The 70,718-nt window shown below is 52.7% G+C and overlaps 1 protein-coding gene and 1 long non-coding RNA gene across 2 annotated transcripts; one reads left to right on the top strand and one right to left on the bottom strand.

Annotated features, from left to right (window-relative positions):
- On the bottom strand, positions 21,364-24,575 carry IRF2BPL (interferon regulatory factor 2 binding protein like). The gene has a single exon (XM_018053927.1). The coding sequence runs from the start codon at positions 24,537-24,539 to the stop codon at positions 22,218-22,220; it is 2,322 nt and encodes a 773-aa protein (XP_017909416.1). The 5' UTR covers positions 24,540-24,575; the 3' UTR covers positions 21,364-22,217.
- Positions 24,539-27,533, top strand: LOC106502578. The gene is made up of 2 exons (XR_001918639.1): positions 24,539-24,822; positions 25,053-27,533. It is a non-coding gene; the product is annotated as an uncharacterized LOC106502578 (long non-coding RNA).

The following is a 70,718-nucleotide window of genomic DNA, read 5'->3' as shown; positions in this document are numbered from 1 at the left end:
TGTCTGACCAAATATCAGGGCATCCCGTAACCCAGGGAGGTTGGCACACAAAATTAGCCATCATCACACCATGAATGGCAGAAGGGTGGTGCCAGCGAAGGTATGCTAAGCAAACTGCCCTGCGGTGTGACGTTGGCAACAATGTTCACTACCTCAGTTCAGATCAGTCGCTCAGTCATGTCCGACTCTTTGTGACTCCATGGACTGCAGCACGCCAGGCCTCCTTGTCCATCACCAACTCCCGGAGCCTACTCAAACTCATGTCCTTTGCATCAGTGATGCCACCCAACCATTTCATCCTCTGTCATCCCCTTCTCCTCCCGCCTTCAATCTTCCCTAGCATCAGGATCTTTTCCAATGAGTCAGCTCTTCGCATCAGTTGGCCAAAGTATTGGAGCTTCAGCTTCAGCATCAGTCCTCCCAATGAATATTCAGGACAGATTTCCTTTAGGATGGACTGGTTGGATCTCCTTGCAGTCCAAGGGACTCTCAAGAGTCTTCCCCAACACCACAGTTCAAAAGCATCAATTCTTCGGCGCTCAGCTTTCTTTATGGTCCAACTCTCACATCCATACATGACTACTGGAAAAACCATAGCTTTGACTAGATGGACCTTTGTTGGTAAAGCAATATCTCTGCTCACTACCTAGTATCACTTAGATCCTGCTCCTCCCCCTTATTTTCGAGCTGGACCTCCAACCTTCCTGCTGATGTTTCCAGCATCCCTAGATCCTTCCAACAAATCTTTCCTGTGCTTAGAAGTGTCAGAGTCCATTTCAGGGGCTCGCAGCAAGAACCCTGAGAGGATAGAGTAATGATGCATGTAGGGGTGAGTGGTCCTTTGACAGGAGCACCAGGAATGACCAGAGGAGGCGGCATCTAAGCCAAATGTCAGGGAGCCCCTCAGGGGCTCCCAGTTCCCCTTCTGAATGTCATGGCTCTGCTGTTTGTAATGTTAGGCAAGCTTGCTCTGAGGTCATCTGTGTTTTCAGCTGAGTTGCGTCCGGGACACCCCAGGAAAGTGAATCTTCCTGTGTGTATCCCATTCCCAGACGTGGTTTGCTTTTGGAGGCTAAAGAAGGACAGACTGCCCTGGCCCCAAGCCAAGACCCTGTCACAACCCCGTGTGGCTGCCCTGAAGTCAGTGGTCCTGCGGCAAACACCTCCTCCCAGGAGGAAGCCTCATCCCTTGAAGGGAAAGCCGCTTCCCTGCCCACTCACCCCTCAGGAGCCTCCCTCTTCCAGAAGCCTACAGCTGAGGTGAGTTTATCTTGACTGAACTGCCCTTAAGAAGTAGCCAGCTGTGTGACCACCCCCCAGCCCCACCCAGGATTTGGGTGTCTCTCTGGATATTCAATATTTGCTCAGGAAATTAGAAGAAAAGCAAAGCCGAAACTGCCAAAGTGACAGGTTGGTGCCTGAGGTAACTGGGCCACAGAGCCAGCAAGAAGGCTGGACACGGCAGCCTGAGGACTGGCCAGAGGGACCAAGTGGGGTCTGGAGAGCCAGGGGGCTCTGGCCCCTCCCTCTGTGCACACCCCCTTCCGGGGCTCTGGTCCACAGGGCCTATGCACACGCCATCACTGACTCTGACCGGTCAGCAGGATTGATGCCCCGCGCCAGGGCCCATGCTGTCCCGGGCTGCCGTCAGAGCAGGCATGCGTGCTCCCTGCCCTCAGAAAGCCTCCCCTCAGGCTTGTGGCGGATACAGAGGGTTAAGCGCTCTGGGGGGAAGCTGCAGGGAGGCACTGGCCTGTCACAGGGGTGCCTTGAATCAGCTCCTCCCTCCCTGAGACCCCTACCTTCCTCCTCTTCCTCCAGCCCCATGGGCCCGGAGGACGAGCCCATGGCTGGCCTCCCAAACATCTCCCCTCACCTCCTCCATCCGCCTTCATGGCTGGGCTGGAGGCAGGGCCCCGGAGCTGGTCCGGGGAGACCTGCCCTGCCTTCTCGCGGCCTGGGACACACTGGCTGCCTCTGCCCACTGGTGTCACCATCCCACCCAGCAGCCCCGAAGTTCAGGTCAATAGGTACCCCCCTGCCTCTGGATATAGAGACTCCCCAGTCCCCAGAGTCCTGCACGGAGCACAGCTGGGCAGTCTTTGCTGAGACGCAGAGAACAAGGCCCTGGTTCGTAGAGGAGAACAAGGATCAGGGACTGTCGGACCCCACCAGGTCCAAGCCCGTCTGTGTCTGGGCCACCTGTCGACCCCACCGGGGACCACCAGCCTGTCCCTTGTCTGAGGCAGCCGACACAGTGGAAGCCCAGGGTAGGGCACGCACCTCTGCCCACCCTGTCCCCCCGCCCTCCCCTGTCTCCTCAACCTTCCCAAGCTGCCCATTCAGGGCTCCTGCCTGGCTCCAGGCTGCCCAGGATGGACCAGAGGAGCTAAGCCTTCATGAGCTCCTCTCTGCCCGGGGCGGGGGGGGGGGGGCTCCGGTGGGTAAGGAGGGAGGGCTTGGCTAGGTGGAGGGGCAGGACCGGGGGGCAGGAGGGCCGCTGAGCACTGGAGAACCAGCCTTTCATCTTGGCTTCAGTAAAGCCACCCCCGCCCCCACCCCCAGCCCAAAGCTGGCTGGCGTTGGCATGCACCGTAAGTCTCCAGGACGCTGCAGCTGTGACTGGATTATTTATAGCTCCAGTCTTAGATTTCTAACACGAAAATATCACACAAAGGGAAAGGTAATGAAATCTCACCTCTCCCCACACGTCCCTTACTCACTCCAAACGGCAGGGCTTTCCAGAAGCCGCTGTGGCCGAAGGCGGCGTGAGGGGGGCCCATTGCCCCCCACCCCTGCCTGCCTACCTCCTGTCAGTCACAGCGCATCTCTCCTCACCCCTCGCACACACACCCGCTCCCGTTTCTTTCTCTCTCACTCATGCATTTCCTCACAGACGATCCTGTTCCTGTTCGGTCTCTCTCTCCCTCTCAGCTCTCCCTGCCCAGGTCCTTCCTCCCCCCCCGCTCCCACCCCCAGACACTCACACATCCCTGGCCTTTTCCTTCCACCACTGCTGTCTCCCTGCATGACTCACCCCCTTGGCGGGTGTGTTTGCTTTTTTTTTTGCTTTGTCAATGAAGACGCCGGCACATTAATTCCTGGGCCTGTCCTCCTCTGTGAGGCGCCTCAGCTCCTTGTCATCAATCGTGGGTGGAAGTGGCCGCTTTCATCCATGTTGCTCGGCCTTTTAAAACTCCCGTGGGCCCTGTCTCTCCCCAGAGGGACCCTTTCTGAGGCGCATGGCTTTCACACACACAGACACGCCAAGCACGTGGGCCAGGGAACATGCCTCTCAGCCTGAAGGAGGGAACATCAAGGCCTGGGCCCTGTGGACTCCAGCCCACGTGCAGAGGACAGGGAGATTCCCACCTGCCCCCTCCTGGGTGGCGCTCCTGGTGGTGTTACGGGAAGATCGGCCTCACGCCGCCCCTCGAGCACCGGTCGGGACGTCTGAGCCTTGTGCAAGCTCCCACAGAGAACCAAGGCCCCTGCACCTCCCTTCCGGGTCCTCTTGGCTCAGCTGCCTGGGCCCACAGAAGGAGAATCAGAAAGGGACACGGCAACTCCACCTGCCATGGCCCGCGATCCCTTCTGTCTAGACAGTCACAGCGGTTGAGGATACCCTGTGTACGTGTGTGTGTGTGCACAGTTGTGTCCGTCTTGTGCCAGGATGGGGGGGAGGGAGGCACAGACAAGAGCAGTTCACCCCGGCTAGGAGCCGGGAGAAGAAGAGTCTAGGGACAGAAACCCTGCAACTCCCCATCAACTCCCCGTCCAGGCATTTCCTGGAAAGCTCTCTCCTTTTTTATCTTAAAAATTCACTTGGCTTTGGGTTTTATATCTGTCATCATTACAGTATAAAAATGTCTTAAATTACTTGTAATTAAATACTTAATTTTTTTTTTCCTGAAACCTTTGCTTCACTATTACCTTCGTGGAGGCTGAGTCTCAAAAACCTTCTAGCTCATCCCAGAGACTGAGAGCACAAATGTCAGTTAAAGGTCTAGGAAACCAGTCTCTGAGGTAAGGGTATGGGGTGTGAAACAATGAGGTAAGGATAAGAACACTGGGTTTACATTCTGGCTCTGCCAATTATTAGCTGTGTGACCTTAGCCAAATCACTTAACCTCTCTGTGCTTTAGAACCTTGACCTATAAAACAGCATCCGTCCCACAGGGCTTTTATGAGGATTAAATGCATTAATGTATATAAAGTGCTTAGAACAGTAACTAACACACTACTAGTAAATAGTAGTACTAGTAGTACTGCTAGTAAATACTACACTATTAGTAAATAGTAACTAGCACTATTCAGTTCAGTAGCTCAGTCATGTCCAACTTTTTGCGACCCCAGGGACTGCAGCACACCAGGTCTCCCTGTCCATCACCAATGCTCAGAGTGTACTCAAACTCATGTCCATTGAGTCGGTGAGGCCATCCAGCTATCTCATCCTCTGTCGTCCCCAGATGTTTGCAATTGGTTTTCTATAGAAGACCAACATGAAACCACTGGATCAACTGCCAGGAAGTGAAATTAGAGATCACTCCTGCCTCCCTCCTAGCCTGTGCTTCTGTCCCCCAGGCCCATACCTCACCCCACCCACTGCGGGCTTCTAATCATGCATTCTATCTGCAGCGCAGTTGTTCAGAAACATTCTCTATTCCAGGCACTGTTCCTGGACTGAGCCTGGAGTATTTCACGAGCCCTTCTGGGAGGGGGAGGTGGAAACATACAAACTGCCCTTGGGCCACATTCAGAACTGAAGACCCAAAGATGAGTAGTTGTCATCCCTTTTTATCAAAGAGTCCCTGCCTTGCTGAAGGGAGCCAGCAGCAGAGAGATAAAAGAATGAGGACAGTGCAAGTGTGGTTATGACGTCGACACACAGCATGGAACACCCTAGCCTCGTGTATAAATCAGATCTCTTCTCTGACGTCACCTTCCAGAACCATCTGTATGAAACAACACTCTCCCCATCCTGTTAACCACTCTCCCCCTCCCTACCTTATCCACCTAAATAGTATATGACATGTACTGACACATTTTGAAGTATTTATTTGTTGTTGGTCTGCCCCACCAGAATGCAAGCTTCCTGAAGACAGGCCCTTTGTATTGCTTCCTCCTGAATGCTCAGTGTTTGCAGAGACAATGGCTGACAGTAGGTGCTCCATAGGTGTCTGCTAAATAAAGGAACTGTGAGCAAATCCGTCTTTAATGTCTTGATTTTTGCTTCGATAAAATAGGTGACGAAGCACCGTTCTCACTTGCCACATGGGGAAACTCTAACTTGAAAAGAGACGCTACACGATAATCAGACACGCTTGTGACTCCTCTAAAGGCAGATGCAAATTAATTTAGCTGAGACCAAGGCCATGCATGGTTTGCATTCCTTGTTGTTTAAGTGATGAGGGGCCCATGTTCACAAACAGCTCAGGTGTGCCTACTCCACAAGCTCTGCCCTGTAGTTGATCCACCTGGTCCTGAAAATGGTGAGCATGGATGCCGGAGGAGTGACTGCTTGTGGGCAGTTTTTGTAGCTGGTTTGGGATTGTGGGCTTTTGCTATTCAAGAGAACTTACTGGTGAGTCCTTATGGGGCTGCAGGTAATCAGGCTGCGTATGCAATGTCAGGACCTAAGGAATAACTGGAAATGGCCATGTAGTAGTCTGTGTCTTGAATCACTCAGTCAAGTGAGAGGCCTAGAAAAGGCACGTCAAGGATTCAGCCAAGCTATTTCAAGACCAAGCAAGAACAGGTTAAGAGAGATGAAGCTGCCTGGTGGCTGCGGCCAAGGCAGGTGGGGAAGAGGGCAGGCGGCAGGGAGATGGGGAAGGCCTCCCATCTGTGTATTTTTATTCCCCAGGGCACCAATAAAAGTCCTCCCTTGACCTCTGTGCTGCTAATTATCAAGGCACTGGTTGGCCCACTCAGAGAGAGAACTTTGCTTTGGGCCATGTTTTCTTCAGCAGAGCCCAGAGAAAGGCTGGAGGCCTGACCAGTGGGGCAGAAGCCAAAATTGCAGTATCAGGAAGATCTACCATCAGACCCAGAACAGCCTCATTCCCTAGTCACACTTTCCCGCCACCTTGGTGTATCTCCCAGCACACATGTATTCTGCACAGGGCTGTTTTTTCATCTTAAACCAGTGGACAAGTAAGACCTGGGATTTTTCCCTTCCCTGCTTTGTGAACTCCTATCTGCTCATCAAAACCCAAGCCAAATTGCCCAAGCTAAAGCGGTTGCCCCTCTATGACCAAACTGTATGTTTCTGGAACTCTTCCCCGAGACATTGTAAGCCTATCAACTTGGACTTTTACTTATTTATTCTCCCATCCAAGTACTAACCAGGCCTGACCCTGCCTAGCTTCTGAGATCAGACGAGATCAGACACATTCAGGGTGGTGTGGCCATAGACTATGACCACATTTTAAATGCTGAATAAGTGATAATTGAGCAGATGACCCAACACAGCAAGGACAATCCATGCTTCCTGGCTTCAAGAGCCTGATTACATCACTCATTCCTCCCCCCATAAGCCAGGCGTCTGCTCAGCTGAGAGGGCAGGATGTTCCTGTTTGGCAGGGACAGTTCCAGGTTTTGATGACCTGCCTCAACCAGATCGATATCTTTTCCAAGTTATTGTTTATGTATGTTCCGTGGGGGCCAAGGGGAATGGTTACATAAGCCAGTGAGACCACATTCACCTGCAGCAACTCTCTCTTCCTGGTGCCGTGGACGCCTGGCTCCATTTAGGTGAGGGTTCCTCATGTCTTCCCCCAGCCTCCAAACTCCCCACAGCCACCTGGGCAGATTGGGAAGAAGAACTCCTGTCAATTGCAACCCGTCAACCTTCCAGACAGGCCAGAAGCCCCTCTCCTTTGGGGGACCCTGGGGTGGAATCGACTGGGAGAATGTCACTGCTATTGTCTGACAGTGAGCATGGAGGCCCTGTGCTCTGGAACGGCAAAGAGTGCATTCCAGGCTGGGCCGTGTAAGAAAATGCAGCTTCCTAAGGCAGCCCAGCTTCTTGATCCACCAGAGCCCCGGGGGATAGGGCACAGGCAATCTTGAACCATCTGCAGCCTCTCCCCTGTAGCTCAGAGGTCTCAGAGCTCTGGGACAAAATTCACTTTATCAACAGCCTGTCTGCCCAGCTTGTCACTCCCCCAGCAACTTTCACTAGCCCTCAAACTGACTTCTTCTTTTAGGAAGGTAAGAGCATCAGTGCGTCAAAACTGACCACAGATGACTTCACTGTTCACAATAATCTATCGTCTCATTTGACCCCCTTTATCATTCTTCGAAGCAGGCACTATTCTCTCTACTTAACAGAAAAGAAGTTCAAGGCTTAGAGTGAGAACACTGGTACAGAAGAAACACTTGCCCCTCGGTCTAATCCCAGAGCCTGAAGGAACTCTTTCCAAGAATCCACATTTGTGTATTTCATGGGCGTTTCTGGAGGGAAGCCCCTTCTGAAGAACGAGACAAACAAACTTCACCCCCCAGAGCAGCAGGGACAAAACTAAAACTCTAAAAAAAAGGGCAAGACACAAATCTCATACTCCACTCTCAGCTCCTTCCTTCCCTGAGCCTTTAACCAGAATGGCTACAGAATGAGAACCCACAGCCAGGAGGAGATTCCAGGAGGCCAGCCTGAAACCCACACCCCCCAGGCGAAGGTGATGAGAGGTTGGAAGTACTGGCAAGGGCTCAGATTGTGTCTAATTAAGAGCAGGGGCCTGCAGGAAGCCAAGTGTCCCTAGCCTCAAATTCTAGCTCCTTTGTCTACTGGGGGATCGCAGTCCCTTAACTTCACGATGTCTCTGTTTCCTCCACTGTAGAAAGAGGCGGCAGCAGTAGCTCTCTGGTGGGTGCTGTGAGAGTGTAGTCACATCATGCCCAGAGAGTACTTGCTGCAGGCAGACCACATCCTTACGGCTGGGCTAGGAGGCTGCAGTGCTGTGGAGGCAAGGCAGTGGGTGGGAGACAGGTTTCAACTGAGCACCGCTCCTCTGTGAACTTAAGCCAGTGCCTTAAAGCTCTCTGGCTCCAGGGCTCACCTCTCAGATGGATTATCCTTTGCAGCGCTGCCCTAAGCCTTGCTTGGAAGTCACACGTAAGGGAAATGCCTTGCACGCGTAAACTGCTCAGAATTCACCACCCCTTTCCTTCTCTTCCCTGGAATGTAAAATGTCCTCCAGAAAACATCTGACCTCCAGCTTTGGTTTATCATCAAGAGGGATACATGGCTTTATATGCACCACGCCAGACACAGTAATAAATGTCCCTTCCCTTGAGGAGGTAAAATGGGGACAAGCTGGATAGGTGCTGGAGGCGGGGGAGGAAAAGAGCTGAGCCGGAGAGTGGGCAGCAGTGGGCATGCCGGGGATGTGGGTGGGGGTGCTTTCTGGCTTTATCAGGGGGTGTTCAGGGGAGGGGTGCCCCGGAGGCGGGGGGGCAGTCCTCATGCCTCGTGTGTGTGTGCTCAGTGGGTCCGATTCTTTGTGACCCCAGGGACTCCTCTGTCCATGGGATTTTCCAGGCAAGAATACTGGAGTGGGCTGCCATTTCCTCCTCAAGGAGATCTTCCCAACCCAGGGATAGAGCCGGCTTCTCCTGCACTGCAGGCATATTCTTGACTTGCTGAGCCATCGGGAAGTGCCTCACGCCTCACTCAGAGCAAAGGGAGGAGCTAGGGCCAGGCCCAGAGGGCTCTGTTCCCCTGACAATTAGGGAAATGACCTGCCCCCTTTCTGGGCCTGTATTATCTCTGCAAAATGAAATGCTCTGAAAGATCCTCCCACATGGAATTATCTAGGAGGCTGGATATCAGCTAAGGAGGCTTGGTCTTCCTGCAGGTCTGCAGCCTTCTGCCTGCCTTCTCTGTCTCCCACCACCTCACCTCCCTACCCTCTCCTGCTCAGACACGCAGAGTTTATTTTTATCCGGGGTTTATAAGCAGGATCTGGAAAAGCCTGTCTGCAGAAGTTCCCTCTCCCACAGCAGGAAGGGGAGGCGCTGGGGCAGGGAGACCTGCCCACAGGTGTGGAGTGCAGGGCAGCAGGCCTGGCCACTAATGCAGCCCAGCCGTCCCTGGCCAGCTGGAGGGCTGGAAGGGGGCCCGGGGCTGGCCCTGGCTGCTCTGGTCGGGAGGACAGGGTGCGCCCGTGGCAGGGGTGGAGTGGAACCTTCTGGGCTTTCCTGACATCATCTCTCTAGGAGGGGCTGATTGGCCCAGGGCTTCCCTCTTCCTGGGGGAAGGCTCCGGGCAGAGTGGCCCAATGCCCCGTATTGCAGGCCAGGCCTCTGTGCCGCTCTGGCACAGGGGCGGGGGCAGGCGAGGCCAGGTTACCTAACAGGCAGATTAAGCATGTGCTTAGGGGACTGGCAGCAAAAGGGCATCAACAAAGTGTTTGGTTTGGCTTTTTTTTTTCCAAAGCTAATTCTTAGTATTTCAAAAATAGCAAGGCAGTAGTTGTCCTGGAGAAAAAATCAGAGCTTGGTTAGACTTTGTCACACTGATTTTCAGGGTGAGGGTGGTTTTTATTTTGAATTTGTTTGTGAGTAGGTGCAGGGAGGTACACTTAACCTCTCAGCTCTGAGGGAGGCTGGAAGTCTTAATCCAGCTCAGGGTAAGTCAAGGATCAGAAAGGGGGTGGGGGAGGGAACAAGCGGGTGTCGAGGAGGAGGAGCAGATCTCGGCCCACAGGTCTATCCCCTGGAGGGGGAGGCCTTCCGGAGAGAAGAGCCCTGCACTGTCACAGGGAGAACTGCTCTAGCAGGAGAGGATCTGGAGAAACTAAGATGTGGGACGGTTACGGGAGTGAGGGGTAGGAATGCTCAGGGCCCCAGGACAAGTCTGGGATTGCCACCCCTGGGCCAGGCCTTGCATTTGCTCTCCTGGTAAAGAATCCGCCTGCCAGTACAGGAGATGCGGGTTCAATCCCTGGTCTGGGAAGATCCCCTTGAGAAGGAAACAGCAACCCATTCTAGTATTATTCTTGCCTGGAGAATTCCATGGACAGAGGAGCCTGGCGGACTACAGTCCATGGGTCGCAAAGAGTCAGGCTCAACTCAGTGACGGAACAACTGCTCGCTTTGGCAGTCAAGTGGCCAAGGACGGTGGCCCCTCTAGAGGGGGAGCTGGCAGCCCATTTCCTGGAAGACAGTTCCCAGGATGGCACTCAGCCCCCTGTGTCCCCTCCAGGGTAGGGCAGGGACTTGGTGCCTTCTCTCCCATTGTCTCCTAGAGTAGGAGCATAGTATTCACAAAGCAACAGCCTTCTGGGCCCAAGAGGCACCCACCAGCAAATACCCACTGTGCACCTAGTACCAGGCACTCTCTGCCCGTTTCCTCATTTAACCCTCAGAGTGCCTGTCGTGCAGTCACTCTGAACTCAGTCTGCGGATGGGGAAACAGGCTCAGAGAAGTCAGAGCCTGCCAAAGAGCACACAGCTGCCTAGTGAGGACAGAAGCCCTGTTGTCTGGCCCTTGTCCAGCCTGCTCCACTCAATACCACAGGACTCACTCCTGCTCCGGGCCTCTGGAAGGGCAGAGCCCCACACTGCCTCCCTCATCCTTCTCTGAGGCCATCACGTCCAGGGCCAGGGGCCAGCATGGGCCCTGCCACATCCGTTATGGGCTAGGGGACATTCAATCACCCTTGACTTTAGAAATGTGACAGGCTATGTAACTTGCAGGGCTCAAGCCAAAAAGAAAATGCAGGGTTCCTTGTTCAAAATTGCGAAGAATTTCAAGATGGCAAAAGCATTAAACTATCCCTTTCAAACATGGTGCCCAGTGTGACTGCCCAGGTCCATGCTTATGAGACCTGTCCTGCCCAGAACCCACACTCTCCCCAGAACAAACTCTGCCTTTACCCGGAAATCCCAAGTGGGATTTCAAGGGCCCCAAGAGGACAGACCTTGGGAAGTAAACTGCCCACCAGCCTGGTTGCCCCAACGGGCGGTCCTCGGGTGTTCAGGACCCTACACCCTCATCTTCCAAGTCACATCCACGTATAACTAGGGGTCTGGAGAACTTGGGCCATGGCGTGCTGTCTTAGCTGGGGTGCGGCTATCTGAGAGCCCGGGTTACAGAGCAAAGGCTCTGCTTTCTTCTTCTGACTCATGCATCCTAGCACCTCCTCTTTCATTTAGTTCCTAATCCTTGCTGGAGACACCCTCTTTCCTCATCTGCCGAATAGTTAATAACCATCTAGGCCCTTCCCTGAGGCTCCAGGGCTTAACAGTTTCATTTTAGAACAGTGCCTGACCTCTGCTCCAACATTTGTAGAAGTGGTGGAGGTAGCTTCTGTATAACAAGCATCACCTGAGTGCCTGGCATTGCTCTGGGCATGTCCACTCACACACGGGACCTCATCCTCCCCATAGCTTGGCAGGTGGGCATCACATGCCCCTTTGGCCTGGGAAGAGATGAAGGCTCTGAGAGTGTTACCAGCCAGGGTTTTGTGGCTTTCCCCAATCAACAGAAATTGACTAGAGGCCAGACAAGTTCAGGCAAAGCTTTATTGGTTGCCCCTGCTACAGCAGGGGGAGCGAGAACAAACAACAGGTTCCCTTGCTGGCTCAGTCCCCGAGGGGCACAAGTTGGTTTCTTATATAGGATGAGGGTAGGGGTTGTCCAGGAGGTCAGCCAGGGGGTGGCTTAGGTGGGTTGGCCACCTCCTAGGTTCCTGTATGCAGGGGGCATGCCTAGTACCCTCCTTTTGCTCCTGACTCCCTGCTTTTGCTCCAAGCTCTTCAAAAGTGGCAGTTGGGCTTTAAGGGGTCTCTCTGTATCTTTTGAGTCCAGAATCGCCCCCAACTGTGCATGCATGCAATTATTTTAAATCTCATATTAGCTTCTTTGTATTTTGTTGCTCAAGGAGGGGTGTGTCCAGGGGCAGGTATTGCAGCTCTGCAGCAAAGGGTCCCAGGTCCCAGCCTATCTCAGGAGGAATGTGCAGGAGGTCTCATGGTGACCCAGTAGAGCAAAGAGACTGGGGTCCGGTTCCAAGGGGGGCTCCGACTCCAGTACATGCTACTGTTATACCTGCCTATACAGTACCCTGTCTGACCTGGGAAAGGGCCCATTATGGTGCCTGGCACACAGTAAACACTTAAATGGCAGTTACTATTAATCCGACTTTCCAGTAGCCTCTACAGCCTCTCCTGCTGTCTTCTCCCCTCTTCCAGCCTGTCACTCATTCATACCCATCCCCCTTCTTGTATATTCAACCTCTCCTTCTGACCCTTTCCCTGTAAACATGCTTACATCTCTCTCAACTTGCATCAGAGAGACTCCTGTCCCCTGCCCCCTGGCTGCCAGGCTCCCTCCTTCCCTCCAGAGCTAGGACCCTAGGACCAGCTGGGCCTTCTGCCTTCCCCCTGGTACACTGCGTCCTAGCTCGTCACAAACCTCTCTGGCCAGGGTCTCCAGGGACCTCCGTGCTGCCAAGTTCAACAGACACCATTTGGGCCCTACCTTCCTCCATCTTGGGACTTCCCTGGTGGCTCAGATGGTAAAACGTTGGCCTGCAGTGTGGGAGACCTGGGTTCGATCCCTGGATGGGGAAGATCCCCTGGAGAAGGAAATGGCAACCCACTCCAGTATTCTTGCCTGGGAAATTCCATGGACAGAGGAGCCTGCTAGGCTACAGTCCATTGGGTTGCAAAGAGTCAGACGTGACTGAGCGACCGTCATCTCGGCCCAGCGCCTGAGGCCCCATCCCATGGCATCTGCTTTGGCAGGTGGGACTCGACCTCCTGTGATTGTCCTCCCTTTCCTCTTGCTGCCCTTCTCCTCCCGGGCCCCCCTCCTCCCACCCTGCGAGGTGAGTGCTCCCTGCTCCTGGCATTCCGCTGTCTTCTCATTGTTCTGCTCAGGGACCTCACCTAAATTCACACCTCTGACAACCACCCACAAGGCAGACAGCACCTTTCAGTTCCTGCTCAGACCTGTCTGCAGAGCGGAGGGCCACAGGTTCACCTGCCGTCGCCCCGAGATGGCCCATGGCACCTCAGGCCAGTGTCCCAAATTGACCAGACCGCTTCCCCTACACCGGCAGCATTTCCTGGGCACCTGAGCTGAGGACGAGCCTGCCTCCTTCCTTCCTCCACCTCGCCCTCACGCACCTGCCAGCTCGCCTCCCAACAGCTCTCAAAACACCCCCAACCCCTCCCCAAGTCCCTCCCCGACACAGCCCCTCCTGAACTGGCTTCATCACCTCTTGCCTGGATCACTGCCACGCCTCCTAGCTGGCTTCTCATGCTTGCTTCTCCTTCCAAAATAGTATAGTCCTCATGCTGCTGCCAGAAAGATCTTTCCAAATGGCACATCAGACAGTGTCCCTCTGCTCACACATCCTTTAGTGCCCTGCAGGCTTAACCCCTGGAGAAGGCAATGGCACCCCACTCCAGTACTCTTGCCTGGAAAATCCCATGGACAGAGGAGCCTGGTAGGCTGCAGTCCATGGGGTTGCAAAGAGTCGGACTGGACTGAGCGACTTCCCTTTCAGTTTTCACTTTCCTGCATTGGAGAAGGAAATGCCAACCCACTCCAGTGTTCTTGCCTGGAGAATCCCAGGGACAGAGGGGCCTAGTGGGCTGCTGTCTATGGGGTTGCAGAGTTGGACACAACTGAAGCGACTTAGCAGCAGCAGCAGCCGCAGCAGGCTTAATCCCAAGCCCCTCAGCTTTGCTCAGGAGGTCTTGCCTGCTGGTCCTGCCTCACTTCTTCCCACATTCCAGCCAAACCAAGCTAACTCTTCATCCTTCTCGTGCGGAAACTTACTCTCCTGCCCCCAACTTCTTCCTCCCCCTTCCCTCCTTCCTTCACAGGCCCCACTTTATGGAAGGGGGGATCATCTTTCCCAGTGATCCAGATCTGTGCTCATGGGGCCCTGTGGTCATAACACTTAGCCATCCCCTCCCTGCACTGAGAGTGTGTATTGGGGGGGTGGTAAGTGTTGTCATTGATGGGCGGGGCCCGAGCGGAGCACAACGAAGGGTAATGACAACCGCCGACCAGCACGGTGTGCCAACAGACTGACACACACTGTGTTAATTCTTCCAGCAACCGGGTGAGAGGTGTTCCCATCCGCAAGGAGGACACTGAGACTCAGAGATCAAAAGATGTACCCAAAGTTAACAGCAGAGCCAGGTTTGTAACCTTAATGTCGACGGATCAGGGCCTGTTGGGTGAACATAAGTTTTCAGGGAAGCAGGGACTTTTGATAAATGTTGAAGGAGAAGCAGGAGGTGCAAGGAAGGTGATGCGAATGGAAGCAATGGCCTGGCTGTGAATCCTCAGTCGGCTTCTGCCACCTGCCCGGGGCAGGGAAGTGGGGTGAAGAGGGGGGGAGGGGACAGGAACCCTGCTCCAAGCACTTTGCCTGCGTGGGGAGGAGAGAGGACCCTGGGAAGAAGCCACTGGCAGGTGGGACGGGAGATGAAGGGATAAGGAGTGTCCGCAGGCTCTGACTCAGCTGGTTCCCAGGGAGAAGGGCTTGACCTGGACCATTGCAGGATTAGGAAAAAGAGACACAGGCTCTCAAAGGCCCTCCCCGCCCCTGCCACCTGCTGACCCCTTCTGCTCCTGTGGGGGAGGGGGCCCCCCAAGCACAGGTAGGATTGGATTAAGGCACCCTACCTTTCCCCAGCTCCGGCTGTGTTACTGTCACCGAGGAAACATGGAGGCCTTTTGGGGCTGGAAGTAGCCTGCAGCCTGAGAAGCCACCTGCCGGCAGATGGCTTGGCCAGGTATTTTAGCCCCCCGGCTAAGGGGGGCACCTAAGGCAGCTCCAGCTCTGGGGCCCCTGCTCCCTGGGAAGATCCCAGCCAGGCATTCTCTCCTCCTCCGCCTCCCCTAAAATGATCTTAATTTCAGCAGGCTCCCCCCCACCCCCGCCAGTCCCTGGGTCCCCTTGCCCCACTGGAAGGGGCATGTTGACAACTTCCCAAGTCAAGAATCAGTTGCCTACACTCTCGGCAAACGGTGGTGGTGGCTGGGGCTGGGTGGTGGCAGGGGGGTGTGGGTTGCAGATTTGTAGGAGGAGGTCACGTGACTGTCTGGGCTGAGACCCAGGGGCACAGAGCTAATTCCTCTGTGTTCACATGGCCCGGCATTCCAGAGCTGCCTCTCCCTGGGTGCTAGCCACCAGCATGGGCCCCCAGCACCCTCAACACCCCAGACCTGTTCTCAAGGCAGCCTGGACCTCCTGCCTGGAGCTGCGGTTTCTGAACCACTGCCCATGGTTCCAGATTTCACAAGCTGGCTCCTCCTTGCAGGGAAAACCCAGGCCTCCCTGGAAGGGTGTGTCCTGGTAGAGAGGGAGGTGTGGGGGCCAGGGCCTGGGGAGCGTGTGAACGACCTTCAGAAGTGAGAGGGGCAGTGAGGGCAGGCCAGTGGAGGTTACTCGCTACTGTGTGACCTGGTTGACGGGTCTGTAAAATGGGAGTAATAATAGTACCTACCGTGGGTATTTTCCTGTCGAAGAAGAATAATTACAACAAGCCATCTCAGAGCCTCCATACTAGAGGAAATAGCAGACAACAAAGCCCAGCCCTCTGTGGAGTCCAGAGGTTACACTCAATACTGTTTCTCCCTCGCTGTTTTATTTAGCCACAGTCTGTGAGTCTGTCACTAGGGAAGCCACTCTGCGAGCTACACCAAGCTGCCCTGGGGCATGGCAGAGGGAGAAGAAAGTGACTGTAGAGGAGAGTGCTAGGCACTGCAGGGGACACTTGGTCTTCATGGCCACTGCCCCCTCCTTCACACCCGCATTCCTTCCAGAGACCCCCCCCAAGCCACAGGGAGGCTGGCATAGGGACCCCAAGGCTGGCACCATAGTGACATAGATTTAAGTACATGGGTTGGACCAAGGGCACGCATGCACACACAGACACAGACACACAGACACACACATGCACGCGCACGCACACACACACACACACAGACACTTGCCCAGGAGCCAAAAAAAAAACACTAATAGCTAATTCCTGACTGTGGAGGAGAGGACACACCCCACCCCCCCACCGCCCCTAGACTCAGACCGGGGCACGGACCCAAGTCCACTTCCTTGCCCTGGACCTTCCGTTCTGTCTTTGGCTTATCCTAAGATCTACTCTCAAGAGATATATATTATAAATCTGAGCTTCTTTGTGCGTCTAATACTGTTGAAAATACACACAAAATAACTGTCAACAGTGTTTCCCTCAGCGGAGGGGAACTGAAGGCCTGGAAGGGAAGGAGGCTGATGGACTTTTCCCTGAGTACTTGTTCATGCTGTTGGATTTTTTTTCTTCTTGCCATGTATTTGGAATACTTTTTTAAAAATTAAGATACTCTACCCTTAGGATGGAAGAATGGTGGAGGGCTTCGCTTGCTATGCTAAAGAAACTGGACTTTATTCTGCAGGCAAAAGAGAGCCAAAGGAGGTTTCTATGCAAGGAGATGACATATAAAAGGCATGTAAAAGAAATGCCTGCTGCAGAGTCCTTGGCCTGGAGTGGGCGGAGACTGGAACCCATGCGAGGCCAGTTGGGAGGTTGTGACACTTCTCTAGAGTCTGCAGTGGGGACCCACCAACTGTGGATTCACAATATGGTGCCCGCGGGGAGGTAAGCTGTCGCAGATCATTCTTTACTGAAGTTTAGGGGTAGCAGGCAGCTGGGCGGAGACTCCTGAAGAACAACCCTGCTCCAGAATCCCTGGATGGAAATATGGCTTGGACAGCACTGCAGTGTGTCCCTAGCACAGCGAGCCTAGAAAGTGCCCTCTCCTGGGGGCTTCCCAACAGTCCCTCCTGGGGACAGCCTCACTCATTAGCCTTGGAGACCGTGGAGACTGGGAGATGGGGAGAGGGCTGGGGGACCGGCTGAAGCTCTGAAGCTGGGTCTCCTGGGTCCTGTGGTGTCAGAAGTCAGAGGCCTCCTGCGTGGAGCAACAGAGGAGTTCTGGCTCTAGGCTGCCCTGGGCTTGAATGGAATACCAAGGATGGCCTGCATTATTTATCATCTCTGAGCTCAGTTGGCATGTCTATAAAATGAGGGTCCTCACACCTTCCTCGCAGGCTGGTCTGAAGTGTGCACTTACCCAGCACCTGGCAGGCCACTTGTTTCCTAGGTGGCCAGGCAGAAGGGCGTGACAGGGAGGGGACAGAGAAGCTCCAAGTTGAAGGAAAGCTGGCAGGAGTTCAGGTCTCCCTACCTCTTATCTCCATACTCAAATGGTTCCTTATCTGACCATCTTTAAACCTTCAAAAGTTTCCAATCAGCAAAGGGGAATGTGGTGTGTGGGCCCATGGCTCAGAGGTTCAGAGCTGCAGCTGCTGCTGCTAAGTCGCTTCAGTCGTGTCCAATCTGTGCAACCCCATAGATGGCAGCCCACCAGGCTCCCCTGTCCCTGGGATTCTCCAGGCAAGAACACTGGAGTGGGTTGCCATTTCCTTCTCCAATGCATGAAAGTGAAAAATGAAAGTGAAGTCGCTCAGCCGAGTCCGACTCTTAGCGACTCCATGGACTGCAGCCTACCAGGCTCCTCTGTCCATGGGATTTTCCAGGCAAGAGTACTGGAGTGGGTTGCCATTGCCTTCTCTGCAGAGGTTCAGAGAGGACTCCACTAATCAAGGCTCACCTGATATTTACAGTCAAAAGCCTAGACACTCCTCTCAACATACCCTTCTCCAAAAGCTATAGCTGCAAAAGAGACCAGGGGACAAATGCTTGTTCCCTGTCCTATAAGAGCTACTAAAAACACTGAGCCCCACCCCACTAGGTACTCTCTCATCACCATTTGCCAGTTTGATCACCACCTGTTCTCATATAAAGCTCTGCTTAAGCCCAATGTCCTTAATTTTTAAAAGTCCATTGGAGTTGTTCCCTACTAGGAATCTAGCCCAGGCTCTGCCACTGTGTGACTTTAGGCAGGTTCCGTCATCTCTCTGTGCCTTGGGGTCCTCATCTTTACTAGGTGGACAGACTAGACCTAGGTTCTAACCTCAAGGTCCGTAGATGGATTTTAGATGTGCGTGAACCCCTCTAAAAATCAGGTAACATTGGTTGCGTCCCAGAAGAGAACTAGGTGGCCAAGGAGCCACTTGTAGAATGAAGACCTGACAGTTGTACTGTATTCCCCTTTGCATCTTTTGAATTTTGAGCCAAAGGAACATATTACCCATTTAAATATAAATACATAAAAGTTGTATTAAAAGGGAAAGAAAATGTATGCAAGACCATGTGTGGGGGGCACATAGTTTTGAAGGAAGGACCCATCATTTTCATCAAATTTTTCTAAGGTGCTCTGACCCCAGAAAGGTTTTAAAAAGTTGTACTAGATGCCCGTGAGCGTCATTCCCTGTTCAGATTTCCTTGATTTGACAAAGTATTAAGAGAAAACAAAAGTTTTCAGAACTCGTTACATCAAGAGCCTGGGCTGAATGCATGTGAAAATGCACCCTGAAATCATGTTTAACAGCATAGGTGTGCACGCCTACATGAGCTGAAGAGTTTAGATGTGAATGCCAGACTTATTTGACAGGATGAGTTGTCCTCACTGGTGGGAGATCAAGGTCAAAAACTGACCCCCATCAGCCTATTCTGTAAAAGCTGTTGAACTAAGTCCTCCTTGCACCGCCCCTGTACCCACTCAAAGAAACATCCAGCTCAGATTCGCTGCACAAACAATGCCTATAAATAAAAGCAATATGGATTTTTTTTTTTTTAAGTGTTAGCCATTTTGGCGTGGAGTGGCGGGAAGGCAATGAGAAGCAGGAAATGGAGGAGGTGGGCAGATCCAGGGTGAACTGGAGATGAAGGAAGCCTAGCTCATCAGAGACCTACCTCTGAACCTCTGAAACCCACAAGAATCCTCTTGTGCTGGAGAGGAAATTACTTCCTGGGTGTACAACTATGGATGGCGTCAGGGTGGAATCTAGCTCAGGGATCAAAGCAAGACTGGTTAAGGCAACCCGACTAGCAGCTGAATGGGTCAGAGCAATGAGAAAGGTCACAGTTTCAAAAAAAAAGAAGAGCAGAGAGGCAGCCGCCATTTAACAAATGGCCCTGGGCAATGGTAAACTTTAATTAACTACACCATTATAATTCACTTCCACTCCAAACCCCGGCTCTCTCTCTCAGCACCTCCCTCCTTCCCTTCCCCCAGGTCTCATCAAGGCAGGTTTCCTTAGTGAAACCCAACTGGCCGCCTGTGCTGGAGGCTTCGTTATTACAGCTCTGCCTCTTTTGCTAATAATGCACCCAGCCACAAGAAGAAAGAGCAAACTACAGTTCTCAGCTCTTAATGACAGGCCCCTTGTCTACCTATGGGCACTAAATCAAGGATCCCGTAATCCTTCAAGTTCCTGAAAGGAATACTGTAGCAATGAAGCATTCAGTGGCAGGTGAGCAGGAACAGATGTGCACACAGAGGCAGGTTAACAGGGCCAATGTCCCCCTGGAAACACTGGACAGTACTCACCAGGTTCACACCTAGACCCCGTCATCCACACGGCCAAGTTGCCATGCGCAGCTCAAGGGCAATGGCTGCACCCACCGTGCCTTCATTCACTGGTGGTTAAATCACACCAGTGACACTTTTTATTCTCAGGCTGCTGAGGTTTACCCATTTTATGTGTGTGTGCAGTGGGAGTGGGGGTGGGGAGCACCTCAGAGGATCTTCCAGGCAAAACATGCTTGGTTTTTATTAATGAGCTTATGAGAAAAAGCCAACCCAGACCTTTAAGTGAAATGTGATTGGTAGCCAGGTGAGGAGAGGTTTTAGAATTAACTCTTCCTATGGTCTGCTATGCATTATCACCCCCCAAGTTAATTACCCCTGAGGATGAAAATAGGTTTCATGACTCATAAGCACCAATACAACACTTGGCAGCAGATGAAAATGCAAGGACACATTTGCAGGAAGCTGACACGCACATCTATTTATATGTAGGGAGATTCTTAAAGAGGTGAGACAGGCACCTCCCGGGTACCAGGATTAAAGAGACTGCTGCAGATCCATCAATTGCCATTTATCCACACCCTCAGACACACACACATACACACACACACGCACACACAGTCATGGTTTCCACTACTTCAAGGATGGTGGTGGTAAAGCACAAACAGAAACTAAAAGACTGTTATTAACAGCAAGTCAGAACACCAACCCAACTTTCACATGGGTGTTCTGGAGCAACCAGTGGTTTGTTTTTCCCCAAACTCATCTGTACCCATACCCACCGCCCTACCCTTTGATTTGAGTGGGGTGGGGATTGCCAAGTCTTTTTTCTTATTTGCTATACCTCTGGCCTCTGCTATTCCTCTGGTGATAAAGGTCTCGGCCCAGCTTACCTCGACCAGGAATGGGGTGTGGCCTGAAGTGGATTTCCAGTAGGATCTGGGGTTTTTTGCTTCCTCCATCTCATTTTCTACTTTCCTTCCATTTGCCTCTCCAGGAAAGTACAAGGTTCAAACCAGGTTTGTTTGCCTTCCCTTAGTTCCCATCTAGGCTCAATCAAGGGGCTCTGAGCCCCTAAAGGATGTTCCAGTCCCATCCCCTTCCTTCTATACCTCACAGATGCCACCAGAAAGTTGATTAGATGAGTAACTGCATTTCAACCGGCAGGAATGGGTTCTGTTTGCTGTCATAAGCCATCACTGCCCCAGGAACAGGGTTTGGGTTTTTTTCCCCTCTCCCCCACTCTGAAACCAACTAGGTGTTCTGCTTTAAAAATTATCATCAAAAGCAGGGTGGGGGGGGGGGATGTGGGGCAGTGAGAAGGAAACGTGTCACGAATGAAGTGAAACTGCTTCCACTGCAGGAACTGGAAGCTGCTAGAACTGAGTACAATGAATGTTTCCCACTTCCACAGCCCTCTTGCCGGCTCCCAGCTCCATGGCACTTTTTGCTTTAAATGTACAACAGTGATTTCTGCCACATCTAGGAGGCAAAGCACCCGTTTTTTTTCTGCTTCCCCTCATCCCACTTGCCTAAGTCACAGCTGCATTAGGTATCAGCATATACTCGGGGCCACAGGGCAAGGGACCAAAAAAGCATTCCTGACAAAGTCATTTGCAGCTGGGGTGCGCATGGCAGGGGTGGGGAAGCAGAGATGCTGAAGAGTAAACAGAGATTGCTTAGTCAGCAACTGTCCCGCCCAAGGTGAATGTAAATAGCCTGGTACAGAAGGGGAGGAGCGGTCAGCCAGCACTGGGCCTTCTACAGAGGCCACCGCTGAGGGCTTTCAAAGGTACCGGCGCGCGTCTGTACTCTCTGTCTATCGGAAGTAGTGAGGCGCTGTCCCTGCTGGTGCAGCTGTGCAGTCTTAGCCCTGGAAAAACACACTTGCTGACTCGGGGCAGAATTAATATCAATTGAATTTATTACAAGTTACTAAGCTCCAAGGCACATTACAGTGTTCTGTTAACTACAGAAATGTATAAAGGACAAACAGAGCAGATTCTCCATGTCTAGCATTTCGCTCTACTGTTCAAAAAGCATCCGTGCATCAATAAAGCAAAAACAAAACAACACGTGAAGATCCAACACATTCAGGTCAGTAGAAACAAACCAAAAAACATTTTCCCTCACCAACTTGCAACAAAAAACACCCACCCACCCCCAACACCCCCCTTACCATTTTGCAAAGGAAACAGAAAAAAACAACAAAAAAAAACCAACCAGAACAAAACTGAACAAAATAAAGTGAAGACTTCAACACTTGGGGCTGTTCAGAAAGAAGCTCTCACCATTTTATAGCATCATTTTTTTTAGGCAGCAACACTGGCCTTGGCAAAAAAAAAAAGTCACTTTCTTTTGTGTTTTTTTTTTTCTTTCAGTGAGTGCATAACATTTACAAAAATACACACCAGCAGCAGTCGTTGCTAAGGGCTATTACTTCTGTACCTAGGCAAACACTCTGCCACCAATAAATGCTAACGAATATGATGCAAATGACCCAACCAATTATTATACTTAACACAAACCAGCTTATCCTTCAAATGAAGAAGTTAACATACCTTTGTTTCAAAATATAGAAACATACGACGAAAATAATGTCTATACATAAGACTAACTTTTTGCAGTTTGTTATATTCACAATTCTACATCTTGGGCGCGAAGGGGTGGGGGGGAGCGGTCAAGGGGTTGGGGAAGGGGCCCTTTGGACAGGAGAGGAGCTGGACTGGGGCAAAAGGGGTGGATATCTCCTGGTTCAAGGGTCTCTCTCCTTTTTCACTTTAACATCCCCAGCTAAGATCGTCGCGATTTCGCCCTGCATGAAGGCCCAAGGTACATTCGACCCAACTAGGGGGCATTTCTCTCCGCTGGGGCAGTACACCTCGCCGGTAGCCCCCTGGGCCTTGATACTCTCTCTAGAGCAAGGGAAGCAGAATTTGTGGCTGGGAACGGAGGGGCACTGGACGAAATGCGTGTCCTCCAAACGTTCGTGGCAAATGGTACAGCAGAGGGGCCCGCTGTTGGCCATAGGGGAATCCGGAATGTTTTGGGGATGCACTTGGTCCATGCCCGGGTGGGTGCTAGGCGGCGGGGGCGCCACCTGTAAATTCAGGTCCCCGTTCCGCGACGTCAGGCGGCGCTGCCCAGGTACGGAGGCCGGTGACACCGGGCTGCTGCTGTTGCGCCGCGCGGAGGCCGTGGTGGAGTGCACCGAACTGCCGTCCTTGGGCGAGTGCGCCGTGCCCAGAGTGTCTGCCACCGACATGAGGGCGGCCATGGGCGACGGACCGTTCTGAGGGGCTGACTCGGGCGGGGTGGTCCGGTTGGAATGGGGTCCCAGGGGTGGGGGCGGCGGGGGCGGCCCCCCTGCCGCGTGCCCCGGAGCCGCGAAGCCCCCGGCCGACATGGTGAGCTTGAGGGCCTCGCTCTGATTCGCCATCCACTGCTGCCTCTGCTGCTCCTCGCCCAGCTTCAGCGCGCCCTCGGCGGAGTCCGGGGGCTCGGGAGACGCCTTCCTCTTGCGCAGGCTGGCGGCTGCGCCCCGGCCCGAGGGGGTGGTGGGCGGCAGGGCCCCGGTCCCCGGAGGTGCGCTGGGGGCGCGGCTTAGACTCACCAGGGCCGTGGGCAGCATGGGGCAGCTGGCGTCCAGGTAGGGCTGGGGCAGCATGTCGGCGCCCGGCACGCCCTCCTTAAAGAAGCGCACGGCTTCGGGAAGTAGGTCTCCAAGGAGGCGCCAGTCCCCGGAGCCGTGCTTCTTCTCATACTCCAAGTACTTGAAGCCAGAGGAGAGACCCCGGCCAAAGTCCTTCATACAGTCCTGGTACATCTGCTTGGCCACCCCGGAGGCGCTGGAGTACACGTTGCCCGAGCCCGTGGGGTACTCGATGAACAGCTTCAACTCGTAGTCCATGCCGGGCTTGGAGACGGCGTCGAAGGCGAAGACGCGGCCCAGCAGCGAGTGGTCCTTCTTGAAGCGCACCTCATAGGGCGTGCAGCCGGCCAGCGTGAGCAGCGTGTCGCGGACCATCTTGGGCTTGTTGGCCCACTCCTCCGCGCGATTGCGCAGGCTCTCGCTCAGCTCCGCCAGGGCTTCGGCGTTCCGCTGCTTCTCCTTCAGCTCGCGCTCCTGGTCGGTGCTCGACACCGATCCGGGCCTCTTGCCGCCAGCACCCACGCCCACCTCGGCCACCGACGACGAGGTCGAGGACGCCGCGGAGGACGAGGCGGCCGAAACGCCGGGGGCACCCCCGAGGCAAGCGGGGCCCCCGGGGGCCCCTGGGGGCGCCGGCGTCGGGGGCCCACGGCTGCCCAGGGCGTGAGGCGGCGGCGGAGGCAGCACCGGAGCGCTGGCCGGGCCGTTAAGCAGCGTCTGCGGCAGCAGGTTGGGGGGCACGGTGAGCTGGGGGCCTCCGCCACCCCCTGGGTTGGGCAGCCCTGCCACTAACCCGCCGTGCGTCCCGCGCCGAGATGCCACCGATGCCGCCGCCGAAGAAGAGTTGGGGCTCTGGCGGTTCAGCTCCGGGGGTCCCTCCTCCGGGTTGGGCTTGGGGAAGCCGTTGGGGCCCCCCAGGCCGTTGGGCAGCCGCGCGGCGTGGCTGCTGCTCCCCAGGCTCACAGGCGGTGGCGGGTACTCGAAGCGGCTGCGTTGTTCCACCGCGGCCGCGGCGGCCGCGCTCAGGCCGTAGCGCTCCAGGCCGGACGGGGCCGCCAGCACCGCAGGCTTGCTGGAACCATCGACGTGGTTGAGCTGCTGCTGCTGCTGCTGTTGCTGCTGTTGTTGCGCGGCGGCCGCAGCCGCTGCCGCTGCCGCCGCCGCCTCCTTAGCCGACAGAGCCACCGTCTTGACCCCGACGGGCGGCGGCGGCCCGGGGGAGCGGCCGTCCTGGAAGCAGCCGTGCGCCCGTTTCAGCTGGCGCGCTGTCTCAATCACAAACTCGATGCGATCAGCTCCCTCGTAGTTGACGCAACCGCGGCATACGGGTTCCGAGAAGTCCCAGATCATGGCCCAGGGCATGCGGGGCAGATCGCACAGGTAGCAAGACTGTCTCCGAGACGAGGACACCTGCGCCGCCGACATGATGCCGGCCCTGGGGAAGGGAGGCCCCCTCCCCCGGCCGAGCTGTCTCCGCGGCGCCTGCTCCTCCCGGAGGGCCGGCCGGCTGGGGCAGGAGTCCGGCTGCGGGGGGAGGAAGCGGGGGGTGGGGGGGGTGAGAAAGTTCTGCCCCAGGGGCTGGAGCGAGCGCGAATGTCCACCGCCAGCGAAGTGCCTGGCCACCGGGGACTCCACCGCCCGGGCGGCGGACGAGTGCAGCCCAGCTCCTCGCCCCCACCTCCTCCTACTGCGGCTGTCTCGTCGCGAGGTGAGCTTCGGCGCCTTCTTCCTGGTGTCGCGGAACCAGGCTGGAAGCTCCGGGCCCGGGACGGGGGAGGGGGCGAGGGTGGCCGGGTGCTGGCGGCCGTTGGCTCTTGGCCCCCTCCCCGGAGTATAAGCTGGTGCGTGGAAGCTCGCAAGGGGTTGTCTCTTCCTCTCCCCTGGTTGGCGGGGTGTGTGGGGGGGAACCCCTTACGACCTGCGTCCTCTCCCCTCCAGGCTCCCCGGGACGAAGGCTAGAGGGTGCAGTGCCACCCGGCGCTCGGGTCCAATCTTGCTGAAGAAGCGGCTTCCCCGGAGGACCGGGGGAGGAGCTGGCAGCCGCGAGGCGCTTCTCCCCCTCCGCAGAGGTCGGCCGGCCGTTCCGCTGGCGGCGGATGGGCGTGCACGGCCGCGAGTGCAGCCGCCGCGGTCACTGCTTCCAGGACGCACGAGAGCCGAGGAGAGAAGGCGTGCACGCCAGCAGGCTCCCGCCGCCGACCCCAGCCCCTCCACCCACCCGCCCGCCCGCCCCGGGCCTGGCCGGCGGCGCCGGGGGGCCCCTCGCAGCTGGCGGCGCTCACGTTGGCTGCAGGGCGCTCGCGCGGCGCCTCGGCCCGGGTCGCATCCCTTTCCCAGCTAGCGCTCGCCCGGAATGTGGGGTTGTGATTGTTAAAACTCTACGTTCCGGAGGCGCGGCGCGGCGCTCCCGCTCGCGCTGCGGCTCGCGCTGTCCCGGGCTTGGCCGCGCGGGATGCCGCCCGGGCGGAGCGCTGACGTCACCACCACGCTCTGCACCAGTTCTCCCCCCCTCCCGCGCCGCCCCTCCCCTTTACACTTCCTCCGTGGAGCCCACTTGTTGCTCGGAAAAGCGCATGCGCGGCAGGCCGCCCAGATTCCTCCCAGTTGGCCCCTCCTCCGCGCCTCCGCCCTCCCCTCCCCCCCTGGCCTTGCGTGAGTGCGTGTGTGCGTGTGTGTGTGTGTGTGTTTGTGTGTGTGTACAACAGCTGAGGCCCGGCGAGCTGATGCTGGAAGTCCAGCGCTGGAGCGGGGAGGGGGGCTTGGAAATTAAAACAGACGATGACCTTTCCTTTCCCCGCCTGGCTTTCCCAAGTTTAAAACGCTTTTCAAAAGCACGAGCGTCGCTTCCGATCCCGCTCCCCACCCCATCCCCGCCCCACCCCGGGGGCAGTGAATTTAAATATGTCCTGTCTCAAGATTTTTTTCGCTGTGAATTTCATAATATAATATAAAATTTGCATATTTCATCAGCAATCAAACCTCTTTCCCCGCATCCACGCCCCCCCCCCGGATGAATGTTACACTCATTACTACCCCTGATGCCGAAGCACCTGCAAGACTAGCTGTTCTCCAGTTTTCCAGAAACTGCCTTTCCGCTTTTGTTTTTGTGCCCTGGTCTAGAAACCTGAGCTTCAGCGACGGAGCTAAAATGAATTCAGGGTGACACAACCCTCCCCCCAAGCCGCACTCTTTAAAAATTTTGGCTGAATGTCTAAAGAAGCTACGAGCACCCCCGGAGGCCTTTAAGGAAAACAGTCTACTGGCTGCGCACAGCTGCAGTTGGGGGCAGGGAGGGAGGTGCTGGAGAGACCAGACAGGTGAGTGGTTTTCCCCGGTTTGATAAAAAGAAGGTGGGGACAGCCATTTAATAATATCGATAGAGCTTTGTAAAACACCGCCGCCGTTTTTCAAAATTCTTTTCTCTGTGCTGTGATTTCATTCCATAGGGCCCTAGAAGGCTGAGCAAGGTCATGATTTCTTTTCTTGATGAGACAAGATCACGTCTCATCATTAGTGTTTATTGAAGAACAGATATGTTGGTCAAAGGGGCATTTCCACTGATTCTTTCAAGTATTGGTTTTTTCCATGAAGACTAAGGTAGTCCTGGGCAAGAAGGGTGGCCATGTAATGGAATTTCAGATTCTGGAGTCTGACACACTTAGAATTTTCTCTTACTGGCTTTGTGACCTTGAGCTATTACATAGCCTAACATAACCTCTGTTTTCCATCTGTAAAATGGGATCTGAGCTCCCACTTAATTAGGAATGTTTGAATTGTCATTGTATTTCTTGTTATAACTCATTTTGACTTGCTGTGGTTCAGACACTGTTAGGTGGTTTACTTACGTTATCATTAAACCTTCAATATTATCTACAAGGTAGATTCTATTGCTGTGTTTTACAAGCTCAGAAAACAAAGAGGTTAAATAACTTGTCCAAGGTCACACACCCATGAGAGACAGAACTGGGATCTGAATACTGTAAATCTGTTTTGAATGCTGCCTTTGACAAGTTTAGGTTCTCAGTGGTGTTTTGGAGTGCTCAAAATTTCCATCAGCCCGCCCCCCACCCCCAGTTTGTTACATACAATTCTCATGTAAAGTGCTACGCAAATACATCTTCATAACTGCCCCCCACCCTCCCCTTCCAAATAGATTGTGCCATTGACTTCTTCCATAGAAGCTGTGGACCTGCCACTGCCAGAGACTAGCATAAATATGCCACACATTGTGTAGAACAGTGTCAGGTATATAGAAAGCTGTGAGTAATTGTTGGCTATTATTGGTATCGATATTGATGGTACTATTGCTGATTAACATATAGAAATACTTTGTAAATTACATAGAACATAAGGATCCCTACTTTTATCACTACTATTACTACTAATTGTAAAAAAAAAGTTCAGCTGAAGCAACAAGAAGTATTTTGATTTTGACACGACCTTCAGAACCTGTTTCCCCCATTCAGCCCTCCCTAGCACCCTGATTTCCCACTCATTCTGGGGTCCTAGGGTGCAAAAGAAGGTGAATTTTTAAGAATAGGGAGAAAGGGGGAAGGAAAAGCCCTAGGGAGCCCCTCTTTCATCTCAAAAGCAGTCAGATTTCTGTTTCTGCAAAACAGTGAGCTCACTGTGCACTCCCCAACAATAATAAACTTTCGCAGGCCGCTGGCTCCCGGCAGTGATTCATCTGTAAAGAGCTGCTGGGAGCATTGCTTCACCCTCCCAGACTTCAACCCTCCCCACACCACAGCTACCCTGGAGTGAGTCAAAACACAGGGCTAGGAAATAGAGTGACATTCCCACCAGCCTGGGGCTTGAGGCTGTTTAGATTTAGCTTGGCTAGTTAATCTATGCCTTTATACTTATTCAGCCTATCCCATTATTAAACCAAAAAATACTGAAGAAAGCAACTTAGCCCCAACCCTCTAGCCAGGCTGCTAGAGAAAGCAAGTTGGATTCTGTGTCATAGTGCTATGTTTGGTATGCACACACATATGTCTCCATCTCCTTGTCTGCCTTTGCTGTTACTAAAGAAGATACACACACACACATACATGCCGGGTATCCTCAGACACACCAAGTTAGAAATAAACATGCATTTAAACAAACTTCCATTACAGTCTTGTAATCCTTTAATTTAAAAGGCATAGCTCTCTTGATACCTTTCCCTTCAAAGAGTCATCATCACTGAAGGTGATAAATTTCATCTTAACCGCTTATCTTGAGATGGCCCTGTTTGGGGATGTGTCAGGGATTGTGAGAGGCAAGAATATCAATATTTTGGAGAGAAATTTCCCTTGGAGAACTGCATGTGACAATATTGCCTCCACAAAGGGAAGTAAGGTGGGGGAAGGGGGGCTTCTATGTAAGACACTAGGTGGAGAGACCCACAGCTGGGACAGAATGGTTGGGGGGCGGGGAGTGTCTTGGAGACTGGCCAAGTCAAGGGTCAATCTGGCAAGGGGAAATGCCTGCAATTTCCCAAAGTTCCAACGGTGGCTGATCCCCCCACACCACCCGCAGCTTGGCATCTGGGCTGGCATCCTCGGAGGACCCAGCTTTAAAACTAGAGCAAAAGGTCAGCTCTCCACTTGGCCTTTCCGGAGGCGACACCTCTGCTAGAGGTGAGAAGATTGCAGCTGGATCCATGCACCTCGAAGCTCCCTGCAGTCTCCCTCCTGTTCGCGCCCCCACTGGTTTGTGGCAGAGACAGGGTTGGGGGGAAGGGGGCGGGGGACTCTGGCCTGGCATCCTGCAGCCAGCTGGCTCAGCCGAGGAGGCCCGGGCTGAACCTCGCCTCACCCCACTGCAACGTGCGGGCCAAGCTCTCAGGCAAGAGAAAGGCCTTTTTTGGTAACACTCAAGCCAGCAGTCAGGAGGACCCATTTCTTCGGCCCGCTAGAGCCGCCTCGAAGTAAATGAAAACAAACGTGTGGGCTGGGCGTCCCCCATCCCCAGGCCAGGAACCCCCACCCTCAACCCCGGGGGCTGGAGGAGTGAGAGGGAATAGAGTCAGCATGGTGATTTACACATTTACTCCCAGGCCGGTTCCGTGACGGAAGTATTTGCCTTTTCCTAAAGGATTAATCCTGGTATTTAAAAAAAAAAAGTTAATTTAGGCCAGGGCATAGGGTTACGCAAGACCCACTAGGTCGTGAAATCCCAGGAACAACGTGATTCGCTAAGAGCCCCGGGGGGAGGGGAGGCTGCACCGCCCGCCGGGACCTGCCCGGCCCCGGGCGCGCGGGCAGCCGGGCGCTCCGTGCAAAACTGGGTGGAAGGGAGAGGAGGACGTAGTGGTTGGTGCTGGCGCGGCGGCCGCAGCGAGCGATCAGATCTCTTGACTGCTTTCTTCCTGAAGGGGCGGGGAGCAGGGAAGAGAAGAAAGGCGCGGGGCGGGGGAGTCGCGTCTGGTTCCTGCCTCCTCCCCGCTTCCTCTCCTGGCCAGCGTGCCAGGGCACGGGGGGAGCCCAACGCTGGCCTCAGCAAAAGCGCGTGTTTTTTCAGGTCCCCAAAATCAAGGAACCCTGGAATGAGCCTCTCAGGGACCAGCCCTAGAGGGGGGGCAGGAGGGAAGCGCCAGACAAGGGTGCTATTCGCCGATCCATTTGGGTTAAAACAAACATCCACACCCCAAGGAGGGGGGGTAAATCGGGAAGGGGGGCTTGGAGGGCGAAAGTGGGCGGAGAGGCAGGCGGCGGGCGGTCAGGACCACAGGTGCTCAGACCCTCCCGCCCCACCCCGTGTGCGCCCGGGGCCTGAGCAGGGAGCCGGCATGCCGGGTTCCAAAGGGCCCTCACCAGAGCCCGGGGGTTTCCACCACCCGGCTTCAGAGACCCGTCGTCGCCGGCGCTTTCCTGCTCCAGGGCTGCCAGAAGGCGGGGCGTCAGAGCTGGAAGCCCTCGCTGCGGCCTCACTGTCCTCGGTCAAGTCTGGTACAGAAGGGCAGCCATCAGTGCTGTCCCCGGTTGGGGTGCATGGGCTAGGAACATCGCCAAGTATTTGGACTCATCTTGCTTAGCTAGGCGGTTCAACCTGCAACTCGGGAGAGAAAAAGAGGAGTCGCTTAGCATTTAGTATATACTTAACAGTTTGATGTTCCACTTGGACTTGGCTGACCCTAAATAGCTCTGTGACCTTGACCAGATCACCTGACCCTGTATTTCTTAGTCTGTAAAAGGGGTATAATTGGTCTCATTGGCCTGTGTGGAAGATAAATATTATAATGTACTTAATAAAATGGAAGCGATTATGAACAATGGAATGACCAGCGTTTGTTGAGAGCTCTGAAATGCCTTCCCAGACATTATCTCACCAATCACCACACCAGCCTTGTGACTTAGGTGTTACTTTCAACACCCTCCTGTGTAGGTCAGGAAAGCACATCCAGAGCTAGTCCAGAATTATTGAAAACCAGGTTCTCTGGCCCTAAATCCAGTGTTCCTTCTTCTGTTCCAGGGGTGCCAGCCTTTTTTGGAGGATGGGGTGGGGGTACCCTACCTGTCTGTAAGAAACTGCAAGACAGTTAAAATGTCTCTCTTGCAGAAATTTCCAGGTGAAGAATGCCACTACTGTGCCAATAGATGGGAGATTATGCATAAATTAGCACTAGTTTTGGGGGAGTTAAAATCAGTCACCATTCAGCTTTGAGCAAAATTGGATAGCCATGATTCCCAGGCATCCCCTGAGACCTTCCTGGGTTTTCTATACCCTGCCTCTAGGTAAAGGTGATGGAGGAAAATCTGAAGCTGTAGCACATGCTGAAGTATTTAGGAACTTACTGAGTTCCCCTTACTGAGGATACATATTGATAGATTTTAAATGTCCACACCTGAGAAGGACCCCCAGGCTGCATGTCGAAAGAGAAGGAAGTGGAGAAGATCCACTTAATGGTGGAAGTAGCCTCTTTCCAAACCCATAAGTCAAGTAACAAACCTTTGCTTTCACTAGATTCAGATAATATGGACTCTGTGTGCAGCCACCCAATAGGTACTGTCCTATACTTGGTCTGGGGGGCCACTTGATGACTATGGCAGGCTACTCCTCAAATCACTTCTAGCCTAGGAGAGGCCTATACCTTGACAATCAAGCCTGGCATAGGTACCACAGGAGCTGGAAATCCAGGGAATAAGATAGCCCTCAACCCTGACCCCGGAGAAGGCAATGGCACCCCACTCCAATACTCTTGCCTGGAAAATCCCATGGACAGAGGAGCCTGGTAGGCTGCAGTCCATGGGGTTGCAAAGAGTCAGACTGGACTGAGCGACTTCACTTTCACTTTTCACTTTCATGCACTGGAGAAGGAAATGGCAACCCACTCCAGTGTTCTTGCCTGGAGAATCCCAGGGACAGGGGAGCCTGGTGGGCTGCCGTCTGTGGTGTCGCACAGAGTTGGACATGACTGAAGTGACTTAGCAGCAACCCTGACCCATCTAGAAGACTGCCATCTGGATAACCTCAATTTCCCTCTCTGGCCAGACTCAGAGGATTCAAGCCTGGTGTGTCTGCATGAGTGTGAAGCTATTCTCATCACTTACATTTTGTTTCAAAGCTGCAACTTGGGTGCCAGAGGGCCTAGTGGGTTTCTGTCTCCTAGCTCCTAAGCGTGTGCCCTTCCATTGCCATTCATTAGATTACTTAACTATTTACAGAATACTTTCTCAGCCCTAGGGATCTAATGATGAATGAAGCCAGGCTGACTCTAGCCCAGAATCTAGAAGCTTCCATTTACTCCTAGGTGTCCTAGTTTCCTGAAGAAAAAGCCCCAAAGTCATCAGAGACAGTGCTTGTATAACACACCTCCACCGGCCACATGACTGACATAGAGCAATCTGCTTATTTTCTCAAGGCTCAGTTTCCTCATCTGCCAAGTGTTGATATTACCTATTTTCCAAACTTTGGGAGCTTACAGTGAGTATCTCTATTTTAATACCTAGGGGTGTAGAAAGGCAAGCCATTGTCAGGAATCTCCTTTCCAGCACTAAATGTTTCTAGGTAAAATAGCTAGAAGAATTGAGGCCTGATCCATACTCTTCAGTCGTCCCCCTGGCCAGCTCAGCATCTCGGTTTTTCTGGGCTGATGGACAAACAAACAGTGACTGCCTCTGGACCTAAAAGCTGCTGCTGCTGCTGCTGCTGCTGCTAAGTCGCTTCAGTCGTGTCCGACTCTGTGCGACCCCATAGACGGCAGCCCACCAGGCTCCCGCGTCCCTGGGATTCTCCAGGCAAGAACACTGGAGTGGGTTGCCATTTCCTTCTCCAGGACCTAAAAGCTAGGAGGAGACAAAAGCCAGGGTAGACTGTATCCTCATCTCTCCTAGACCAACAGGGATTTCCCATCCCCAGTTCTGGTGGTGCCGAAGCTCGCAGCAGTTGGGATTTATTGGGGGCTTTTACTTTTTTGTTTTGGTCAATTTGAAATGAAAAGAGGCAATGACCTCTTCTTTAAAAAACAAAACTAAGCAGGAAGTGTGCTGGGCCTGAGTGGCAGGGACTAAGGGTGTAATTACAGGTTTTTTGTTCAGCATTTTCATGTAATTAAATCCAAAGGAAAACGAGCCTAGCCGAGGCGGCTTGGATGCAGGGTAGACGTGGGGTGGGGTGTGTGTGTGTGTTGGAGAGGGGAGGCAGGAGGTGAGGGTTTGCTTTTCAGGCTGAGAAGACGCGGGTTTCTCGCGTTTGTTAATAATTTTACACTACACTCCTTTTCCAAAAGGTAGCCGATCATTCATCATTTATTCGGTGCCACTGCACTCTCCTTGGTGACATTTCCCAGCCGCGCGCAGCCTTCTCGGCACTGATTTCCCTTCAGCCCGACTCTTCCCCTCCCCACGTTTTCATATCGCCGCTCACTGCCTGGTTGCCCACACAATGAACCCGCTGCAAAACCCACAGCCAGTGTTCTTGCCTATGGAGTTTCCGTACCAGCGGCCTCCGACGCCGCGAAATAGCCCCTCTCTTTGCTGTGAACATCTCCTGGTTCTCCCAGTTTCGCTTTACATTACTTCCTACCGCCGCCGCCCCCCCCCCTCCGCCCCGCCCGAGCCTTCCCGGTGGCTGCCTCGGTTTCCCCGCTGGGCGGCTCCCAACGTAGGAGCCCGCCGTCGGCTGCGCCGGAGCATCCGATCCGGAGTCTGAATCCTCAGGCACGCAGGCTCGCGTCCCCTCCCTTTCCGGAGCGCTCTCCAACCCCTCCCCGAGCCCTCGGTGTCCCTCCGACGTTTCCTGGACGCCGCGAACTGGCAGCAAGAATGGGCCCACTGTCTGCGCACATTCTGAGAGCCAGGAAACCTGACCCACCCCAAAACCACGCGCTCCAAAGGAAGGGCAATTGCATTTGCCGGGAGGGCGGGACTAGAGAGCCCCCTCCCCTCCCCCTCCCCTCCCCCTCCTCCCCCTGCCCCCAACCCCCCCAACAAGGCCGGCAGATCACCACCCCCACCCCCCTCCCTTACGCCACCTTCACCTACTCTTCCCAAGAACAGACTGTTTATCAGAACGGGCAGCCAAGAAATCTACTCCTGTTTCTGGCCTCTGCCAGAGATTAATCACACTTGGGAAAGGCACAAAACTTGACTGTGTTGGGGCGGGGCGGGGCGGGGGTTGCGAATGGGGAGAGTAGTTAAAAGGAAAAGACCAGTAATTCTGACATTGACAAGCTAACCAAATTGGTGCTACCTTTCCCCTTCTTTATTTTAACAAGTCGGCGCAGAGGACTGAATTATATTCCTTATGTTCCATTCCACTGCCTCTACCCCTCATATGCCCCCTCCTTCTCTAAGTCTTCATGTTTGATGCTTTAATAGTACTGACTAGCTTTTAATTCTGATTAACATTCTCAGGGGTGTGTGTGTGTGTGTGTTGAAGGCTGGAAAGACATTCACAAACCTCTGTGTGTGTGTGTGTGTGTGTGTGTGTGTGTGTGTGTTGAAGACTGGAAAGACATTCATAAACCTCTGTGTGTGTGTGTGTGTGTGTGTGTGTGTGTGTGTGTGTTGGGGGCTGGAAAGACATTCACAAACCTGACCGCCTGACAAATCCCCCCTTTTCATCCTTGCCTTTGAAATGACATCAACATGGACTGGGGAGGGGTGGGAATGAAGAGAGGAGGCATGGAAAAAAGAGGAGGGGGAAGCAATTTATGTGCTTTTCTAAGGCAGCTAGTAAAATTCCTAGGGAGAACAAACGCCAAAATTGACTGTCTTGGTGTATTTTAGACCGGATGGTCAGGGTGACTCATGTCAGGGCTTTGCACTGGATCGGCAGCCTGGAAGCCGGGGACAGACACACAAAACATCCCTGTGGCTGGGAGGTACTCTTCTGAAGGAGGCAGGAGACAGATATTTGCTATCACCAGGATCCTCTCCATCAGGATTTTTTTTTTTTCCCTCAAATTCATTCCAAGATGGATTTAAAAGAAAAAGTCTGATAAAGAAAAATCAGGGACAGAAAATGCCCCATAAAACATGGCCCCCAAAGGAAAGGTGCAGAACCCATTTGATTCAAGATATAGATATCTCCTCCCTGGATTTTTTTTTTCCTTTACTTTACAACTCTGCAGACATCAGGTTAGCAAAAGGTAATAAATAGTCCTTGCACAGCAGGGTCTGGGCTAGTGAAAACAGTTTACTGAAATTAATGGGCCTCGCTTGAACCAAAACCTCCACTTTGGAATTAATGCCAGACATAGTTTTCCTGAACTCTATCCAACCGCCTAAGCAGCAGACAATTTTCGTTCTATTTGTGCTGGAAAATAAAGCCCAAGCCCTTGATCTCAGTGTAGATTATGATTAAAAAAAAAAAAAGATTCAGCACAGTGAATGCTTTGCCAATTTGCGGCTTCTGCTAGTAGAAGCCCTTGTGCTCTGGGCTGTGCCTGACAGTCAGAACTTATCGGGTAAACTTTCCATTGAAAATCATCTCCCAGCTTCCTCCCCATCGGTGGTCTCAGAGCTCTCACTTCGGACACCCGAGATTCGAGAATCGAGGAAAGCTCCAGAAAAGACTCGGCTCTCAGTAACAACCCTCTTCCCCAAGGCTCTTGGATAAGGCTGGATCTGAACAACGCTGCCTGCATGACCTCAATTCCCCAACCGAAATGAAAGCTGAGAAACACCCAGCCGAAACCCGCACCGCCCCCCTCAACCCCTACGTGGGGGGAGGGGTGTCCCCGTACTCAGGATGTCTACAAGCTCTACTCAGGGTGTCTACAGTCCTGAAGCTGCTTTTATTTTTTATTAATGTATTTTTCAGGCCGAAAAAAGGCACATACACGCATGCACACCGCACACAGGTTCACACCCAGTGGGTTCTGGCAGGTACAGCGGAGATCCGGTGCTCCAGACTGTAAAGGGTCTTGATCCCTGCCTGGCCTCCCTCCCCCAGTGATTAATAAAAGCCCGGGCATGGGGAGCCGGCGTTCTGGTTTTCATTGTACAGGCTGCATTGGGTGACACAGGACATGTGGAAAATTTTTGAGAGCGCTGCTGCGGTGAATGGCGTGGAGGGGGGGAGGGAGCGTGGGGAGGGGGAGGGGAAGGGGGAGGGGGGAGGGGAGCGAGTTACTTTTTAGCTTCCGCTAAGCACTTGGCAGCGCGCCAGGCCCGAAGGATTCTGGGAAGCGAGAGCCTCCCCGGTATAAACTGCCAGCTCTAAGCAGCCCTGACAGCTCTGCTCCTTCCCAAACCTGGCAGCCGTTCAAAGTGCTCTTTCATTCGGGATGCTGGAAGCCTGCCATGTGCAATGCAGATTTCGCTGTGCCTGTGCGCAGAAGGAACTGATAAATGCCGTTGCGGTTGCCATGGGGACGGGAGGCTATCAGAATGGCCTTGTGATCCGCAGCCTCCTCGCGGCGCGGCAGGCTCTCGCTCCGCGCTCCCGCCCCGCCTCCCGCGAGTCGGTGAGATGGTGAAATCAATGTTCTGGAAAAAAAGGTTAACCCTCCCCGCTCTGGTGCCGAGCTTCGTGAGCCTCTGAGCACTTCCCTGGCCTTCAGTGCAACCGGCAGCCCCACGGGCCTCCTTAACCATACCCTGGGCAGGTCACGGTACCCCCCCAAACCCCCCACCTCCCACCCAAACAATCGCCACCCCTCTCCTGCTTCCTTCTGCTCCCTGGCGGCAGGGGGGCGGGGGGGCGGGGGGGGGGACCGCTCACAAAGCTGTGTTTTTAATAGAGCTTTTCAGCAAGTCCAAGTCTTTTGAGTCATCACAACCCGGATGTAAACACACCAGTCCTGCCTTCTGCACAGTTGCGTGTATTTTATCTTTTTAATAATATTCGGCTGGCAACTTAAACCGGCAAAGATGCCAGATATTTTAGCCAGCCACTTACATCATGGAGCATCCATCTTGGGGAGAGCTGGGTGCCCGTTCCTTTCCTTGTTCTCCCTACCTACCCTGAGACTTCAGGAAATCTTGGGTCTTTCTGAAGGCATCCTATTGCAGCAGAGGCAACCCAGGCCCTTAGAACCCTTGGGCTTTAGAATGAGCATGACATCACCCTAGGCAACAAAAACAGAGGGTATGTCACTGTCAGACAAGACATGGGGTGATCGGAGGTGGAACAGGTCTTTCATTTATGCCGAGAGTAAGGGTGCGCCTGTCTGCTTGGCTGCTTCCCCCCCACCCCCATTTTGCACAAGCTTCTATTTGAAACACCGTCTGATTCAATGTACAGAAACAAAATAGCACACTCAGATTTGGTACAAGTTCAGGTCTGTAATGCCAACTCTCCGGGTGGCCTGTTTAATGGGGGGAAAAAATGAAATACTCCATTCCAGCCAAGGCCTGTGGAGGCCAAGGAGGTTTAGTGATTTATTTACATTGAGCAGTATTCCTTCTCAACCCAACTCGCTATTTCCTGAAGGTTTCCTGAACCTAAACCTTCGTTAACATCCCAGGAAGAGAACATATTTTTCCTGTGGCTTTCAATATTTTCTGCTAAATGTATTTCAGCATACTGTTTATCTAGGGTTTCAGCTTTCAGACCTTTATGTACTTTTGACACCTTGAGGCTGTTCCACTGAAAAATGGTGTATGTTTATTAAAGAGGACTTTCTGTGCTGGGCGTTAAGGCAGTGGGAATTTCTGTTGGGTCTGTCTGTATAATGAGGGCTTCAGGATAAGAACCAAGTCAGAGGCCTATTTGGTTGTGAAGCCCCTTTGACAAAGCAGGCTCTACAGAGCTCACACAAACCCTTGAATACCACAGAAGGTTGAACCAAATGAGGTAGTTCTTCATAAATGCACAGCTGACATGGAGGCTGGATGGGAGAAAGATGGAAAATGCCCCAGGTTCCTGGGGCTTCGCAGCAGTGTCTTTAAACCTGCCTGTCTCTAGTTGTCTGCTTGTGATTGTCATGGCAATTCTGGCCTAGGCTTTCTGTCTCGCTGGAATTTCCTTACTTCGAGGAGCCCCTTCCAAATAAATTAATCAATAAGAGCCATCTGCTTCACCTTGCCAGCAGGCGCGAAGCTGGAAGGGATAGTGTTGAATGCAATTTTTAGGAGCATTTGGCTTTGAGACGTTTTGAGGTGGGTTCTGGCTTGGAATTTAACAGGAATTGGAAGCAGAAATCAGGTGATTCAGAAAGTCCCTCTTTCTCTCCCACCCCCGCCCCATACCACCCACTCCCCAGTACTCACCCCCACCTTCCCCAGAAAATCCAGGCAGCTGAATTTTTGGCTCTCACAGCTGCTAAGCTTTGGCAAGCCAAAAGCATACTTCGAGGTGGTGATTTCTTTCCCGGGTTGACCGACATGTTTCTGCACTGAACGCGAGGGATGTTTCCTGACTATGTGTATGAATCAGAGGCTGTATTTTTCATCCAGGGCTTCTGGTGACAGTTTTAAGCTGGAAAGAACAAAGCAGACCACGATGAGCCCCTATCATCAGGGTCCGTAGATAAAAAATCTATCCAAAGTGCTGGCTACGTGGAGCTCAGATGTATGATTTCACGTTTTACCCGTGCCCAGATCAGTCTGTGCCCCCAGAAGGTGGTGCCCATGCTCACATTTCAGACACTATCTTCTCCCCCCGACTTCCCCCCATCTCTCTCTGTCCTTGTGGTGTCTGCTTCTTTGTTGCCTTCAAAAGTTCTTCTTTTTTTCAACCTTCCTCTCTCAAATGGGAAGAGCCGAAAAAGCCATTTTGGGGCCCTCAGTGTCTTCCTAAATGGAGGCACACGCTGAGATCCCGAACAGCTTAGACCCTACCCAAGCTCTGCCCGTTAGAGTAGGATAATGACTGAGGGGAGTCGGTGGTGTGGTCCTTCTGTCGCAGGACCCAAGGAGTGGACTTCCCAGAAGTCCGTGGATCAGGAAGGTCTGCTTCAGGGGCTGCCAGGGAACAACTCCCTTTTGTTTTGCTGTCTAGCATGTGACCAGAATGCTGCCAGCTAATTTTAACCCCACCAAAGTACTGCGGAAAAAAAAAACAAAAAACAACAACAACCGAAAAAAAAACACACCAAACTGTCTTGCATCTGGTGAGAGAAATGCTGTGGGCTGGATAAAAGCTTTTTCAGCTTGTGTTCCTTCCTGTTTCAGTTTCCAAACTTGCATTATCGGTAACCTGAAATATGATGAGTTTCACCAAATTCCTGGATATTGCACAAGAGGACAATGAGTCTATTTCGGGTGCTGTGAATGTGTCTGGCACGGACCCTGGAAGTCATTGTTTTTAGGAGGGAGCAGATTTGGGGTTTCCTGGTGCTTTCCTTCTAGGGTCTCAGAGCCCCCAAAGGTACCGGGGGTGGGAGTGCTCTCCATGGCAACCATGCAGACTGCATCTAAAAGGACAGAGATGGAAAGTTCGTGGTTTGTGGGGTGGGGGTGGGGTGCTGGCCAAGACACTGGTGACCTTGGGATGTTAAGTGGTGGATGGTAAGGCAGTGTCTGAAGTGGGACAGCAGAAGCAGGAAGAAGTAGGTAGAAGGAAGCTTTCACAATAGCTGAGGGGGCCTCCCTGGGACACAGGGCCCCAGCTCTCCTACTAAATTTCCATATCCGTTTTCAGCACCGGGAATTCATGGAGGACTTCATGGAAGTCCTCACCTTGGATACTGAGTTCTCAGAGCATTTCCATGGCGGTTAATTTGTTGCTCTCTGGCTAGGCTACCATGGATGCTAGGGAAAAGGGACGGAATCTCAAGAGCCAGGAAATGAAGAGGCCAGGATAAAACATCGTGGAGCTCAGCAGCTGCTGCCGGCTGTTCTCGAACCAGATAGTGAGGTGAGCTATCCTCTACCTGAGGGGCTGCAGTGCAGTCGCAGAAGATAATATGACCGCAAAGAGACCGAAGGGAGAGACCCCAGTTAAGGCTGAGCACTCCCAGAAACCAGGATGGCTTTGGTGGCATTTGTCCTGACAGCTGCTGAGAGCTTCAGCTGCCAGAAAAGCCATTTGCTCAGGCTTACCCTGTCTGGCCAACTTTGATGCACTTAAAGGACCCTTGTTGGTCTCTGAGGTCTCCTTCTCTGCACCTGAATCCTCCCATCTTTGGAAGACAAGGGAAGTTCCTAGGAGACATTCGCCCCACCGTCTGTCTCGAAGCTGCTGCTGTAACCTTCCTGCAGTAGTCAACATCAGCTGGCAAATCCCTAAATTAAGGTTCTGTTTACTCTGTTGTTCCAAAGGCTTGTTTTGAGCAAGAGGCTGTGCCTTAATTAAAAAGATGAGTGCTCATGAGTAAGTGAAAATATTTTTTGACTGCCTCACAAATCTGTTTGACTTTCCTTTTCTTGCATTTCACAGCGGGGGTCAGGGGGAGGGGATGGGGGCAGGCTGATCATGTTTATCTGTAAGACCACTAAAAACCTTTCCTGTTAGCTGACAGCTGGCTCTTCACCTAGGGAACCCAAAGTCCAGAATCTGTTCTTGGGGTGTCTCTGTTTGCAGATCCCCCCCACGTTCAGGTATCCTGAGGACACATTTCTCATTTACCTTTCTGGCCAGAGGATTCTTAAATGTTTCCTCACTATGCCACAGCTGGAATCCAGCTGCTGCAGGGTGGAGCAAACGCAAACTCCTGTGGGTCACCCGGGTGAGGGAGGGCAAGGAATCTTGGAAAGTTGGGAAAGTCCTTCTCTCTGAAGCCAGAGCTCAAGAATGAGTAGGGCCCCTGGTGTGAAAGCTTTCCAGATGGGGGAAGGGACGTAAGCTTTTGCCCTCTGGGTAGATTCCAAAATAATCGCTCTGGGGAGGCCAGCGATTTTGGAATTGCCTTTAAAGCAAACAGCACAAATGTTTAAATTGACCTGGAAAACCCTTCCTTTTTTCTTTCCCTACAATCCAAGTTTGTTCCCTTGAACATTAGTCAACTGGAACGTTTGCCCAAACTTCTCTCCTTCCCCACCTCTTTATTATTATTATTATTATTATTATTATCTTTGGTTCGGAAAACTTTTGGAAGCTTTCCCAGGCTGGAGCTATAGAATGCTTCCAGGAAAACGCATAACGAGTGTCTGTGTTTTGAGTTTCTCTGGAGGGGGGACTAAACATGTTTTTCAGAAAGACTGAGCTGGGGGCAGCCAGCTCTTATGCAAGAGGCCGGCCGAGCAAAAGGGCAGACGGCTCCGGAAAGGCCTGTGCGCACCCAGAAAGCGCTGAGCCGAGCTATGGTTTAGCCAGTCCGCCTGTTCCCTCTTTCCGTCTCATGACCGCAGCTGCCTCTGTGTCAGTTTGTGCGTGAAGCACCCCAGTCTCCAGGAGATGGGCGGAGAACAGCTGGGTGCTAGGCTCCGAACTTCGTTCTCAAGTTAACAGCGCTTGTAATCTCTGCCTAAAGAACACTTGGAAATTTAGCTGGAAAAGTGCAGGGGGTCAATACTCACCCAGCAGGCAGAGAGCCCAGCCAGGCGTGGAATGTAATGGACAAACAAGGTGTCCCGGGGCTCTTGCTGCCAAGGTGGTGCCAACCCCCAGCCCATGCCAGCACAACTTTCCTTGGGACCAGAAACACAAACACAGCTGCATGCACGCATGTATTGGAAACATCTGCACACAAAACCAGAAGGCGCATCCATGAGACCCAGGGTGATGAGGACTCGCAGGACCCCTCACCGGTAGACACAGCTCTTGAAAGTAAAGGGAGCCAGGCTCTCCTGGAAAGACATTCCATTGAGGCTGGTTCTTGAGAAAAGGAGTGGAAACAGTTCCATAGGAGGGCCACCCTGAATGAGGGCAGAGCTAGCCGCTCCAGCCAACCTTCAGTTCGAAGGCGGCTTCCTTCTCAGTCAATCCTCTGTGGCCGGCAAGGCCCAGAGACCTAAGCAGGGGAAACTAAAGGACACAGCTCCTAGCTCTCCTCAGCCTGTGAATCTGAAGATTATTTACCAGTAACACTGTCATGGTTCCTGCAGTAGAGTCTCTTTCCTTTCTGCCCAGGGAACACACTGACTTCAGAAGGCACCGCCCCCCCAACCCCTAACGCACACACACACACCAGCCCCCAGTGGGTTTGCACGCTTGCTAGGATATCTCAGTCATGTCTGGCTCCTTGGGACCCCGTGGACTGTAGCCCGCTGGGGTCCTCTGTCCATGGCGATTCTCCAGGCAAGAATACTGGAGTGGGCTGCCATGCTCTCCTCCAGGGGATCTTCCCAACTCAGGGATCTGACCTGCATCTCAATCTCCTGCATTGGCAGGTGGTTTCTTTACCATAGTTCCAACTGGGAAGCTCCACAGTGGGTTGGGAAGGTGCTTAACAGCCCAGCCTTTGGCATATTAATGACTGATGACTGGCATAGCTGGCGTTCATTGGGCACCTCTTCTATGTCTGGCGTTGTACTAGAGTTTTAATGCATTCTCTTTTCCAATCCACACCTAAGGAAGGGGCTTCCGTTATTATCCCCACTGTATAGATAAAGAAAAGGAAGCTCAGAGAGGTCAAGCAACCTGTCCCAGGTCACACAGCTGTAATAACAAGTGGTGGCTGCAGTTACCACTCAGGGTTGTCTTACTCTGGAGTCCTTATCATACACAGCTGAGTCTGAATCCAGAGTCCACACTATGTGATTGTGTGACTCGTGCCAACCTTCAGGTTCCTCCTATTTTCATAAATTATATACATCAAATTTTGGCAATTTCATTTAGCCCAAGCTTCCTTGGCTCAGATGGTAAAGAATCTGCCTGCAATGTGGGAGACCCGGGTTCGATCCCTGGGTTGGAAAGATCCCCTGGAGAAGGGAATGGCTACCCACTCCAGTATTCTTGTGGGGATAACCTTATGGACAGAGGAGCCTGGTGGGCTACAGTCTGTGGGGTTGCAAAGAGTCGGACATGGCTGAGCACACACAGAATCCAGTTATTCACAGTCTCTGTGGTTTTCTCGAGACTTTGGAAGCTCCTACACATCCTAGTGTGGGCACGTCGGGCTCCAAGGACAGCTGGATGCGGTGCTGATGTGGGGAGAGCTCTCATTCCTTCTCTGTGACTTAACTTGCGCAGGGATCCACATGTCTGAAGCATGCATCTGTGTCTGAACCATTGATTCCTTTCTTGCACGTTGCCCACTCACATTCACTTGGGTTCATTACGGGTTCCAAGTCTTCAAAATCACTCAAATCTGATCGCATTATTTTCCTTCTTAAAAAAATCTCCCAGGCGCCTAACAGAATCAAGGCAAACTCCTTAGCTTAGAACGCAAGGCCCCTGGGAAACTGCCTCCAATCCCCTTTCTGCCTCTTCCTGCCCTTCAATTCCTTTCTGACCACATTAAATCCCCCTTTGTTCCATGAACGCCACATGAACTTTCAAGCCCTATGCCTTTGCAGGGCTCTTTTCTCTGCCTAGAGAGAATGCTTCCCCTCCATCTTCTTTGACCAAACTTCTATGCATCTTTCAGAACCCAACTCAGTATTTTTGCCTTTCCTGTGAAACTGGTCTCCAGCGTATCCCTGCTCTTTCTTCAGTGACAGTCTGCATACTTCACAAAGTATTGCAGTTATCTGTTCATGCAACTCCCCAACTGGGGATTCATGAAATTTAGGGCTACGGCTTACCCTTCTATCCCCAAGCCACCTAGAAGGCCCTAAATAAATGCTAATAAATACATACCTTAATGTAAATTCTGATAATTTTATTGACAGTAGAATAAGATGTGTGTCTGAGTATTTATACTGTTCCTTGTTCCAGCAAGAATTTGAAATGGATGTGCATATAACAATCTTCCTTACTCACAAGAAGATATAGAATAGTGCTTTGTGCATCCTATAGCAGAAAGAGCTTTAGAGTTGAACAATTCTGGGTTCAAATCCTAACTTGGCCTCTTCCTGTGACCTTTACTATTTTTTGCCACACTGTGAGGCGTGCAAGTCTTAACCACTGACCCACCAAGGAAGTCCACCTCTTACTGTGACTTGAAGTCATTACTTCATTTCTCTTAGCCTTAGTTTTCCTGTGTGTATAAAATGTAGATAACAATAATTACCTGTGTGGCAGATACTGTTGATAATCACTCAATAGTCACTTTCTTCCTTAGTGCCCTGAACTTTTTTCAGGAATCCACCCCCTCTTCCTTGTACCCAGGGTAGGGAAGGGGGACATCCTGATTAGTCTAAATAAATCTTGGTATCTTGTTGCCCTTGCCAGTGATTCTTTGGGGGATGGATCTGTGGCTCAGTTCTAGTCAATGAAATGTAGGAAGGGATATTTGGGGCTATGTCTGGAGAGTTGTTTTAGGAAATATTCCCTTCCTCTTAAAACATGAGAGAAACAATTGTCCTTATGCAGTTGGACATTATGTCTGGATTGATGGCTGGGGCCACAGCAGCCATTTTGTTATGATGAAGGCAACTACTTAGAGAACTAAGCTAACACTCTAAGGATGACAACGGAACTGTGGGAAGAACTGGGGTCCTGGTGGCATCATTCAGCACCTGGAGCCACTCATCTCTGGACTTTTGCCTGAGATCATCAGTCCCTTCACTGTTCAGTGAGGGACCCTGGCTCAGTTCAGTATTGTTAAGGCTGCTGTTACTTGTAGCTAAAGGGATTCTAACAGATCAACTTCACACAGTAGTGGTGATGACTAAACAAAATAAAATTGATAAAGTACCTGGCACACGTTTAATTCTTAGCAATTATTAAAGAGCTTCCTCTGAGATGTTCTGAGGTGAATGCACGGATGACCCCAAAGACACAGCCGATGGTTATGCAGTGACTTTAAAGCAGTGCAGAGATGGGTGGGCACTGCCATGGCAGCAACAGTGAAATTCATCCGTTATGTTAGGAAGCTTCCTGATGGAGCTGCTGGGCACTGTAAAAATGGTGTTCCTCTGTACTTCTCAGGCTTCCTCTTACCCTGGTCAGAATTAAACCCTGCACGACACAGGATTTTCTGATTGTGGGCGGCCACACTTCTGCAGTCGGGGTGGTCCCTGATTACCCTGAGGCATGGAAGCCCTGCTCTGGGATGGAGGCTAGAGTGTAATTTGTAGCTACAGGAGGAGCCAAGATTTGGAAGCAGAACTAACATACCCACAGCACGCAGAACGTGGCCTGCCACTGACAAAAAGCACACAGCATCCACCCCCTCCGAGAGTACCCAGCGAGGCCCTGCAGACTTCAGCACCTTGATAGGCCTGCCTTTGGGGGCTCTGGGGCCGGGCGTCCCGCCTGACTTTTGGCCGGCTGACCGGGCCAGAGTTTTCCTCCGTGCCAGCCCCATGGCCCTTCTGAACCTTGTTCCAGGAGCACTCAGCCACACCAGTGTCTGCCAGACTCACGTCTGCCCAGCTGCGTGGGCGGCCCTGACAGGGCACAGGGCAGGGTGTGTGCAAGGACACTGTGGCCCCCGCAGGAGGGTTGTGGGGGCAAGCCAGGACACAACCTGGAGGAGGAAGCGGGGCAGAAGCTACAGATACGAGGTGGTCTCGGCCCCCGTTATGAAAGCCTTCTTCCTCCTAGCAGCTGGTTCCAGGCCCCCTTTCCCTCCAGCTGCCCTCTGGCTGTTTACTTCTTGCCTGGCCCCTCTGCCCAGTCAGCTTCAGCACAGCCCTGCTTCCCAAGGCTGACATTCAATTTGGTCACCAAATATTTATCTAGACTATCCTATGCAAGATGTCATATTCCAGCTAGCCGACTAGGGGAGAGAGGGATACAAAGGACAGCAAGATTTGAGTAGAAAGGACCTCAAATTAGTGTTCAAACTTCTCTTAGCCTCAGAATGTTCCTCCATTCTACCTTACGTAAACCCGAGTACTTAAGAAAACAAAAAAAGCAAGGTTGCTGCTGTTGGATCTGGGGCAGGGCCCCATCCTCTCTGGCCAGAGGCAGACTCCACGGAAAGAGTCTGAGACGCCCTGACCTGAGACCCCAGGGGAAACTGAGGCCCAGGGAAGTGACCTCCCCCCAAGGCACACTGCAAGTCAGTAACTCAGCCAAGTTCAAATTCAAGTGTCTGAGTGCCTGGCTCAGTGCCATATCCACTGGACTGCCCTACCCCTTGGGTGCTTGTCTCAAAATCCACTGAAGAGAGAGGAGGCAAGTTAACCCAGAATAGAATGCAGGTGCAACAGGCCAGTTAAAGGGCCACGGTTCCAACATGGAGAGAAGCTCTCACGAGGGGAGGGCAGGAAGCCGGGCCTGTATCAGGAGGAGCAGGGTTTGACACGGAGCATGGCAGAGCCGTGGTGGGCAGTCGGGTGGTGGGAAAGAGGCAATTCCAGGCCCCGAATAGCAAGGTCAGCTAAAGCCTGGTTATTCAAAGACCGGGGTTCCAGCCCTGGCTCTGCCATCACAAGCTAGGTGACCTTGGGCCAGTGGCCTTCCCGGTCTGAGTTTGTTTCCTTACATGTGAAGTGTCAGAGGGGGAGTGAGCCAGCTGGTCCACTGTGATGTGCCCTGATGCCTTCTCTCCTCCCACGAGGCTGGCCCTCCCCTTCCCACTGCCACTGCCAGCGTCACCACCCAGGACACCCCCCAGTGTGTGCCAGGTGGCTGGAACGGACACCAAAGAGGAAGTGTCCCTGGGTGCCCCACCAGAGCGGCACGGAGCTGGCAGGCCTGCTCAAGGGGCCCGCCCAGAGCTTTGGGGAGCAGAACTGGGGTAGGAACTGTCCTCTTCTGGGGAGGGTCTCTCCAATCCTGCTCTGTCTGGAGGGCCCGGCTTCAGCCAGTGCTCTCCCCGACACCCCGGCCCCGCCCTGCCCCAACATGCTCCTCACCTTGGAGCAGAAAGGGGAGGTCTTAAGGGTACCCACTTAACAGCCCCAAACCTCAGTACTCTTGTTTTTAAAGTGAGGTGAAAATAGCAGCTTAGCATTCTTATTTGTAAAGTTGGTGAAGCTTGTTAAGTGCCTAGCTGGGTGCCTGGGTTAGAAACCACTCAGTAAACATTAGATGCTATGCATTGCTGCGGGGCTGCCTGCTGGGGACAACTGGACGATTGGAAGGCTCCTGACATTAAACAGGCTGGTTCAAGGGGTGGTGGTGGGGGTGCCCTGTATGTGCAACCCACAAACACAGGCGCGGAGGACCACGATGGCGACACCTGGGGAGGTTGGTGTGAAGCCCACTGGAAACAATGTGTGTGCGCCCCCTGCTGGCTGGGGGCAAAAGGTGCAGGCCTGCCGGCTCGGGCCCTGAGGCGGGGAAGGGGGACTCGTGGTTGCTGCTGCCTGGTAGGTGAATCCAACACCCACGGAGTACCTGTAAGGCATCACCCACCTGGCCATTTGCCAGGTTTTATGGAGGGATGACTGACAGTGAGTGACAGACAAAATGAGTGACAGGTAAGTTAGGTTTTTGGGAGCCAATTAGTTTTCGAGCCAACTCAGCCTTCGAGACCACGTCAGAAGCTGTTTCGGATACAGCAGTGAGCTAAGTTTCCTGCATCTTGGACTTGCCGCATGTGGAATGACCTTGGACAGGACACATAAGCCCTGTGAGCTTCAGTCTCCTCGCCTGTAGCTCATAAGTCTTCTCTACCCCAAGGATGCTGTATTTGGTGGGTTGGCGGGGCAGGGCTGGGGGGGCAGTTAAAAGCCACCACCAACAACTATGCTTTCTCAAGGGAGCCTCATCCTTTGATGAGGCCTTTGATGAGCCTCACCTGTCCTGTGGATCTCTGGTGCATTCGGAAGGGACCCTGTCATGCTCCTGGGGCATGCCAGTCTCCCCAGATTCTCCTACTCACCCACTAGGTACCCTGGTAGACCCCTGACTCTGGACCCTTGAGCTCTAACCTCTAATGAGAGGGCATTGGAGTGGATGTGAGAGAGCCGTGGGGACGGGGCTGGGATGGCAAGTCCCCACGCTGCATGTTCCAGGCCACAGTGGATATTTCTGCTGGAGTTAACTGGACTGCTTTGCCTCAGTGTCACTTGCTGGGGGCCTTTGTCTTCCCAGATCCCTGTTCTCTTCCAGACTGCTGGGTGAATCTGGTCTCTCTGAGTATGGCTTTGGGGGCTTGTGGAGGATAGGGAGAGATGTTCTCAATGACTTTTTATAAAGATCCACCATCATTGCCACAACTAACAAATTTCTACTTCCAGTAGCCCTTACTGTGGATGTGCATGGACACACACAGCAAAAGTCAGCGTTGAAACTAATCAATGCTAGGGGAATATTTTAACATCTGTATCAAAACTACCCAAGTTCATCTTTTGAGGAAGTCTGTGGTATCATCTCACACGCTGTGTGTATGCGTACTTTCGCATTCATTCATGTAACAAGGTTTTATTGAGCTATTGCCAGATATTGAAGCAATAGCAGCAAATAAAATAAAGACAAATCCCACATAGAGCTTACATTCTACTGTGTGTCTCTATGTGTGTGTGTTGGGGGCGGGGCGCTGAGAGAAAAATAAATAAGCAAGTAGAACAAACGTGACATTTGAGGGTAATGTGTGCGGTGGAGAAAACCAAAGCAGAAGAGGGGTTGGTGCCCCAGGATGGGGTTGGGGGGGGCGATGTTAAATGGAGCCCTCAGGGAAGATCTTACTAAAAAGGTAACATTTAAGTCAAGATCTAACAGAGGTGAGAGTGGACCCAGAAATCGTTTGGTAAAAGAGGGCTCTAGGCAGAGGAGATGGAGATGCAAAGGCCCTGAGGCAGGAGCATGCCTGATGACAGAGAGGCTGCCCTGGAGAGAGCAGGGGAGGGGATGGGACTCACGCTCAGGAGTGGCCAGTGTCGGGCTTTGAGGGCCCTTGGGGACACTAGCGTCTGCTCTGGGTGAGATGGAGCTGGTGCAGAGCTTCCAGCAGACTGACATCATCCATCCCGCATAGGGACAGGGCCATTCTGGTGAGGAGAACGGCGGGAGAGCAGGGGGACTGTGCAGGGATGGAGGCAAAGGACGGTGGCTGGGATCAGGGGGATAGTAGCCAGGTTAGTGAGACGTCAGCCACTTCTGGATGTACCCTGAAGTGGGGGGAGATGGCCTGAGTTAGACAAGAAATCATCTGTTTTGACTTTGGTAAGTATTTCTTCTGCATATTTTGTTATTAGTCCCTAAGATATGTAGGAAAAAGGAGTAGCGTTCATATACACAAACATGCTTGACACAGCAACAAGCGAGTGTCTACTACAGGGCCCCACCTGGCTCCTAAGGTCAGGACCCCTACCCCACAAGGGGCCTGGTGACAACTGCCCTTCCTCGCAGGCGTGTTGTGAAGACAATGCATGCAAGCGCTTACAAACTCTTTAGACTCAACAAAGAAACACCAATTTTTTTAATGAAGTATGGGCAAGGGTCCCCCGTACCCTTTTTCCAACCCATATAAGTAATTTCAGCTCCCTTCTGAAAGTTCAGAAGTTAGCACCTGCCTTGTAAATAGGACACCACAAAACGGTCTTTAGAGACATGTGGTGGGGGGCAGTTAATCAGGGTAGGCTTCCTGGAGAGGGAGCTACGCTGACTTCCTCTGAAGTCTGACTCTTCTTCCAGTGAAGAAACTAAGGCTCAGTGACATTAAATAACTTGCCTGAGGTCACAGAGCTAGAAACTGGCAGAAGACATCCATGCTTTCCTGGCTCAGAAGCTGCTGCTCTTAGCCAGGGTGCTGCCACGGTGACAGGCCGTTTCCATCAGAGGAGAATGATGGCCACTCATGTGAGGGCCTGGAACAAGAGGATTTGAATGGCTGTCACTCAAATCCGGGTGGAGCACAGGTATGGGGACCTTGGCATGGCCTCACTAATAGTCATGAATTACGGTTATCTGGTGAGCAGAGCAGTGCGCCAGGCCCTTGGCATTAGGTTTTAGATGCATGATTTCATTTAACTCTCATTTTGCAGGTGAGGCAACTGAGGTCTGACAGGCATACTAGTCTTGCCTATGGGTGTCAGAACTGAGAGAGGAACCCAAGGGTTTTCATTCTTTATTGCAATGTAACAGTGGACTCAAGATGTGGCTTTAAGCAACAGTGCACAGGTTCTCCTGATTTTGTGAGTCAGGAATCTGGGCAGGGCTCAGCTGGTTGGTTCTTCTGCTCCATGTGGCATTAGCTGGAATCATCCTGCACTCAGCTGGCAGCCAGACTGGGAGGGAAGGACCAAGAAGACTTATTCACATGCCTTGCACTTCAGCACTTCTCTATGTGGCCTCCCCCATGTGGCTGGTATGGTGGCTTCAGGGTGGTTGGTTTCTTACATGGCAGCTGGCTTCCAAAGGAATGAAAGCAGAAGTTGCCAGGCTCCTTAAGGGGCTTGTCATGGAGATGGCATAGCTCCCTTGCACCGAATTCTGCTGGTCAAAGCAAGTCACGAGGCCATAACAAGTTCAGGACGAGGGTAAATAGATTTTTCCTGTAGATGGACATGCAACATGCCCATCCCGAATGGGAGATGCTTGTGGCCATGGTGGGAGACTAACAATCCGCAGCTTACCCGCTGCCAGCCCTCCTCCCAGGCCTACCTCCAGGAAGCTCTCGTTTCCAGGAATTCGCAAAAGTCCACCAGGCTCCTGCCACATGGGACATGTTTTGTCTTACCTGGCCCCCAGGCCAGTGACTGCTTCTTGCTCTGTGCCCAACTTCAGAATAATTTATCTTCTTTCCTCTGGGAAAGGTCCCATTTCCCCCTATTTCTTGGGGCCCCATCACCTGAGTTAGACTGAACATGTCTTATTCTCAGGACCCTAAAATAACCAAACATGTGACTTGCAGGCAGTAAGCCACCTGTGCAAGAGTAGGTTGGATTTACTTTGCAGAGGCAGCACCCAGCTTTCCCCGGAAGAAGAGTTCCATAAACAGGACTTTCTGGCACCAAAATCCATGTGCTTTGGCCTTGAACAAAGGAAAAGAGAATCTTCCTTCTCTAGGACCAGCAGCATCATCGTCCCCTGGAACTGTGTCTAGGGTTGCAGCCTTCCCACCCCAACCTCCCGAAACAGAACTTACACGTTAACAAAATCCCAAGTGATGCATATGAGTGTTAAAGTTTGAGACAACTGAGGTAGAGGTTTCCAAGGTAAAGAACAGAAACAGGTTGGGAAGACAGATGCCAATGGAACCCACCTGGAGTGATGAGGCATAGGACTCAGCCTTGGCTGATGGTTGGAATCACCTGTGGTCCCTTCAAAAAAAATTCCTGATGCCCAGTGTACACTTTGATCAGTTAAGTCTTATTAGATCCTGGGGCTGGAGCCCGGGCATCAGAATTTTCAAAAATCTCCTCAAGTGATTGCAATGTGCAGTCAGGGTTGGGAGCCATTGTTTTAGGGTTCTTCTTCTTAAACGGCTTCCCTGGTGGCTCAGATGGTAAAGAATCTGCCTGAAATGCAGGAAACCTGGGTTTGATCCTTGGGTTGGGAAGATCTTCTGGAGAAAGGAATGGTCAACCCATCCAGTATTCTTTCCTAAAGAACCCCATGGACAGAGGAACCTGGTGGGCTATAGTCCATGGGCTCACAAAGAGGTAGACACGACCAAGTGACTGGCACTTTTCTTAAAGTGCAGTCTGTGGACAGTCTACACCCAGATCATTTGAGATGCTGATTAAATATGCAGATTCCTAGGTCCCACACTGGATTTTTGAGTCTAAATCTCCAGGCTCAGGGTGCAGGAATCCACATATTTTCCAAAACTTTTACTTTTGGGCCACACCATGCAGCCTGTGGGAACTCACTTCCCCAACCAGGGATCGAACCCACATTGCCTGCATCAGAAGTCAGGAGTCTTAACCACTGGCAAACCAGGGAAGTCTCTAGAAATCCACCTCTCTAACCATCTCCCTGGATGATTTGAATGCTCGCTAAGTTAGAGACCACTGGGTTAGGGCCCTGAATAAAGAACAATAATAAACAATAATAGCAAGGATATTTCTAAACGCTACAAAAGTTCTAATGTGCAATAATTAGAAAATACAGATGAGTAAAAGTAGGAAACAAACAAAAATCTCTGTCCTCCTTCTGCCCAGAGATAACTGGGGGCCCCCTCGGCACCCACCCTAGAGAAGGGAAAGAGCCTGCATCCCCCCAGAGCAGCCGCCAGCCATCACCGGGTCGGCTGTGATGCCGGCTCCCCTCCGCTCGCAGGGTGGAGCCTGTCATCTGGCCCGGACAGAATTATTGCCTCAAATTACATGGTTGATTATCAATTACTTGTGTCCGTGCGAGAGCATGTGTGCGTGTGTGCCTAAGTGTCTTTGCAAATCATTAAGGGTCGTAATTCTGGATTATCGTTGATTAACGAGAGGGAGGCCTGGTACCTCCAGCAGCCGGGATGGCAGCCCCGCAATTATGTCCCAGCTGATCGGTAATTGGCGCATCACAAGATGATTTCTGTCTCCAGGCGGCCTCCTCCCAGCTTCTCCTGCCGTCTCTGCGATTAGCGCCATTGCTCATTCCTTTCAGGCCCCGGGCTGAGTCCAGAGGCCTGTTTTCTAGCAAGTGGATGTGGTGGGGCTGGCTTTGAAGACCACCACCCGAATGAGGCGGTGATAACAGTGTGTGTTGGGGCAGCGGGGTGATAACGGTGGCAGAGGCGTCGCTGGGAGGAGGAGAATGGAGCTGGCCTGAGCTTGCAACCTGGGGCTGCCTTACCATCATCCTTCCCAGGAAGCCCAGGGACCATTCTCTGAGCTCACCGCCCCTCTCCTCCTGCATGGATGAGGACACTGAGACCCAGAGAATGAAAGCAGCAAATCAGGTGCGGGGTGGTGGGGGGTGGGGGGCGGGAATCCCAAATCAGTTATTCAGAACAGCACGGTCACAGGAATCCAGTCCCACAGAGTCAAGGAAAGACCAAAGATATAGAAGGCGCTTCCTCCCACCTTCGTGCCCATCCTGGGGAGGCTGTCACCTCCCAAGTTACCTCTGCCTGCCTTAGTTTCCCTGAGCAATGGAGAGCATTTGTCTTCCCGGGTTTGCAGACAGATGCCCCAACTGCGGCTGCAGAGGAAGTGTCCTGAGGATCATGTAGCGTTAATTCAAGGAAGCAGCATCACCCGCCTGGATGGTGGCAATGGCCTCCAGTCGGTTCCCCCTACTTCTCTGTGAGTCCCCAGTATCCATCACGCTGGAGAGGGAGGGATCTTTAGAGCGCCCTGTCTTATTCCCCACGAGGTACCACCCTCCACACGGCGTGACTCCCTGTGGCCCTCGGGATAAAGTCTGGATCCCCAGCCTTCTCTCTTGCTGCACCCCACCTGTCCTCTCTGCCCAGCAGAGACTCACTCCAAGCTCTAGGTACCTCCCGCCACCGCCAGGGTCCTTCACCCGGTCTGATCCCTTCCCCTGGTATCCCTTCCCCCTCCTCCCATCATCTTTCACTTGGGCACATCCACCCGTGGGAGAGGCAGGGATGCTTATGCTCGGACTCGGGCTCCAAGGCCCAGAAAGGGGGTTCTGCCCTTACTGGGGACCAGCAGTGACAGAAACAGAAATTTTAAGGTCGGCTTTATGGAGTGGGGGGTGTTGTGGGAGGATGGGGAAGGCGGGACCGTTCCGGAAACCTTCCACATAAAAGACTCTCCCATGGCTGCAGAGCCACCAGGCAGTTTGTTTCTGGGCCTTGCCAGCTGTCTTGCCCATTTTCATTTTTATCTACTTAGGGTGGTCAGCAGGTCATGGCAAGCGGGAGACGCGATGCTAATGACTCCGGCTCCACGTGGCGACCATTCAGGAAAAAGCTGCAATGTTCTTTCTGCCACATTAATCAGAGAAACGCATCAAGAGCTGTTGCGTGGAGACAGCTTTCCTCCCAGTACCTGCCCTGCATACTAATCACCACCCCCTCCTGGCGGTGAGTCAGCTCCATGCCAGGCAGGCAGTGAGGGAAGACCAGAAACGCCCGCTCCAGGCCCATGGGGATGGGCAGAGGGGCAACAGCCATGTCCCAACGCCCTCCCCCAGATAAACACCGCATGCGGCTGTCACTGAGCCCTGTTAGGAGGGGGTTGCAGATTCTGGAAAAGTCCAGCCAAAGGCATACCCCTGGGTTAATTCCTTGGTCTAGGTCTTACCTAAGTCCACCAGAGGGAACTCTCTAGCAGCTGACCCCTGGGCAGGGTCTGATAAAAGCAAGCAGGGCCTCGCTGGCAGGCACTTTGAGAACAATAAGACATAGCTTTAGATAGCGTTGGATGGCATCACCGACTCAATGGACATGAGTTTGGGTAAACTCCGGGAGTTGGTGATGAACAGGGAGGCCTGGCGTGCTGCAGTCCATGGGGTTGCAAAGAGTTGGGCACGACTGAGCGGCTGAACTAAACTGAGTGAGTATGTGGCAGGCATACATTGTAAGCACTCTGGGTGGATTACTCAGTTTACCCTCATCCAACCCTGTGAACCCTTGCTGGTTCTGCTGTGCAGATGAGCAAGGCTACACACAGACAGGTTAAGCAACCAACACAAGGTCACACAGCTGGTAACCCCAACTGTGTGTGAACCCCCGAAGCTGTGCTCCAAACCACCCCCTGTTCCGCCTCACTGTGCTCCTAGAGCCCAGAGTCGCCTGAGCCTCTGAAAGTCTTTTGCGTGTATTCATTCATTCACTCATTCATTCACACAGCAACTATTTGTTGAACACCTGTTATGTGCAAAACACTTTGCTGGGCACCAGGGAGACAATGGGAAACAAAACAGATATATACTTAAAGAGGGAGACTGGCATCAATTGAACATTTTCTCAAATTCATAGTAAATGCAAACTGTGATTAAGTGCCATGAGAAGTGCGAGGTCCCACAAAGGCATATAACTGGGGACACTCATGTCGCTTGGAAAAGTCCAGGAAGGTTTCCCAAGGAAGTGACCGATGAGGGGGATGGCTTGCACCAGCGCTTCTCAAAGTGTGGCCCCTGGACTGGCGGCATGAGGTCGCCTGGGAACCTCTTAGAAATGCAGATTCTTAAGCCTCACCCCAGACTGACTGAATCAGGGACTCTGGGGGTGAGGCGGAGAAATCTGGGATCTCTTTGGGGGAAGATTCTGAGGTCCGCTCGAATGTGAGACCTACTGGCTTAACGCAAAGGCCCGGAAGTGGGCAGGAGTAGGTACATTGGTGCAGCAGGAAGGGGGGCCTGCAGCTGGCAAGGGGGAAGTGGTCTGAGATGAGCCGAACAGGGTTTGGTCACCTGGGCCTTGTAGGCATCTTAAAGGGTGCAGCCCTACACCAGCTCCCATCACCAAGAAGCCAGCCAGAGGGCTTGTCGGCCCCGGGGACCCTCAGGTATAGTGGCAGGTCACTCAGGGGTCCAGTGTGGCTGAGGCGAAAGAACAGAAGTGACCACGTCATATGGCTTCTGACCAGTCACCTGACCTCACCAGTGTTTTGACCTCCAGGAAGTACTGATGAAACGGTGGACCCCACTGCTGGGGAAGTGCCTCCATCTTCAACACTGGAAAAGGAAGTTGGAATGGAAACTTCTTATTCTCCAGAAGCGCCTGGATCTCAGTGAAACCCCACCCGCAACAGCAGCAGCAGCTGGCTATGACCAACTGGGTGGAGAGCTGGCTGGGTGTTGACATTGCCAGCAGCTGAAGCCAGGTTCAGGGCGGTGGGGTCGGGGATGGAGGCTGGGCGAAGTCCCCTAGCTGGATGTTTTCGAGGGGTCAGTGCAGAAACAGATGAGAGTTGGTGACGACCAAACAGCCCCTGGTCTACCGAGTCAGGCGGCATTTGTGGAGTCCCTGCTGTGTGCTCGACACTGTCCGAGGCCCTTTCACATGTGCTGTCCGAACTTCCAGGCTTTCAGATCCCTCCTCCCGTCATTCCGTCCACAGAGGCATATGGATGACTGTTTGTTTGGACCTGGTTTGTCAGGACACGGTGGTGAGCAGGACAGACTGTCTTATCCTCAGGGACAGCCTTGTGGGGAAGACAGAAGAATATGAACGCTCCAGCAAAGGAGCTCCCAGGTATTGTTTAGGGCCAATTGTGAGGGTTCTGGAGCTCTCTTCCCTTGGACTGCAAGGAGATCCAACCAGTCCATCCTAAAGGAAATCAGTCCTGAATAGTCATTGGAAGGACTGATGCTGAAGCTGAAACTTGGGCCACCTGATGTGAAGAGTTGACTCATTGGAAAAGACCCTGATGCTGGGAAGGATTGAAGGCGGGAGGAGAAGGGGATGACAGAGGATGAGATGGTTGGATGGCATCACCGACTCAATGGACATGAGTTTGAATAAACTCCGGGAGTTGGCAATAGACAGGGAGGCCTGGCATGCTGCAGTCCATGAGGTCGCAAAGAGTTGGACATGACTCAGTGACTGAACTGAACTGAACTGTGAGGGTTCTGAGTATTCTTTTTATTAAGAAACATTTCATTTCTTCAAGTACCTGTTGCAGGGAGAAAGACACCAGGAGAAAATACAGCCTATTGGAGATGCTGGCATTGGCTTTGTTCCCGGGGTTACTGCTAGCCGTCACTGTAGGATCTGAGGGGACTGAAGAGGTGCGGTTTGAGCTTGTCAGAGGGCCAGGCGCTCTGCGTCTCTCTAAGACAGCCTGGCCAGTGTTCCCCGCTGGCCCCTCCAGGGCAGGCCTACCTCTCCATGAGGCTTTTTCACAAGATGCTCAAGGAATTCCTGCAGAAGAGACACCTCCATCTTCCCTCCTAATGTGGAGACCTGCAAACTAGACTGAGAATTGGAGGCCACAGGCTCGGCGGGAGGTAGGGAGCCACAAAATAGAACATTTGAAACACATTCTCATTTCCCGTCTTGGTCTACCGCATCTCCCCAACAGGCATCTGAACTTGGACTTCCCTTCCACGAGCTCTGAGGTAAGCACCATATGTCAGTTTCGTCAGGCCCACAGGCTGGTTTCCATCCAGCCCACTCTGATTTCCTCCCAGCTGCAGTTCTGCGGAATGACCCATCCCGCTCGGGGCACGTGGAGGAAGAGAGAGACAGCAGCAGCCATGGACACGTGCTGAGCGCCCACCACTGGCTGGGAGTCATTCTGATGACGTGTGTGTTGCTGACAAACAGCCCTAAGAGTCCCGCTGCCATCATCCTGATTTTACAGATGGAGAAACTGAGGTGCAGAGGTGTGCAGGGACATCCTCAAAGTCACCTAGCCACTGGAGGAAGAGCAGGGATCTGAGCCACACTGATCATCAGACTTGGCCTATTTGCTATGACAGAAAACCCCATCTTGGCTAAAAACTGTTGGCTGGAAGAGGTGAGGGTTTAGAGGAAGGGGGTCCCACCCAGCCAGTCAGGAGTGGGGACACCAGAGGAAGGATTAACGAATCCACGAAAAGGGGCAAGGCCGGCCTGATCCATCTCCAGCAGAGCAGGGTCGAGCCCAGTGACTGAAGCCACCACAAGCCAGGGAGTGCCGGGAGGGCTGGAAAGCAAGGAGAACTCCCTGGAGGCAGCCCCCTTTGGAGAACTGGTCAGGGAGCAGCAGGAACCTTCAAGAGACCCTGGAGGCTGGTTTGGGTCCCTTGCCCTGCTTAGGTCCTTACCACAGGCCCCTCGACTGCTATTTTCTCTGCTCCCCTGGGCTGAGTGACAAGTGCACCCTCCCTGAAGCCTGCAGAGGAGTGAGGCTGCACTGGGCATAGAGGGAGAGAGCAGCCCTTTGGCGCAGAGGGACCCAGGCTCACATCTCTGGTCCGAGTTGGCCAATAGTTAGGTCCCCCCAGCCCCACAGCTGTGAACCTCACCTGCAGGATGGCATGGCTGAGGGGTACAAATGAGCTAAGTGTCAAGAACCCAGGGAGGCTTCTGGCACACCAGAGATGTGTGACCCATGTGCCCTGCTCCTATTCTTCCTTCTAGAACAAGGAAGAAGGAAGGCAAAATCCCTTCACCCGCTCGGCCATGGGGGCTGGGCCTGTTGCAGGTCCAGCGGACACAGGTGTCTAGGACTGAAGGGCCCCTCGGTCAGAGCAGCACCCTGGATGCCCGCAGTCCCTGCCCCAAGCCTGGCAGGCAAGCAGGGCAGTGCCAGGCCTGGGCGGGAATCCGGGGATTCCTGGCTTGGCCCTGGGGATGGTCCTGCCCTGACTCCTTTGATCCAGAAGCCCGGCCTCGCTGGCTGAAGGCTCCAGCAGCCTCCCCACGGGGCCCAAGGCAGGAGACAACACCTTTCTTTCCCTCCTTCCACCTTCAGCCCCTGGAAAGGGGTCCCAAAAAAAAGGAGCCTCAGCTACAGCCCCTTGGGCTCCTTCCCAGACATCTCCCCGCTGCAGGCCCACCTTGCAGGGGCTTCACCCCGCAGGCTGTCTCTGCACTGTCAGCTGGAGAAGCCAGCCACTGCGGAAGGCCAGGATGGAGGTTGGGCCGTGACCGGTCCCCCTCTGATGCCACACGGGACTTTGATGTGGGCCCAGGTCAGGTCTAGCTCTCCCAGCCAGGGTTCTGGGGGAGTTCACTGTCTCAGGGAGAACAATGGGGAACAGGAGCTTGAGGGAGTCAGGTAAGGAGCACCAAGGAGAGGAGGGTGCTGTTCTTGACACCGGGTTTGTTCTCTCCATAAAAAAATGTGGGAGGGAGGTTCAAAAGGGAGGGGGTTATATGTATATCTATGGCTGACTCATGTTGAGGTTTGACAGAAAACAGCAAAATTCTGTAAAGCAATTATCCTTCAATAAAAAAATAAATTAAAAAAAGAAATACCTTAGAGGGTGAGGTTGATAAAAAACAGAAAGTATCATTCATTACCCCATTAAAGAATTTTGTATTCATTGAAGAAAAAAAAAATGTGAACACAGAAGTAAAGAGAGAAACAGTGACAAGTTCTTTTTTCCCCAATATCCCTGCTTCCCCAGCAGTGACCTGTATCAGCAGTTGGCTGTATGTCATTCCAGACTTTTTCTGGGCATTTATACATACACACACACATGTGTATATGATGCCACGATGTTTGGGGTTTTTTTGCTTTTACATCAGTTGGATCAAGCTGACCATACCGCCCTACAGCTTTCCCCCAATAACAGTGTATCTTGAACATTTTTTTCATGACCGTATATATGAAGCACACGTATCTGTTGTTGCTTTATTTTTCTAATTTCTGCAGATATTGCCCTTGTGGATGTGATGCAGTTGATTCAACCACTGCCTTTCCACTCACCCCCTCACTCAGGGTCCCTGTTGCCAGGCCTGACTCTGGGGAGCCTGGTGTTTCAGGTAAACGGCGCCACCGCACAGTCCCAGAGACCCTGTGCACATGCAGAATGCGGCAGCCCCTCCCTGCTCCCCTGAGCAGATAAGGGGTCTCCAGTTCTTTCTCCTGCAAACAATTCTGCAACCAGCGTCCTCGCCCATGCATCTCAGTGCACAGACGCCAGGCTTTCTGTAGGCACTGATACCCCGAGGTCGAGCAAGGAGGCAGGAGTGTGTGCATCCTGTGTGTGAGGGACCCTGCCAAGCTGTGGGAGGGCGCAGCCAGCCTCCTCCACCCCCAGCCTGCTAGCTCGCATCCATCACTAGCTGCTGGCCCGGCCGCTGCTTCCAGGAAATCAAGTGCAAAGACTGAGGACTGTCAGCGGCTTGCACACTGGGGGCCATCCAGGGAGTAGATGAAATTGTAGGAGAAAATCACACCAGGCTCCAGACCGCTCATGATGGAGACCCCGTGGTGACCTCTCCGGAGGAGTTAAAGGAATGCAGGCGGACACCACTCACCCTCCAGCATCCACCAGCGGTCCACCTGCGGGCACACAGCCCTCTGTCTTTGGAGAAGCCGTTCCTCGTTAGCAGGCCTGGTGGAACGGGGACCCTGGTCTGGGGCCCAGGCTGCCACTGCGCAGGTCAGGAGACCAGCCGGGATGCCAGCTTCCCTGGAGGGTGGACCCAGAGGACCTCACGGGGCCCTCCACCACTCAAGGTCAAGGGACCTGCCCCCTTCTGCCGGCCCCTAGAGGCACCATCTGGCAGCCAGGCAGTGATCCTCAGAGATTGCCCTCCACCCCGCCCCTGGGCCCATGAATGCTGCAGCTGAGCACACGTGCCCCGCCCACTCTCCCCCGACCTCCTTCCCTGCTGGGATCCAGGTGCTGGCATCACGCCTCAGGTCTTCTTATCCAGCTGCACCCCCATGCCCTGCCCCTCTGGGAGGAGGGGGCTCCGGACGGCCCTGGGGAGTCAGGGAGGTGCAGCATGGACAGGTCCAGCCTTTTCCTTAATGGAGGAAGGGTGGGTGACCCGAGGCTTCCCCTGGTTTCAAAGCAGCTAGGTTTATAAGCCTCCACCCTGCACCCCACCCCTGTCTTTCTTCCTCCTCTAGATCCCAGCCACCCACACCCGCACGTAGCCCTGCACACAAAACCCAGCCATAGCGATGAACACGGGGAAACACGCAACCATGTTGTTTTCAGTAAGCAGCTGTCTCATGGCTCTGCAGACCGACTTACCGGCTAATGATGAAAAGATAACTCTAGCTACATTCATTGGGCAGTGTGCCAAGTGCTTTATGGATATGATCCGACAATTTTCTTCACAAAACCATTAAGTAGAAGCCGTTCTGAATTTATCGGTGGGGAAATGGAAGCTCAGAGAAGTTAAGTGACTTGATCCAGGTCACACAGCTGCTGAACGCTAGAGCCAGGACTGGAAGCCAGGTTCCCATCAAACTCCGTGTCTGTGGGCTTAACCGTTGTGCTACCCTACTTACTTCTCTTTCATTTCTTCTTCTGGGTTGTCCCAGAGACCAGGTTGAGCTGGTCAGTTTCCCAGGGCTGACCCTGGGCCTGGGTGGGGATGCTGCTTCTGATTGCTGAAGCTGAGTGGAAAGACTCTCCCCATCTCCTCCATGTCCGGATTCTCTGACTCTCTCATGAGCTTACCCAGTCCCCTCTGGACCAGTAAACCCTGACTGGTCACCCGGCCTGCCAGGGAGCACTTTGGCTGCAGGGGGCCATCTCAGCCTGAAGATCATGGAAATCCCTCTCTACTCCACCTCCCCACCTGGGTCCAGGTGGCAGCTGGTCTCAGGGCTGTCCATCCACAAGCAGGCTGGGAGGTGGGTGAGAGAGAGGCGGCCCCCATTCCAGCGGGGCTTGCTGCCCTCGTGTGGCCTGGGCCCGCGACCACTGCATCTCCCACCTCCTTCCATCCTCCTTGCTGGTCTCCCGTCTTCCCCAGTGCCAAGGACACACATCCAGTGCCAAGCCCAGTGCAGGCGCCCAGGAAAAGGCGGCAGAAAGACAAGGGAAATTCCCAATCACCAGATAATACCCGAAGCCAATAACATCAATGGAGATGAAGTCTACTTATCTGTTGACCTGAAAAGATGCCCTAGTCTATTGTTCTGTTTAAAAAAAAAAAAAAAAAAAGGAAGAAAGCAGGTCTTAAAACTGTTGGAAAAGACCCTGATTCTGGGTAAGATTGAGGGCAGGAGGAAAAGGCGGCGACAGAGGGCGAGATGGTTGAATGGCATCACTGACTGGACATGAGTTTGAGAAAACTCTGGGAGATGGTGAAGGACAGGGAAGCCTGGAGCCTGCAGTGCATCGGGTCACAAAGAGTCAGACACAACTTAGCAACTGAACAACAACACAAATACAGTAAGAAAACCTTTTATTAATGAAAGGAAGTATTCTCTATGTATCTAATCATAGAAAAAGGATATTTGCCAAGATGCTAACAGATGGTTTTTGTTGTCTTGGCTTATCTGTGTTTTCTCTTTTTCTCAATGAACATCAATTACCCACATAATTTTAAAAAGCAATAAAAATAAACCAATCCCAGACCGATTGTACATCTTCCTGTCCTCATCCCTACCCCCAACAGCTCTCCAAAAAAATTATCACAGATCCATAATTCTGGACCTTCCTTTCTCTCTCCTGTCGTTTCCACATCTCAGCGGGTATGTGCTGGGTTGAGGGTCGGGGAGAGATTGCTACCTGCTCCAGGAAGACTTCCCCTGACTAATGGGAGGTGTGGAGGCTTCCCAGGGGGCCCTTTTCTCTCTGACCCGGCTCTGTCCAGATGCACAGTGCCCGAGGCCTTCTTCCCTCCTTGGTGCCCTTTCACGGAGGAGGAAATGCTCTGTGTTGTTGGCTTCTGCAGGCTGACCCCCTTCCCCGAGGCTGAGACCCTCAGAGGCAGCCACCCGGCTCCCCCATAATCACGTGGACTGGAGCCCCAAGGCAAATGGCTCCACCACGGGAGAGGCGATCCTGGCAAAATGAAGGAGGGAAAAGAAACCACAGAAGCTCCTGATCACCAGAAAAGAAAGAGCCGTGCTTCGGGAAGGGGCTGTGCGGGCCCCTTCCAGAAGGATCCGAGGGAAACGAGCTTCCTGAGCACTGACCACATGGACCCTCCGAAGACATGCTGCCACCCCCTCCCTTTGTGCCGGTAAGGGAGACAAGGCACCTGAGCCTCAGCTTCCTACCCCTCTGGTGCTTCAGCCCGAGTCTCACGTCAGGGTAGGCTCCGAAAAAGGCCTCTGGTTGGAGAAATTAGTGTTTGTGGGCAGCTTCTCCCACCTCTCCCTGACCATGTTAGCCACTGCCCAGGCTCCCCAAGAACCACAGACACCCCTCTCCTGGGCGAGGGGGAGTAAAGAGAGGCTAGGACCGAGCGTTCTCCCCAGAGGGCCAGCTCTCTGAGCGCCTGCTACTTTAGTGATGAAGATGGCTAACGTCCTTATTCTGGCCATTAGAATACCAGCCATCAGCAAGGCAGCGTAGAGAGCCCCAGGAGCTGGCCAGCCACACAGAAGAATCCAGGGTTCAAGGCAAAGGAACAGAGGACATTTAATGTCACCTTGAACCCCATTGTCAAATCACATTCCCAGAAGTGACCATCACCAGGGACCCAGAAATCAGGCTCCCACGCCCTCCAATCAGCTTGTACACACACAGGACAAATGCAGCAGCTGGTACATCTGATTGAGAGGAGGACACCCTCCCTGACACTCTTCCAGCTCTGTACCTAGCCACCTGGGTCAAGTCATTCCTGCCACCATAGCTCCCCTTCCACTTCCACAGCATGGTAGGGTCAACAAGGGTTTCAAAGAGTGTTGCTGAAGAATGCTCAGCCCCTGGCAGCGTCTCCTCCATGCATGGGGGTCTCAGAATGAGTTCCATGCCCTGAGCGCCTGGGCAGTTGGTGGTTCAGATGGTAAAGAGTCTGCCTGCAAGGCAGGAGACCCAGGTTCGATCCCTGGGTCAGGAGGATCCCCTGGAGAAGGGAATGACAACCCACTCCGGTATTCTTGCCTGGAGAATCCCATGGACAGAGGAGCCTAGTGGGTTACCATCCTCGGGGTTGCAACAGTGGGGGACACGACTGAGCAACTTTCACGATTGAAGCATGATTCGTAGCGACACCCTGTGGACACAATGGGTAACTGCATCCATCTGGACGAAAGCCACAGGACGACATCCAACTTTCTTCATTATGTGGAAAGGAGCTGATTGCAATTAATCAGGCTCATCACCTTTCACAGGGAGCTGTCTTAGAGCTGAAAAAGAATCCCTCCAAAAACCAGAAAACAGCCACCCAGCTGCACATTTCCATCTGTTTCCAGTAAGACACTGTTTCAATTTGCCCCTTTTCCAATATTGACTTGATAAGTCTAGAGGCTATGGAGGGAGGGTAATGTCAACAATAATGTCTATAATATTAATAGAAGTGTAAAGGGCTCTTTACTCTTGCCGTGAATTTCATGCATTATCTCATTTAATCTTCCCAGCCAACCGTGCAGGTATGCGCACTTACTCCCAACAGTCAGAGGAAGATTTTGAGACTTAGAGCATTAGGGAAGGCTAGGTTTCAGACCTGGGCAATTTGACATCAGACCCCCCCCCCCAATTCTGTTTAACCAACAGTCTGTGCAACCTCACTTCCCTCAGTGTCTACTGACCATGGTAATCCCTCGAGGCTGGAGAAGAGTCCCAATTTCTGGGGCATTGGCTTGACTCCTCAAATGGAATGCCCTTGAGTCACCCTCTGGGGAAATGATAGGTGAGTGGACATGAAGGGCTTTAGGGTTCAACAGGCCTGGGTTGGAGTCAGGTCTCTGCCTCTCTTGCCTTGGAGGGTGCTGTGAAGATTAGAGAAATCATTTGGTGCTGAGTAGATGCTCCAGAAATAGTGGCTATTCTCAACTGTATGGTGTGCAATTTGACCTTGGGAGGAGCCAGCCTGGAAGATTTCTGCAGGTGGCAAATTCTAATTCGACCTCTTTAGAAAACACCACTACTAAGAAGGGCTAGGATGTGGCTTCCCTCATGGCTCAGGGGTAAAGAATCCACCTGCCAATGCAGGAGACATGGGTTCGATCCCTGATTGGGGAAGATCCCACGTGCCTTGGAGCAACTAAGCCTGTGTGCCACAACTAGTGAGCTTGAGCTTTAGAGCCTGGGAGCCCATGTTCCACAACAAAAGAAGCCCGAGCACCACCACTAGACAGCAGCCCCCGCTCTCCGCAACAAGAGAAAGGCAGGGCAGCGATGAAGACCCGACACAGGCAAAAATTCATAAATAAAAAAAGAAGGGCTAGGATGAAGGTGAGGGCCAGCCTTCTCATCCTTAGGCTTGTGCTGGTTCAGACGGAGCAGCTCACGTGTCATGGTTCAAAAGATACCCAAAGGGAGTGACTTAACCGAGCTGGCAGGGCACACATGAGATCCCGTAACTTTGGGCCCCGTCTTTCCACAGAGACAACGTTATGTGAAAAAAGCGTCCCGGCAGGACTCAAGTCCATGCCTCCAGGCATCTGCAGAAACTCTGGTGCTCTGAACCAGTCCGTGCCCTATTTGTGGTACTTTGTTATGGCAGCTCAAAGAAACAAACACGGTCGTAAGAGCCATCACAACCTTCCCCTTGCTCTCCCTCGGACCGCTCGTCCTGCGGGAAGCCAGCTGCCGTGCCATGAGGCTACCCAGGCAGACCAATGGGAGGTCCGCATGGCAAGGATCCGCAGCCTCCTGTCAACATCCAGCACCAACTTGGCACCATGTGAATGAGCCTCCTCAGAAGCAGATCCTATAGCCTCAGTCAAGCTTTCAGATGACTGCAGCCCTCAGGGACATCTGACTGCTACCTCCTAAGAAGCCTGGAGCCAGAACATCCAGTTAAACCTTTCCGCAGTCCCTGGCCTACAGAAATTGTGACGTGAGAGATGTTTAATATAGTTTGAAGTCACTAAGTATTGGAGTAATCTATTACACAGCAATAGATAGCTAATACTGATATATCTATTGTATCGGAGCCGCAGTATAACCTGAAACAGAATGAGTTGCATTTTTTTTTAATACTACTCATTGTTGGATTTAGGGCCTGAGCTAATCCATTACAACCTTTAATTGCATCTGTAAAGACCCTACTCCCAAATAAGGTCATATTCACAAGTACAGGGCAGGATTAGGGCTTCAGTATATCCTTCTGGGGTACAGAGTTGGCCCACAGCAATGACCTAACCTTGCAAGTCCCATACCTTCATTTCTGTAGGTATGTACTGGGTACAAGGGTCAGCCCTGTTCAGGGTGGAAGGAGATCACACAAGGGGTGACTATCAGGAGGTGAGGATAACTGGGGCCATCCTGGAGGCTGGCTCTCAGGACATCAGATGGCAGACTCAGCCTGAGACACACCCCCATGTATAGTATTCACGAGGAAACAATGGGAAACCGGTTGCACAGCATTTGGGCCTACCCTATGGTCAAGAGTATAAAAAGGGGTGACCTCCCTGGTAGTCCAGCAGTTAGGACTCAGAGCTTTCACTGCCAAGGGCACAGGTTCAATCCCTGGTCGGGGAACAAAGATCCCACAAGCCATGCAGTGCAGCCAAAAAATAAAAATTACAAAGAGTAGAGTGAGGGAAGAGAAGGATCTGGACATAGAAATTGAGAGAGTAAAGCTATGTCGAACGCTCCACCCCAGTGGAGTTGGGGACCCTACCGCCTTGATCTTAAGTCTCCTGGTGTAGGTTCCATAGGCCATTCAGAGCCGGGGGCCCCCACGGGCCTGTGCGGCATGTGGGATCCTCCCAGACCAGGGATCGAACCTGCATCTCCTGCACTGGCAGGTGAATGCTTCACCACTGAGCCACCAGGGAATCCCCAGGAATTCTCATGTGATTGCAGAGCCCACAAGAGGAGCGGCTGCCCTGGACTGGGCAGGGGCCCTGTGAGTGCTTCCCCATGGGCCTCTGGGGAGAGAGGCTCAGTGAGGCATCATTTGAGGTCCTGTAGCAGGCTTCAGCAATACGTGAACCGTGAACTTCCAGATGTTCAAGCTGGTTTTAGGAGAGGCAGAGGAACCAGAGATCAAATTGCCAACATCCACTGGATCAGCGAAAAAGCAAGAGAGTTCTGGAAAAACATCTATTTCTGCTTTATTGACTATGCCAAAGCCTTTGACTGTGTGGATCATAATAAACTGTGGAAAATTCTGAAAGAGATGGGAATAACAGACCACCTGACCTGCCTCCTGAGAAATATGCATGCAGGTCAAGAAGCAACAGTTAGAAGTGTTATTGAACAACAGACTGGTTCCAAATGAAGAAAGAAGTATGTCAAGGCTGTATATTGTCACCCTGCTTGTTTAACTTATATGCAGAGTACATCATTTGAAATGCCAGGGTAGATGAAGCACAAGCTGGAATCAAGATAGCCAGGAGAAATATCATTAACCTCAGATGTGCAGATGACACCACCCTTATGGCAGAAAGTGAAGAGGAACTAAAAAGCCTCTTGATGAAAGTGAAAGTGGAGAGTGAAAAAGTTGGCTTAAAGCTCAACATTCAGAAAAGGAAGATCATGGCATCTGGTCCCATCATTTCATGGGAAATAGATGGGGAAACAGTGAAAACAGTGTCAGATTTATTTTGGGGGGCTCCAAAATCACTGCAGCCATGAAATTATAAGATGCTTACTCCTTGGAAGGAAAGTTATGACCAACCTAGATAGCATATTCAAAAGCAGAGACATTACTTTGCCAACAAAGGTCCGTCTAGTCAAGGCTATGGTTTTTCCAGTAGTCATGTATGGATGTGAGAGTTGGACTGTGAAGAAAGCTGAGCACCGAAGAATTGATGCTTTTGAACTGTGGTGTTGGAGAAGACTCTAGAGAGTCCCATGGACTGATAGGAGATCCAACCAGTCCATTCTAAAGGAGATCAGTCTTAGGTGTTCTTTGGAAGGACTGATGCTAAAGCTGAAACTCCAGTACTTTGGCCACCTCATGTGAAGAGTTGACTCATTGGAAAAGACTCTGATGCTGGGAGGGATTGGGGGCAGGAGGAGAAGGGGATGACAGAGGGTGAGATGGCTTGATGGCATCACCGACTCGATGGACGTGAGCTTGAGTGAACTCCGGGAGTTGGTGATGGACAGGGAGGCCTGGCGTGCTGCGATTCATGGGGTCGCAAAGAGTCGGACACGACTGAGCGACTGAACTGAACTGAGCGCCTCCTAACGGGCAGGAAGAAGGCGGAGGGGGGCTGCTGGATTCTTGAAGCTGAAGATGGATGTCACCGGCCGTTACCCGAACCAGAGATGCAGGTTGGGAACCTCAGAGATGGAAACCTATGGAGCACCCAAGGGACTCCCTGGGAAACAGCGTTCGCCATCTGCCAGGCTCAGAGAGCTGGCAGCTCTGCAGTCATGGAAGAACTGCAGGGGATTCCCTGGTGGCTCAGTGGTGAAGCATCCACCTGCCAGTGCAGGAGACGCAGGTTCGATCCCTGGTCCGGGAGGACCCCACGTGCTGCAGAGCAGCTAAGCTGTGCCCCACAGATACTGATGCCTGCAAGCTCAGAGTCTGTGCTCTGAAACAAGAGAAGATCCAGCACAACCAAAAAATGAATATTATTTTTGAAAAAGTTTCTTAAGAAAAAAGAGAGAAAAATTGTCCTATTCTTCCATCCCCTCCCTTCTGCCCACCACCATTCGCCTCTCTCCCTTAGATCCTGCAAGCTGCCAGCAGGTGGGAGCGGAGGTTGTCAGGTGAGAAAACAGATGGAGAACTCCCACAGCCGAGTCCCTGAAGGCCAGCACCCCAACTCCAGACCTTGGGGCAGGAGGCGGGTAGGTCTCTGAAGGAAGATGAACGCATCATGTCATATCTAAAACCAGTTGCTTTAGACCTCTAGATCGATCCTGGGCTTTGTGACATAGGAGGGCCATACCTGAGCCTGGCAGAAGAGGTGTGGGGTCAGCTGGGCTTTCATCCGGGGGGCGGGGGTGGGTGAAGCGGGGAATTGCGTCCTTGGCTGAAAAGTTCAAGTGGCGGGGATTCCCAGGTGGTCCAGTGGTTAGGACGCCACACTCTCACTCAGCCCTGAGCTAAGATCCCACAAAGCGGTGCAGCATGGCCAAAAGCAAAAAGTTCAAGCAGACGGTGAGAGGCACAAACTGAGTTGCCCTTTGATCACATCCCACATTCAGGGACTGGTTTTGCTGAGCTCAAGGGTTTGAAGGCAAGCTGGGTCTTATATTTCCACCTGTGTGCATCACCCGGCCAGGGGCACAGCCTTGACTGACCCCCAGGGAAGTTCCTGAAGAAAAAGCTGTCTCAGCTTTTGTCCAGAGCCGAGGACTGTTTACTCCTGTTTCCTTCCTATCTGTCTGGAAACGACACCAAGAACAGGGGGGAAAAAAAGGACTCCTTGTCCCGGTGCAAAACACCCACACCCTGTGAACTCTTCACCCCGCCGTGGTCTGACTTCACCCCGGGATGGGGAGGCGAGGGATGAGGTTGGCGGGAAGGTTCCTGGGAGGACAAGCCTTGTCTGGGAACGAGAGCTGTTTTTCCAAAAGCTCGGTTTTCACACTTGAACTAAGTGGGGGAGGGGCCTGAGCAAAGACAGGAGTGAGCACCAGTGGAGAAAGTTCTGCTAAAGAAATAAAAATTCCCCGAGGATGTTGGAGCCATGGTCTGAACAGTCCTTTCAGAGTCTTGGTATTATTGGGGGGGGGGGGCTGCCTGTGTGTCTCCTCTCTTTCACTGTCCTTGCACCAAGCTTGGGACTAAAGCTTCGTTCCTTCTTTAGGAGTCGGGCTCTGAAAAGAAGGGCCTTGGAGATTCAACACCAGGACCAGGCAGAAGCTGGGGCTCTGCAGTCGGGGAGTCCAGGGTCATCAGCTCACAAGCCTGCGGAAGGTCCCTGCTGGGGTCAGACACACACCAAGAAGGTTCCAGCTCCCAGTGAGGACCCAGCTGAGCAGAGGCGTTAGGCTGGAATGCAAGTGGGGCTGAGAAGCCTAGAAAGCAGGGCCCTTCCACAGTCAGCACTTCTAAAAAAGCCTGCTGTCCCCAGCACAGAGGCTGCAGGAAGTAGCAACTCTGGTTCTCAATAAAGCGCTTTTCATGCTGATGATGTCAGTAATATTTCAGGACCTAAACAAGCCTAGTTTTTCACAGTCTGTAGGACCGAGGGTTCCTAATGTTCTCTAAAAGATGCTAGGCCCTAAATAAAATCCCATTTGTCACCAGGCCACCCATTTCTCTCTCTGTCTCGAGCCCTGGTGCCAAGAGGCAGTCACAACCCTCCACCAGGCAGTGGCAACACTCTTGGATCAGTTTCCCGAAGAACTTCATCATGAACAAATCGCTGTCACTTTGCCTGGAGCTGACAAGCCCAGGAGAATCTCTGAATGATCCCTTCCCTGGTGAGAACACGGCCCTTCTGGGAGCCTCAGTTCCTCAGAGAATGTTCGAACTGGGCAGTAACTCCAGAGTGCTGAGCGCTGCATAGGGTTTTTTGTGGTTGTTGTTGTTGTCGTCGTTGTTCAATCGCTCAGTCGTGTCTGACTCTTTGAGACCCCATGCACTGCAGCACGACCAGGCTTCCATGTCCTTCACTACCTCCCAGAGTTTGCTCAAACTCATGTCCATCAAGTCGGTGATGCCACCCAACCATTTCATCCTCTGTCATCCCCTTCTCCTCCTGCCTTCAATCTTTCCCAGCATCAGGGTCTTTTCCAATGAATCAGCTCTTCACATCAGGTGGCCAAAGTATTGGAGCTTCAGCTTCAGCATCAGTCCTTCCAATGAGTATTCAGGGTTGATTTCCTTTAGGATTAGACTGGTTGGATCTCCTTGCAGTCCAAGGGACAGCATGGGGTTAGCAGGGCTTTCCAACTTCAGCACTAAAGGTATTTGGGCTGGATAATTCTTTGTTGTGGGGGAAATCCTGTGCTTTGTGAGATATTTAGGACCATGCCTGGCTTCCATCCACAAGACATCAGCAGCATCCCCTCCCCACTCCTCCCCGATCATGTCAATCAAGACTGCCTCTGGATACCACCAAATGTCCTCGAGGGTAAAATCATTCCTGGCTAGGAGTGGCTCTCATTCAATGACTACACAGCTAAGGAGATCCAGGGGAAAGCTGGCCACACATACTTCAAGGGAATTTTCACTCCAGGACAAAAGAGGCCAAATCTACATGGATGTCTGTCGGATGCCACTCTAGATGACTTAACAAGGGTAAGGGGTGGATGCTGTCACTTGTAACTGAGAAGACCAGGGATTTAGGCACCTTGCTGGCTCAGGCCCAGCTTGAACCAGAGACTCAAACAATGTCACCAGGACTTGGTTCTGAATTCTGCTCTTCTCCAGTTTTGGAATTCTCAGAGGGCCCAGATGGCTACCAGTGCTCCAGTGCTACATCTTCCCAGGCTGGAGGCTTGTGGAGGGGAAAAGGGGGAAGCGTTTTTCTTCCTGCAGGCCTTGCAAAAGTGTCACTGTATTTTCTTGGCTCTGATTTGGTCAAGAGTCTGTCACCAAGCAAAACACCATGGCCAGAGAATGTGCAGGCCTAGCTGGCCAGGCCGTGGTCATATGCCCACCTCTGGATCTGAGAGCACAGTCAACTCTGCATGCAGGACACCAAAGATGGAAAAGAAAGGATTCCCAAGAGGAAAACCACAAAGACCAGGGGAGAGGACTCCAGATGACAAAAAGCCACAGGTCCCTACCACAATCTAGACCAAAAGGGAGCTCATAAGCTTATCCATCAAGGAGACCAGCGAGAGTTCAAGGAAGACTTGACTGAATGGCACTACAAAGGCTGTGCCGTGGTCAAACATGTCAACCTCCAGGTGACAGACACTTTCTTAGGTGTCTCTGGGACAAGCTAGCAACTGTCATGATTCCTTCAGGTGGCTTCCTGAAATGGAGACCACCAGAGTTTCATCAAGACCCTTCCCCCTTCTTTCATAGGTATATGTTTGCCACTGGGCTCAAAGCTGCCCAACTGGGAACAGCATTTGCCAGCCTCCCTTGCAGTTAGGGGTGACCGTGAG

Source organism: Capra hircus, chromosome 10, assembly GCF_001704415.2.
Source record: "Capra hircus breed San Clemente chromosome 10, ASM170441v1, whole genome shotgun sequence".
Classification (NCBI taxonomy): domain Eukaryota; kingdom Metazoa; phylum Chordata; class Mammalia; order Artiodactyla; family Bovidae; genus Capra; species Capra hircus.
This window is presented reverse-complemented; position numbering and strand designations above follow the sequence as displayed.

Bases quoted from the DNA above. Each gene is read 5' to 3' on its own strand.
- IRF2BPL (XM_018053927.1), bottom strand. From the start codon at position 24,539: ATGTCGGCGGCGCAGGTGTCCTCGTCTCGGAGACAGTCTTGCTACCTG.